Source organism: Cryptomeria japonica, chromosome 10, assembly GCF_030272615.1.
Source record: "Cryptomeria japonica chromosome 10, Sugi_1.0, whole genome shotgun sequence".
In the NCBI taxonomy this organism is placed as follows: domain Eukaryota; kingdom Viridiplantae; phylum Streptophyta; class Pinopsida; order Cupressales; family Cupressaceae; genus Cryptomeria; species Cryptomeria japonica.
Genome location: NC_081414.1, coordinates 82822254 through 82894342, shown reverse-complemented (window position 1 = coordinate 82894342; position 72089 = coordinate 82822254).

The window sequence follows — 72089 nt, the reverse complement described above, 5'->3', positions numbered from 1 at the left end:
ACATCAATGACAAAACCATACCAAAATACCAACAATCTCCCCCTTTGTCATTGATGGAAACACAAGATGGAAAAACCATCAAAGTGCCAAAATAGAAATGCCAAATACCAAAGTACCAATAATTACCAAAGTATAAGTAAACTCTCCCAAAGTATCAATCTCTCCCCTTGAGAGTAACATTTGTTTCCTTATGTTTTTCCATACCAATCTCTCCCCCTTTGACATCAAATGCCAAAGTTATTACTAAGCCAAGTTCATATAGAAAATCCCAATTAATTTAGTATACCAACTACTCCCCCTGAGAAGTAGCTTCCTCATCAAAAGCCGGAATAAAAGATTTCTCTGTTAATTCTGCTAGTTGATGACAATCATCAACTTCCTAAGTCTCTACCGGTGAGGGTATGACCCAAGCTAATCTCTGAGGTATTCAAAAGTCTCCTTAGGTAGAGGTTTAGTGAAAATATCTGCAATCTACTCTTTAGTATTCACATAAACCAGTTTTATCTCTTTTGCTTCAACATGTTCCCTTAGAAAATTCAGTCTGATAGAAACATGTTTGGTTTTAGAATGTAATACCAGATTCTTAGATATATCAATTGCCACAGTGTTATCACAATAGATACTAATAGGTTCCTTGCATTTTACCTTTATGTCCTTCAACATTTGCTTAAGCCATAGTACCTGTGTACAGTTAGCTGCTGCTGCAACATATTCTGATTGTGTTGTTGATAAAGATGTACAACTTTGTTTCTTACTCAGCCAAGAAATCAATCTATTTCCAAGAAAAAATGCTCCGCCAGTGGTGCTTTTTCTATCATCCAAATCTCTGGCCCAATTTGCATCTGTATATGCACATAATTCAAAGTTTTTATCTCTAGGATACCATAATCCAAGATCTACAGTGCCTTGTAAGTATCGGAAAATGCTTTTTACTTTTGATTCATGATTTTCTCTAGGATTACTCTGAAATCTTGAAACAATACATACTGCATTCATAATATTAGGTCTGGTTTGTATCAAATACAGTAAACCTGTTATCATAGATTTGTACCTAGTCAGATTAATGGGTGTAGATTCATCCCTTAGTGATAATTTGTCATTTGTAGTCATAGGTGTGCTTATCGGTTTAGAGTTCTCCTTCCCAAATTTCTTTAGTAACTCTTTTAAGTAGTTGGATTGACTCAAGAATTTTATTTCTCCAATCATAGACATTTCAAATTCTTGCTGCATTTCAATAGAAAAGTCTTTACATAATCCATCTTCTCCTCCAAAGATTATATCATCAACAAAAATTTCTATAACCAAGATGTCATCATTAGTCACTTTATAATATAAATTTTTGTCTGCATTACCTTTAGAAAAACCAATCTTCAAAAGATACTTATCCAATCTTGCATACCAAGCTCTTAGAGCTTGTTTCAATCCATACAAAGCTTTCCTTAACCTGCAAACCATATCTTTGTTTTCTATCAAAGAAAATCCATCAGGTTGTTCAATGTAAACTTCTTCTTCAAGATCTCCATTCAGAAATGAACATTTAATATCCGTTTGATATACTTTGCAGTTCTTATGTGCTGCAAAAGCCAAAAATAATTTGACTACCTCAATTCTAGCTATCGGTGCAAAGATTTCATTATAATCAATTCCTTCTTTTTGAGAATATCCTTTACTTACTAGTATTTTTTAATTTTTTATTACCTTGCCATATTCATTAAGTTTGTTTCTAAATACCCATTTAGTTCCAATCACATTTTTATCTTTAGGCCAGGGAACTAATGTCCAAGTGTTATTCTTCTCAATTTTTTCTAATTCTTCTTCCATAGCTTTAATCCAATAGCTATCTTCACATGCCTCATTAATAGATGATGGTTCAATTTGAGAAATAAGATATACCTCTTCATTTTCCAATCTTCCTCTTGTCATAACTCCTTTATATTTGTTTCCAATTATCTAATCTTTAGAATGATTCAGCCTTACAAACCAGGGTGTCTTGGTTTCCTGTTGTTCCTCAGTTACAGTGGAATTTTCAGATGATATCGAGGTAACTGGATCTTCATTCTGTACCAGTGGGTTTAGTGTAGGTTCATTTGTTAAAAAAATTTTTGTCGATTCAGAGTCTATATACCTTGAAGTTCCTCTGAATTGTTCATCAATCTTCACATTTGTACTTTCAACAATTTTCTGCAATCTTTTGTTAAAACATCTATATGCCTTACTCTTAGATGAATAACCAAGAAATATTCCTTCATCACTTCAAGGATCAAATTTGCCAATATACTCATCTCTTCTAATATAACATTTGCTTTCAAATATTATGAAATATTTAAGAGTAGGAGTAATAACAAACCATAGTTCATGAGAGGTCTTACCAGTTTCACCTTTGATGTGAACTTTGCTGAATGTATAGACCGATGTACTTACTGCTTCTCTCCAATATACATGTGGTATATTTGCTTCTGATAACATACTTCTGGTTGCATCTAAGATAGTTCTATTTTTCCTTTCTACAACTCCATTCTGCTGTGGTGTTTGAGGTGCCGATAGTTGTCTTCTGATTCCATTTACTTCACACAATGTATTAAATTCCTTAGATGTAAATTCTCCTCCTTGGTCTGATCTTAGACATTTGATTTTCTTACCGATTTCATTTTCTACCATTTCTTTGAACAGTTTGAACTTTCGAGGTGCTTCTGATTTTTCTCTGAGAAAAGTAACCCAACACATTATAGAATAGTCATCAATGATTAGCATGAAATATCTATCACCTTGTAAACTTTTAGTTCTAGCTGGACCACATAAGTCAGTATGAATTAAATGAAGATCATTATTAGATTTTTCTGGAATACTTTTCAAACTAGCTCTAACTGTTACTACTTATCAGATTGTCATTAGTTTTATGTCAAAGTTATACTATATACTCTAGTCAGTTACTATTACCAAAATATTCAGTCGGTATGCATAGTCGAGTCGGTTATAGAAGAAAGCAGTCACAAAACACAGTATACACCAAGCTATCTACCGAGTATCTTTTCATGTCTACCGAGCAACAAAGATGACACATCGAGTTGATATACATCGAGTAAAATGTGTTACCAAATTCATTGAACCTGGACATGCATATGAAAACGTGTTACAAGATCGAGGCACATCATACTGTTATCACATTGGAAATTGCACTAGAAGATTGTGTATGATTTTAGGGTCATCTAACCAATGAAATATTTTACATGGTTATAAATCATGTTTGTAAGATCGAAGCAATGAATTGGATCACTTTCTTAAGAGATCTATTTATACAACATGAGTTAAGGGTGTATGTATGAATGTAAGAAGACTGTTATAGAGACACAGAGGTCACCGAGAAGGTTTTCAGAGAATAGTCAAAGAATAGAGTAAACAGAAGGGTTTACTGAGTTACTATATGGGTTACCGAGGTATGCTATAAGCAAGGTAATCTATTTTGAGCACATAGAATCTACTATAACATTTTAGATGTAAAGTTGCAGATATTTGTAATGATTTTATTGTAATATTGTGAAGTTGTAAGAGAAACCTTTAACAGGGTAAAAGACTCTAATCAGGTCTATAAATTTTAAAGCCTCTAACCAGGTGCAACATTTAGATTAAGTGTTGTAAAATCCTTTATCAAGGTAGATCTAACAGATCTTGTTACTCCTAACAAGGTAAGCTATCAGAAATAGCTAAACATGTAGCTCTAACCGAGCACTCTTTATTATTGTAGTAGTGAAGTTGTGGGTGCCATCCCCACCGCAGTTTTTCTCTCTAACCAAGAGTTTCTGCATAACCAAAATATATGTGTTATGCAGTGAATCATGTATGATTGTTATCTATTTATTTTAGATTTATTTTTTGTTACTGCACTACTCAGTTTATGCATAATAGTAAAGATATTGTTGAAGAAATGTTTTGGAGTACTGATTCACCCCTCCCCTCTCAGTACATTAGCTTTCCATATTGGGCCTAACAATTGGTATCAGAGCTTAAATCTTGGAAAAGGGTTTAACTGCCTAAAGAGAAAGATCTTATCAATGGAAGGCTATAAACAATCTCAGAGGATTGTATATCTACAAGAAGAGCTAGATCATGCTAATCAAGTGATTGCAGACATGCAAAGGCAAATGCAAAAATCTCTGAAAGTAATAAGAAGATTATTTGATGATTTACAGGACTCTCAAGAGTTAGTGGAACAAATTGAGACATCATCTGAGAATAGTATATCTGAAGAGACTGAAGAAATGATTGGAGTATTGAAAGAAAAGAACAAAGCACTGGCTAATCAACTAAAAGCAATGAAAAGAGAACATGAACATTTCAGCACACAGATGACTAAAAATCTAGATGCATTAAGAATAGCTAAGGATAAAGTAAGAGATCTAGAAAGAGAGAAACAACAACTTGAAGTCTTAGTATCTGATAAGATTGATGAAATCTCAAGGTTGATTGGAATTCAGCAAAACCTATCAGATCAACTAGGTTATGCACATCATGAAGCAATTCTGAAGAATGATGAGAATCAAGCATTGAGACTTGAAGTATCAAAGTTAACCAATGAACTTGAAACAAAGAAGAAATCCAAAGAAACACTGAAGAAGAGTTATGAAGCATCAAAGATGTTGGATGAGCAACTGAATACAAGAAGACCCAACAGAGATGCAGGACTTGGTTACAAAGGAAAAGACTCTACCGAGAGAGGAATTCATACTACCGAGAGAGGAGAATCATCAAAGCAAGCTGGAAATAGGAATAACATCAAAAGAAAGAAGCCTATTTGCAACTACTGTGGAAATCAAGGTCACACTGCCAACATATGCCAAATTAGAAAAGGTAAGCAACCAAATGTCACTAAGTCCAATGATTATTGTTACAATTGCAATTAATATGGTCACACATCTAATCAATGTAGGACAAAGTCTATTAACAATTATCAGAAGGCAAAATTCAAAGGGTTTTGTAGAAACTGCAATAGATATAGACATAGTACCAAGAAGTGTCTGTTTAAGCAAAAGAACTACATGTGGTCTACACATCGAGCAAACACTAGAGGTTACCGAACTTACATAGATCCTTACCGACAATATGCAGTAGTACCATGGGATTACAATACAAGGATATGGTGTGAATGTTGTGGAAGATATGGACATATTAGTGCTAACTATTTTATAAGGTTTGGAATGAACAACCGAAGATCATGGAGAAATCCTGGTATGGCATGTTTTCATTGTCACAAAGTTGGACACTTGGTTGGAGATTGCAGAGATCAACCTAGAAAAGACACTGAAGAAATAAAAGAAAAATTACAAATGATTTGGAAAAAGAAGGAAATTGTGTCAAATAAAGAAAGCACCTTACCTACCAAGTTAGGTGCACCTATTCCAAATTAATCAGTAAAGGTATGAAGGGACTACATTCTTTGAAGGTTAAAATCATAACAGTTCCTATTCTATTATGTACTAATTCAAAATCTGCATAGTTAAGATGTATTAGTAAGTTTGAAATTCTATCAAAGTCTTTTGAAGCACTTTATAGGAAACCTGTCAAGTCGGTGAATACAGGAAGCCTGTCAAGTCGATAAATGAAGGAAGCTTGGTTACTCAGTTAAAACAAAAAGGGAGAGTAAATCGGTTAAAGGTGAACCGAGTGCATTTAATGTTTTTGACCTAACCCGCACGGAGCCCGATAAGGTATTTTGTGTACTTAAAAGCATTTTTGCAGTCATTTACACTTACCAAGTTTTCGAGAGAGCAGAGCAAGTGATTCCAAGGAAATCAAAACCTCATTCAAAGCAAATCCAAGTTATTTACATCAAATCTCAATGTATTGTTAAGCTAGTTTACCGATCTTATCTAATTGCCATTATCTGCTAAGTATAAAGCGTCTGTCATTTGAAATCCTAAAACCCTAAGGACTCTTTACTAGTTTTTACCTAAAATCTTAAATGGCACCCAAGATCCAAGATCCCATAGTTGTCAAGAATGTAGAGAAGCCCTCACTAAAATACTCTTTGACTCCTAAAGTCGCTTCTGAACTGGATGACAAAATCGCCTTTTCACTCATCCTGGACAGAGTGTTGTTAGTTGAAGATGTGAGATTCTTCACCAAATGTCGAGTTGAAGAACTCGGTCATGTTGAAATCAGAGACACCTATGATGATCTATGTACCGATGGTAAATTGAACAGTAAGTATGAACACATCAAAATCAAAGGATTAAATGAAGCCCTAACCTATCCTCGTGTGTTCAAACCCTAGTGGGTCAAGTTTGTTCTAAGTAGAGTTCATGATGATTTCATGTGGCTAGAAGAGAAACCATTCAAGATAACCAAGGAAATCATTCATCTGATTACCAGTTACCCTATCTATGATAATGCCCAAGCCTAGAAGATGATATCACAGAAGGAATTGATCGGTTTAACTGGAGTAGAATTTGATTACAGAGGACTGAAACTGAACAGTGTCACTGATGTAGAACTTAAGTTTTCTATTAGAGTAATTGGTTACTATTTCTTCCAATCGGCAAGGGAAAACAGTGTACCCTATGTAGCAATGGACTTAGCTTATAAAATTGTGAAAAGGGGAATGAAAATTGACTTATGTGAAGTGTTATTGAAGAACTTGTTTGAGAATCTGAATACAATTAGGAAGCTGAAGATGAACAACTTGGCTAATACTCTAAAGTTTGGATCACTACTGGTATGCATGTTTTTCTACTTTGAAAAATTCTTTCCATCAGCCGGTAAAGTAGTTTGGGAGCTACACCGACCAATTGCCCATCAGATTAATGACTTCATCAAGAAGTTAGAAGGTAATTTCAATGATATCATGGATGATTACTTCAGTAAATTTCAAGAGAAAATGCATAACAGATATAGGATACCACCCTAGCTAGTAGAGAAATACAAAAATGATATATGTTTTGAAGTTGACACCGATTACTGTTATGTGAATGCTGTGGAACCAAGGACTCAATCTTTGCCACCTATGGGTTACGAGATTGACTTTGACATCACAAAATAAAAAATTGATGCATTTCTTACATTACCAAGGCATGCTACTGAGCTAAGATATGGAACCTATGAAGAAGTAAAGGAAAAGGTAAAAATGAGCATTGTAGTACCCAAAGCTACAAGAAAGGCAATAAAAATGATTAAGGCATTGTCAGAGAAATTCGGAGAAGACTCTTCCTCTACACCTGTCAAAGGCACTCTTGCCATCACCGAAGAGGAATCAGAAGCTCAAGAGGCAGCTATAACACTGAGCACCAAATTGCCTAAGGGTAAAGTGTTAAAAAGAAAGAAACAGGACACTTCAAAGGCCCTACCGACTCCTCCGACAAAGAGACCTAACACAAGAGCATCTGCAACATCACTGAGTAAGAAGACAAAGAGTGTTACTACTCCCAAGGTAACAAAGACATACAAGAAATCTACTCGAAGACTCATTTTGGCAAAAGAGTCTAGTGATATAGAATTAGAGGATGCAAACAAATTCCAGATTGTCAAGAGCAAGAGGGTAAATATACATAGTGTTGAAAACTTTTGTGCTAATCTGAAAGAATATGGTGGATTTGGAGGATTTAGATTTGTTAAGTATGAAACCAAGAACAATGATGAAAAGAGACAAATTGAAGAAGCTGTCATCTACACACTTCTAAAGTTCCGGTTAGCTCCATTGGAACTAGCAAAGTCACTTCCAAATGAAATTTACTTGAATATTGATAATAGGTGGAAGTATGCAATGGACTCAAAGAAACAAATCAGAGAAAGAAGTCTAGTCCATCTCTTTCCTGATATGTCAGTAGCTGAAATAAAGGAACATCTAACAACCTACAATTCAAAGTTTCTTGTCAAACAGAGAACCTTAAAACTGATGAATGGGCTATATATTGACGTAGAAAATGAGACAAAAGCAAAGTGGTAGGAAATATTCAAAATCAAGGATGTCGGTGAACAAACTACAGTTGAAATCGTTGATGTCACCGAGCAAGGTCCTGATGCTACTAAACAAGACCCTGTTGACACTATTCAAATAGATGAAGATGTCATGGATAGAGAAGCACCAAAGCTGGAAATGATAGAAGGCACTACATATGCAAAACTTGTATCTAGTGAATCCATTTTAGAACAAGTTTAGCCTTATCCCCCAGTCAAGTAACCTGTCTCAACCGAAACTCCTCAAGATATAGTACAAGGCACCAAAGGTCACAAGTCTACAATAGGAGAAGATACTACTCTAGAACAGACCTCACAAGCACCTTCAAGCACTAAAAATGTTGCAGCTGAGACACCCAGTACCGAGACACCAAAAGACACCACAGAGGCTATAGGAACTGACCAAAGTGTTGCCTCTACTGAGCAACCTACCGAGGGTCAGCAAGCCTCCCAAGCTATTATCTTGGTCCAACCAGCCAAAGGTAAAGAAAAGAAAGTGAAAAAGAATAGTTTCAAAGTTAATTTGTCTAAGCCAATAGTGTTGCCCAATATGGATATATCAAAATTAAAGGGGCAAGCACTCATTAATTTTGGTGAATTGTACAAAGCAAAGGCCAAACAAGAAAAACAGATGGCCATAGAAAAGAAGAATAAAGTACTTCAGAAGGTGAAGACACTGCTATTAGATATGCTACCTACAGCTACAGTGTCAACCGACACAGCCATCCATATCAACTAGATGAACTCCTTAATCAAATAGAAACATCTGGAGTTGATGCATCTGAGTATTTGAGCAAGCTAAAAGACAAGGAGCTCACTGCAAAAATGATAGAAGAGGTACATAAAGCTCTAGCCATTGGCAAAGTTAAACTTGTCAAATTTATTGCTAAGTTGACTTCTCAACTCAAACACATTCATTATTTGTTTCAGAAACTCTACACATTTTCTTTATTCATTAAAGACATTAAGAATAAAATAGAGACAATTGAGAGAGAGATCATTGATGTCTCAAGCAAGTTGACCATAGAGCCAAATTCAATTCAGAATTTTTATACAAGGTTATAACAGCTCATGGCTCAACAATTGGACATAAGAAATGAAGAACACAAGATCGGGATGGACATAATGACACTTCAGACATTATTCCTTCCACATCTTTCATCAGTCCAAGAATAGATCAACCGAGCCACATACTTGTCTACTACACAAGAGGGAAGCACTCTTGATGGCTTAATATCACTATTGGCTGATATTCAAGCGCAAAATTCTTTAATGGACAGTGTAAAGAATGCACTCTCTGTCGCTCTCACCAATGCCCAAAACAAGTACAAATCTATTTTTGACCAGTTACTGCCCCCGAATGGAAATTAAGTTTTTGATGTTTGTCAAAAAGGGGGAGTGATACAATATATTTGGGCAGTGATACAGTTTTGATACAGTATTGAGAGAATGATATAGTATTCAGAGTATAGTATACAAGGGGGAGTATACCGAGCAGAGTAAGCAGAGTATCAAAGAGCAGTATACAAAACAGTAAGCAATGCACACAAGAACAGATCACCGAGCATTCAAAATTAGAGTTATGTATAGTATAATGATAAGGGGATTATATCTGAATATACTATTTCATTTACTATTGTATATATTGTCAGTATAGTCATTTTGCAAAGTATATAGATTTTTTTTGAGTTATAACTTTGAAAGTAGTTTTTGTCAAACATCTCAACTAATGTCAAAAGGGGAGATTGTTACTACTTATCAGATTGCCATTAGTTTTATGTCAAAGTTATACTATATACTCTAGTCAGTTACTATTACCGAAATATTTAGTCGGTATGCATAGTCTAGTCGGTTACAGAAGAAAGAAGTCACAGAACACAGTATACACCGAGCTGTCTACCGAGTATCTTTTCATGTCTACCGAGCAACAAAGATGACACACCAGGTTGATATACACCGAGTAAAATGTGTTACTAGATTCATTGAACCTGGACATGCATATGAAAATGTGTTACAAGATTGAGGCACATCTAACCGTTATCACATTGGAAATTTCACTAAAAGATTGTGTATGATTTCGAGGTCATCTAACCAATGAAATATTTTACATGGTTATAAATCGTGTTTGTAAGATTGATGCAATGAATTGGATCACTTTCTTAAGAGATCTATTTATACAACATGAGTTAAGGGTGTATGTATGAATGTAAGAAGACTGTTACAGAGACATAGAGGTCACCAAGAAGGTTTTCAGAGAACAGTCAAAGAATAGAGTAAATAGAAGGGTTTACCGAGTTACTATATGGGTTACCGAGGTATGCTATAAGCAAGGTAATCTATTTTGAGCATATAGAATCTGCTATAATATTTCAGATGTAAAGTTGCAAATATTTGTAATGATTTTAATGTAATATTGTGAAGTTGTAAGAGAAACCTTTAACAGGGTAAAAGACTCTAATAAAGTCTATAAATTGTAAAGCTTCTAACTAGATGCAGCATTTAGAGTAAGTGTTGTAAAATCCTTTAGCAAGGTAGATCTAACAGATCTTGTTACTCCTAATAGGGTAAGCTATCAGAAATAGCTAAACATGTAGCTCTAACCGAGCACTCTTTATTATTGCAGTAGTGAAGTTGTGGGTGTCATCCCCACTATAGTTTTTCTCTCTAACCAAGAGTTTCTGTGTAACCAAAATATATGTGTTATGGAGTGAATCCTGTATGATTGTTATCTATTTATTTTAGCTTTATTTTATGTTACTGCACTCTTCGGTTTATGTATAATAGTAAACATATTGTTGAAGAAATGTTTTGGAGTACTGATTCACCCCTCCCCTCTCAGTACATTAGCTTTCCATATTGGGCCTAACACTAACTTTTTTTCCAAATTGACATTCCTTACATACTGTATAGTGAGGTTTGACAATTTTAGGTAAATCTCTAAGTGCCTTAGTAGTACTGATTTTCACCATACAATCAGAATTTACAAGACAAAGTCTCTTATGCCATACAAAACTTTCATCAATATGTGCAATCAAGCATGTCCTTTCACTGTTATTTAAATGAAAGATATTACCTCTAGTTTTATTACCGGTTGCAATTTCCAAACCAGTTTTATTCATGATTTTGCATTTTCCATTTTTGAATTGTAACTAAAATCCTTTCTCAACTAATTGACCAACACTCAAAATATTATGCTTGAAACCTTCAACATAGTAGACATTATCAGTATTATTCTTACCATCAAGAGATATTATACCCTTAACTTTGATCAAACAAGCTTTATCATCTCCAAATCTTACAAGACCTCCATTATACTCCTGAAAAGTTAGGAATTTACTCTTATCACCAGTTATATGATGTGAGCATCCTGAATCAATGATCCACTTATCCTTTACTTCAACTTTAGCTGCCAAGGCCTATTCTACTGGTTGACTAGTAGGTACCGGTTAATCTTCTATTATAGCAACAAAAACCCATCCATTATCTATCGGGTCCTCATCAGAATCATTAGTCACTCCTTCATCAACAATGTAACAAGATTTGTCTTTATTATTCTTAAATTTGTATCTTTGATATTCAGGGTTAGGCTTGTATGTTCTTCTAGCTTCTTCTCTTAGTCTAGCATGTCTATCAAGGCATCTTGAAGCCATATGACCAATCTTATTATAGTTAAAACATTTAAAGGGTGTTTTACCTTCATACTTACTTCCAACTGGACCTTTAGGCATTTTCCTTGCAAATAGTGCTTCAAGTTCTTCAAGTTCTTCATTTTCTTTCCTGCTTTCTTCAAGTTCTCTTGCATAAAAGGCTTTCCAATCAGATTTGTCAAATGATGATGTAGATGATGTTGATTCTTTAAAGGCTAAATCTGTCTTTATAGTGGCAACAGGATCAAATTCCTCAATTCCAAAGGCTGAAAGTTTTCCAATCAATGTATCCCTAGTTACTGATGAATTAGGCATTGTTCTTAACTCATTTATAGTAGTGACTTTCATTTTATATGTCAGTGGCAATCCTCTTAAAACTTTCGAAACAATTTCATCTTCACTTAAAGTTCCTCCACAACATTTAATACCTAAAACAATTTCATTAACTCTTTCCATAAAAGCAGAAATCCTTTCATCTTCTTCCATTTTCAGATGTTCATACCTGACCCAGAAAATTCCAAGTTTTTCAATCTTGACTGTGGAATCTCCTTCATTAAGTGTTTCCAAATGATCCCAAATAGCTTTAGCAGTAGACCTATCTGATAATCCCATCATTTGTTGATCTGATAATGCGCTCAAAAGTGCTTCTCTTTCTTTGCAATTATTTTCCTCATCTTTAGTCAAGTTAGGTGCTTTAGGCTAACCGAGAGTGGGAGCAGTATAGCCATTCTTTGTAACATCCCAGATGTCCTTTCCAATGCAATTTAAATGTGTCTCCATTTTGATCTTTTATATGCCATAGTTGGTTCCATCAAGTTTAGGACTGTCCTTCTTGAAATAGTTAGTAGAGATTGGATCTCCTCAAGCTGTTAAACTTCTAAAAAAGAGGACTAATCTTTGATACCAATTGTTAGGTCCCAGAGACAACTGAGAGGGGTGGGGGGTGAATCAGTTGTCTAATAAATTTAAACCAAAAATAACTTAACCAACTTAATGCTTGATACTGGTAAACCAGTCTAATATGTCGGTAGACAGTTTTAATAGTTAATTGCAATACCAATAAGGATTAATGCATGAAACAAAAAGACAAAGTCATCCACAACACATAACACCAATATTTGTACATGGAAACCCTGTAAGGGGAAAAACCACGGTGGGAAACCCTACCCACAATTAGATGATACTACTACAGATAGTAAGTGTAACACAAATGGGAGTCACACTCACTACAATTGGATGGTTAAATCCAATAAGAATGTACTGCTTAAGTTAGCATCTTTCTATGCTGGATTCAGTACCAGTATAGTTCTAATGTCTTTACAAAAACCCTTCTTCAATCTTCAAATGATGTCTACGTGTATAGCTCTGCTTATTATCACATATAGCTTTACACAATCCTTTTTCACATTCCACACTTGATCTTACAAATAAGATCTTATATTTATATCATAACCTAAGACCAATTTTAGTAGGTCGGCTCTACAAGATATTACAATAAAATCATTTTACAAACAATACAATATCCGATGCAATAACCGATTCAACATTTCGGCTTAATGCATTTACAACAATAATAAGTCATCTCCATAGCATGCCATGTTGATTTAGAAAAGACAAATCTGCAGGTGTGTAACCTAGACCTATTTGCTAGTAATAGCAAATATGCAAATACGAATATGCCAATTAACAAACTTTCAAGACAAAGTGTCCAAACGATGTCTTCGACATAACCATGTGATTTCCATTCCATTCCAAGTGTTGGTGATCATTATATCTTGCTACTGTACTAGATACCGGTGACTGTTCATAAGTCATTTGTTTGCTGGTGAATGTTGCTGATTCTCCAAAGTGCCAGAGTTGATAATTGTTAGTAGGTGTTGACATCAATGACAAAACCATACCAAAATACCAACAAATGCAAGTGAGTGAGGGATAAATTAAAATAAATTGCTTTATTTCAATTTGGTTGCAAATTGGGGATTTAAATAAATTAGATTTATTTAATTGGGGTGAACTATTTAATTAAATGTAAATTTAATTAAAAAGTAGAGACAAGGGATTTAAGTAAATAAAATGATTTATTCAATTAAATGATATAAAAGACTTAAGTGTATTTTAATAAATAAATTGAATAATTTATTTAATTAAATAGAAGAATGTGGATGATTTAATTAAATTAGATTTAACTAAATAGAGGAATGATAATAAAATGAACATTAAATATTCATTTAGGAATATGGTCATTTTTATACATCAACGAAGGGAAAATGGAATAAAAAATCCCTTAGGATTTATTCTTCTGATAGAGAAGTTAGGCATAAACCTGCTCTAGAGCTTGCTGAACTTCTTGCACAATCAAAATGCATAGTCCATATCTTAGGTTCTTGATTACAATTTATTTCTACAAATTCTATTTTCTTTCATAATTCATGATGTAGGTTGATCCTCATCAAATACATAAGTTCCCATACTAGTAGCATGGAGATTACCAAATGGATATGTATATATAAATTCATTCAAGAGGATCTCTTTTTCTTGGATTTTGTCTCTAGCCACTTCCTCTCTCTCCAACATCTCAATACAATACACCTCTTGTTTAGAAAAAGAGGCACAGGTACCTGTTTGAAATTCATCATAGAATAATTTTCTATGTGTTGAACATGCAAGGCTTCAAACAAAACCTTCAATTGAGATGCATATATGGTTCTGTAGCATCCTAAAATTGTGACACTTCCAATTTTGATTGCATTTGGGTCTTCATGATGGCAGCGCAATGTTGAACCTGAATGGAGACCCCGAAACCTGTTTATAACACCAAAAACTGCATTTTTCTGCACCCTGGCCTGATCCCTTTTTGCACCCTGCTGTCCCGGGAGGTGGGACCATGGCGCCCAGCACCCTGGTCCTTCAGGACTAGGGCGCCCAGCGCCCTGGTCCCCCAGGACCATGGCACCCAGCGCCCTGGTCCCTGGCCCTATTTTGGGCCCGGTCTCTTTTGGGCATCGGGTCTTTAAGTTTGCAAATTGGAAAATAATGTTTCCTGGTTGGCCTAAGGTTGAGAAAATCAGTCTATCAGCCCTAATTGACAAGTATATAAACTACATTTCCCCTCCCATTTGAGGAGGTAAAAAAAAGAGGAAGGAAATAAGCAAGAACAAGAGGCGAAAGTGATATTCAAACATTCAAACATTCAAGCATTCAAACATTCCTTCAAGCAATTGAGCATTCTAAGTCTCCATTCAAGGCTAGGTGTTGCATTCAAGACAAGGATTCAACCATTGAAGAGGAGATCACATAAAACATACAACATACAACATACTACATACATTACACCTTCACATGTAAGAATACAAACATTCTTACAACAAGGTATCAGTACTTGTTTACATTACAAACATTTACATTTACAGCATTCTCATTTCTTGGTTAATTCCAAAACCAGGGTTTGACCTAAAGGCAAACCCCTCATCCCTAACCCCCCAATCATCCTCTCTTTTTTGTGTGTAGGTTGCAGGTACGCAGCTGTAATTGAAGATCTGGAATCCTTGTGTAGAGATGAACAGATCCCCCTTCATTTCGCGGATTTTTTGGAGGACCGTGTGCACGCCGGGCGCCATCATCCCATCAACTTTCGCTCAAATTTGCAGAATAGCACCGTCTCGACATTTTACTACTAATTCCAGGTCTGCAGCTTCATCCCATATCCCTATCTCTATTTATAAGTGAATCTTTCTTGCTTTACATGCATTCCTAGTTCAATCTTTCTATCTACATTCTTTACAAAAGAGGGTATCCTTGATGTCACAACCCTTGAAACTCATTTAGAATCCAATCTTGCATTGTGTGGGATTGGATCTTGTGGGTTTCAACCCCTCTTTTGAATGTAAAGTCTCCCCTAAGTGAAAACCATCAACCCTAGTGACTCTCCCTTCTCTCTCCTTGGAGTTGGGGAGGGGAGAACAACTAGGGTTCGATTTTTCTACTTTACATTTTGGTGAACCCAACGTGAACATCCTCATTCTGATTATTCATGGTTAGATCTGAAAATTTTGCTTTCCTAATTATATTTCCATGTTGGATCTTTTGCAAATTTTAGAGGTTGATTGCATAAGAACCCTAAAATTTTCTTTTTAGTAATTAAGCTTGTGAAACGTTTAATTGTTAATGCTTGTTTTAGATCTACCCTTCTATTGCAAATTGTCAATTCATATTTGTGCTTTAATTCTGAAAATTAAGTGGTTAAATGTCAAAACCCTAATTTTTAAAACCTTCTTGATTCAACCTTTGACTTATAATTTCACTAATCAAAACACCTCCAAATCGGCTGTAACTTTGGATTCCGCAATAAAATCACAATATCTTTCATCCCTGAAAATTTGGAAAAAAGTTGCAAGGACCGTGTGCACCCCGAGCGCCCTCGTCCCCGACATTTTTTCCGAAATTTCGGGAGCTAGACCTTACTGTATTTTTCTGCTAAAATCCAGAATTTTGGCTGATCTTATCAATTCTAACACTTTCAAAATTAAAGTCAAAGTTGGTCTAGCGATTGCTTGGATTGAGGCTTCTAATCATTCAAAAATTGTTGAAATTAAAATTCATATCAAAATTGTGTTTCTTACAGTCCTAAATCTGAAAAGTGTGTTGGCATTCATTCAAAATTTCAGTGTTTTATTCAAATTTTTGTAGTTTGTGACTTTTGAAATTAAGTGTTTAATTGCAACAACCTTGATTTCCACTTTCAAATTCGAATTTTGCATGAAATCGAGTCAATTTTTAAATTTCAAAGCCTGCATTGCTTTCAGTATTCCCTCTAAAATCATAAAATTCAAAATTTCAGTTTCCCCCTCTTTTTCAAAATTCAAATTTTACATTTTTCAACAATCTTGGTAGGGTTCAATTTTGAGATTGCAACTTTAATTTGGCCTATCTACAGATCATAAAATCACTCAATTTTTTTCAGATTAGCTTTAAAATCATCATAACTGTCATCCCTGAAAATTTCGAAAAAAGTTGCGAGGACCGTGTGCACTCCGTACGCAACGGTCCCGGACATTTTTTCTGAAATTTCGGGAGATTGTCCTGATTGCATTTAACAGCTTAAATCTAGGAGATTGGCTGATTTTATTGAAATTTGCTACCTCTAAAATTCAAAATCTTCTCTCTCTTTTTAGTGCATGAGTTTTACAACAATAAGTCCTACTTACCCTATTCCCATTAGACGAAGCCTTAGAATTAAGTCTTTCCAAGGTTTAATTACTGAGGAGATGGAACCTAATTTGAATGGCCTTTTTAACGAGGACATGGGTAATTCCTCTAATCCTCTTAATGATGAAGAAGCTCTCCATGAGGTTTCTATAGAACAACTTTCAAAATTGGATAACCAATTTGATGATTTTTGACAATGGATGTCTCAAGAATACCCCGATAGTCAAGCTCTTCCCTTAATTGAGGGTCTAAAACGTATGGTTCAAAATGATAAGAATGGAATTGATATTTTACGTGGTATTGCACACATTGTGGATTCGAATGTGATTCTGATGAAAAGTTGTACCGAAACCTTAGGTTATACACAACCTCCTACTCAAGTTAATCATTCTATTCCTTTGACAACTCCTATTGCTAGTATACCTACTTTTACATCAAACGTAATGACTACTTCAATACAAGACATTCCTCCTATGATCACTAGTCATGGGGGCAATCCCTCTTCTTCAATCAACCCTCTTCCTCCATTCAATCTGACTTCTTCATTCATTCCTTCAATAAGTGTTCCTATTATGTCTCCACAAATAAACATGACACAAGGGGGCAATTCATTTAACCCTTCCATTCCTCCTTGTAGTGCTCCTCCTTTCCAATCATCTCCTATGAATAACTATCATAGTGTCCCACCACCTTACTCTCTACCTTCTTTCAATAACATAACACCTCCATCACAATCTAACATGTCTAACATGAACTCTTCGACTGAAGCAACCATTAACAATCTTGCACAAACTATCTCTTCTTTAAAGCAACAAATTGCCTCTATGAATCAATCTAAGTTTAGTGTGCCCACATTTGATGTTGCGAGCCCACTTTCTCTTGACATTGTTCGAGCTATTCCCCCTAAACATGTTGAAATTCCGCATTTGGAGCTTTATAATGGTAAGGGTGATCCTCTAACACATGTTAAGACCTTTCAAACAATATTTATTGATTTTGCTTATGACCAAAGGTTGCTTGCAAAATTGTTTACTAGAACATTAAGAGATAAAGCCCTACAATGGTATTGCCCGTTGCCTTCTTATTCTATTACTTATTTCGAACAACTTGCAAATGCTTTTATTCAACAATTTCAAAACAATATAAGTCCTAAAGTTACTTTGATTGATTTAATGCATTGTAAACAAGGTGTTAAAGAAAAAGTGACTGATTTCATTGGTAGATATAAGCATTTGTATGCTCAAATTTCTTTTCCAGTACCTGACAATGATATTCAAAGAATCTTTATTTCTAATTTACAAAAAGATATTAGAGAAAAACTTCTGTTTTCTGATTTTACTTCTTTCCAACAGTTGTGCGCAACTCTTCACAATTATCAATTGACTGTGAGTCAAATGGAACAAGCAAATCCTATGGCTCCGAGTGATAAGGGTGATAGTAGTCAACAACCATTTGGGAAGTTTAAACCGAACAGAGAGTCCATTAAATTCAATGAAAACATCATCAACAACAATGTGAATGCGGCATCAGGTGTGCCTCCTATTTCTATGTTTTTCAAGAAAGAAAGAAAGTTTACTCCTTTGAATGAATCATTGCATAGTATTATGAATAAGTTATTGGAACAAAATGTGCTTACTCTTCCTCCTATAAAGCAAATAGATCCTGCAAAGATTAATTCACCCTATTTTGATAAAAAATCTTTTTGTCCATTTCATCGTCATCCTGGGCATGATACTGAAAAATGTTTTTCTTTAAAGGGTAAAATTCAAGATTTGATTGATAATAATACTATTTCTGTTTCTAGCATGAATGATAAAGGCAACACATCTATAGCTCCTCCTAACCAAAATCTTCAGATTTTTACTGATCCATTACCTTCTCATACCTCTAATGCGATTGATACTAATGATTCCTCTGTCTCACCTGATGATCTTGTGTCTATGACTCCGAATGTGATTAACTTTGTAGAGCAGTAGAAAATCCCTAAAGAACCTTCCATCACATTTGATTCCAGTGAAACTATCAGGGCACCTGATGGTCCTTTATATATAGTTGCAAAAGTCAAGAATACACCTTGTCGTGGAGTGCTTATTGATCCTTCTTGTATGGTTAATATCATTACTGAAGAATTTCTTTTTACTTTGCAATTGAATCAAGTGATCTATGATGAAACAAATGTGGTTGTGAAACTATTTGATGCATTTTCTTCTCCTGCAATTGGTTCTATTACATTACCTATTGAGGTCCATAACAAATCCCTTGATGTGGACTTTGCTATTATTCCATCATCCGAACAATTTCATGTGAAGCTAGGCTATCCTTGGTTATCTTCCATGAAAGCTATTGCTTCTCCTATTCACAAGTGTTTGAAATTTCCCCATAATGGTGAAGTTGTTACTGTCAATCATAGCAACTTTAAACCAGCTGAAAGAACTTCTAGCGTTCCTATTGATTATTTTTGGCCTAAACAATTCCAATCTCTTCCTCCGCGAAGTGATCATCTTTTCAAATCTTATCAAAAGTGGAAAAAAGATATGATCCTATCTCTAAGTGAACCTAGAAAACCCAAACTTGACATTCCTATCATTCTTGAGAAGGAAGTTCTTCCCTTAAAAGATAAAACTAATGTCTTTCCTCAAGAAGATTCCCAACCCATTCTTATGAATGTGATTATGCCTATATCTAATAAACTTCCTAAAAGTAGACCTATACCTCCTCATCATAATGGACTTGGTCTCCTTCCTAAACCGAATATTCCTCCCTTATATGGAGCAGTTCCTCCTCCTTCCTCTTATGGAGAGAAGAGACCTTCCTCTTCTCCTATTGTTCAACCTAAGAGACCACAACCTAAACACCCAAGTGAAAAGGATGAGAACATTCCTCCTCCTCACTCTTCTCAACTTCCTACTAAGACTAGACGGAATCGTTCTGCACGTGAACACCGACGAAAGCGTCATCTTAGAGCTCAGGCAGCTGCTTCTCAAACTTTGCAATCCCCAAAAACACCTTCAGCCAATATTATTCCATTTTCTGCTCAGCCGACGATTGAGCCGAAATCTCCTAAACATAAAATGCATGATGGTCTTGATCCTGTGCGAGTTAAAGATCCTATTTTTATAAATCTTGATGATGATATAGATGAAAATGTTATTCATGATGAAAATGTTACTCCTGTTCATTCTGATAGTGAGTATGAATATGTTGATGTTGATAACCATTTATCTAACGAATTTTCTAAAGCACTTATCCTAGCTCCTAGACAAGAACAATGTGGCTCGGAACATGAACATAGCCCTTGTTTGGATCTTGTGATAGCTCCATCTGCTGTGTTGGATGTTCCTCCTCTAGCGTGTTTCCTACCTTCCCGAAATATTGATCAGCAAGATCGGGGGGTAGATGACATGCTGGACTAGTTCATTAGCATAGCAGACTCTCTCCTCCTCTCTTGATCTCTTTTGTTACTTCTTCTATGTGTTATTCTCATTCTTCTATTTTTTGTCCTTAGTGTTGTCTACTTGAGGACGATGCAAAACATTGAGATCTCTTTTGGTCTCTCTCATGTTGACTCAAAAGACACATGTGTTCCCTTCTTTTAGGTGACCTTCCTTTATTGGGGAATGAAGAACAATTATGCATACATACATATGATGTACATGAATTATCATACAGCATACTGACCCCGAGGAAAGCAAAGTCACCGTGTGCTTTGTGTTTTGTGTCTATTATCCTTGGGCTTATCTCACACTTGGGGGCTAAATCCTTGTGATAACGTGCTCCTTTTTCATTTCTTATATGTATCACTACCTTAAAGCAATCACCCCCGGTGAGGCTTGTGCGATCGCTTTAACGTAGGGGGGCATACATCCCGTTCATATCTTTTCAAGATACTTGAAAATTTCTCGACAAATTTAGCTTTTCCTTAAAAAATTTTTATGTCTTTCTTGCATGACTCATAGTGAGGGAACCTTACTACTGATAGTCATGGTTCTCCCTTGTGATCTTCCCTTTTACTTTGTCAATCGAAGTCGTAAGATCCTTAGTCCACTGGGAGCTTGGTGTATCTTGCCTCCTTGACGTGGTGAAAGTTTTTCAATGTTGTTTCCTTGCACTTTACCGGAAGTATGAGCGTACGCTTATACTCCTGCTAAAGTGGGGGCTAAATGTAGCATCCTAAAATTGTGACACTTGCAATTTCAACTGCATTTGGGTCTTCATGATGGCGGCGCAACGTTGAACCTGAATGGAGACCCCGAAACCTGTTTATAACACCAAAAACTGCATTTTTTTGCACCCTGGCCTGATCCCTCCTTGCACCCTGCTGTCCTGGGAGGTGGGACCATGGCGCCCAGTGCCTTGGTCCTTTAGGACTAGGGCGCCCAGTGCCCTGGTCCCCCAAGACCATGGCACCCAGCGGCGCCCTAGTCCCCCAAGACCATGGCACCCAGCGCCCTGGTCCCTGGCCCTATTTTGGGCCCGGTCTCTTTTGGGCATCGGGTCTTTAAGTTTGCAAATTGGAAAATAATGTTTCCTGGTCGGCCTAAGGTCGGGAAAATCAGTCTATCAGCCCTAATTGACAAGTATATAAACTACATTTCCCCTCCCATTTAAGGAGGTAAAAAAAAGAGGAAGGAAATAAGCAAGAACAAGAGGCAAAAGCGATATTCAAACATTCAAACATTCAAGCATTCAAACATTCCTTCAAGCAATTGAGCATTCTAAGTCTCCATTCAAGGCTAGGTGCTGCATTCAAGACAAGGATTCAACCATTGAAGAGGAGATCACATACAACATACAACATACTACATACATTACACCTTCGCATGTAAGAATACAAACATTCTTACAACAAGGTATCAGTACTTGTTTACATTACAAATATTTACATTTACAACATTCTCATTTCTTGGTTAATTCCAAAACCGGGGTTTGACCTAAAGGCAAACCCCTCATCCCTAACCCCCCAATCATCCTCTCTTTTCTATGTGTAGGTTGCAGGTACGTGGCTGTAATTGAAGATCTGGAATCCTTGTGCAGAGATGAACAGATCCCCCTTCGTTTCGCGGATTTTTCGGAGGACCGTGTGCACGCCGGGCGCCATCGTCCCATCAAATTTTGCTCAAATTTGCAGAACAGTACCGTCTCGACATTTTACTGCTAATTCTAGGTCCACAGCTTCATCCCATATCCCTATCTCTATTTATAAGTGAATCTTTCTTGCTTTACATGCATTCCTAGTTCAATCTTTCTATCTACATTCTTTACAAAAGAGGGTATCCTTGATGTCACAACCCTTGAAACTCATTTAGAATCCAATCTTGCATTGTGTGGGATTGGATCTTGTGGGTTTCAACCCCTCTTTTGAATGTAAAGTCTCCCCTAAGTGAAAACCATCAACCCTAGTGACTCTCCCTTCTCTCTCCTTGGAGTTGGGGAGGGGAGAACAACTAGGGTTTGATTTTTCCACTTTACAGGTTCTAAGAATCAAGTGAGATCAATCAAGAGACATGTAACCACAATTTTTTGTTTTGAAATCTTAGGAGAGATAGAAGCTAAAGATAGGGGTGATATCAATAATAATAATATACTAAGGAACTATAATACTGGAAAAATAAAATATGGTGAAGAGAAAACCCTTAATTACCCCTACAACTTGGACCTTTTTACCATGTAATTTCATAATTCCCCTTTCTAAAGGTTCAGAAATAATACCCTTGGCTTCTTCTATCTGTTTTGGCATCACCATGGTACTATATCTTGAATCAATCATGAAATTGACTAATAGCTTTTTTCTCTGACAATGAGAGTTAAGAAGAAAGGAATAGGTTTAGGCTTATAAGCTCCCTCTTCTTTTATATCTGGGCTTGAATTGATGACTACTGAAGGTTTTTTGGTTCTTCATTTCAATAACTAGTCCTTTTCCCTTTTCATGAGGCCATTCAATGATGTCTTCATTATAAGAGTTGAGAAAATACAACACCACAGGAGCCTAAAGATCTTCTGCAAGCCGAATAACCTGTTACAAGGAGAAGCAATGAAGCAAAATCTGAAGAACATACAAAACACAGAGAATATGCTCAAAAAGAGAGAGCTCAATATTCACAAAAATATGTAATGTGATTCTTACAATGAAAAGAAAGAACTCAACCTTTAATAGGTCAAGAAACCCTAAAAAGGGAAAACCTAGGTTTGCACATAATAATTAATTAAAACAATTAATTATATGCACCTAAAGTTAGCTTAAGTGTAATAGAGATAAAGGGAACTTAAATAATTAAACAAAGAATGTTTAATTAATCAAGTAAATACCCGAATACTCTAACACCCCCCCTTAAGCTAGACTTAGGGAGAAGCTAAAACCTAGAACAACTACTGAAAGCATGAAAGATGGGTCCCGGCAACAAGGCCTGATCAGGTACCCAAATACAATGAAATCTCTATGAACTGGAGAAATAGAGAAAACCACATGGGAACAAAACTCTACTCCAAAAAGAGATGGAAAAGAATATCACTGAAGCATGAAGACCCTGCAAACTTTGTCGAAGAATAACTGTTGATCTGAAGAACATCCACTGAACTAGAACATGACCAGGTAGAGAAGACTGTAATCTACATGAGTGCCCTCAAATGACACTACTCGAATTAGGAGGCAAACAAGGCAAAAACAACTGAAATCGAAGATGCAGATGGCATGAGAAACCAAAGCCTGAAGAGCTGATCAATCGAACCACGGAAGCATTAGAACCAACAGGATAAACCTCCCCATAATGCGGAAGTGGGAGAGGGACAGGAACACTGAAAAGGACAGCCAAAAACAATTGCATGACGAAGAACAAGAACATCAAAGGTGCTGAGACACATCATCATGAGGCGAATGTCATGGAAGGAACACTCACTTGACAAAGGAAGATGGCAAACAAAGGCAAACATCAACCCCCTCATGGCACTTGATCAACAGTGCATGTACAACAAGACACAAGATATGCAAGATTCCAAGTAAACAATGCATGATGGCACTTTATCTCAGTGCGTTTGCATAATTACAAGCTACAATGATAAGAAGAATGGAAAATAGAAACGAGAATCAAAACAGAGACACCCTACTCAGAAAAGAGATCCCAGGACCTGAAACAACCACGATATCCACCAGAGTGCTGAAAAGAAAAAAAACTGAATAAAATATGCATGGAGCAGAATCTGGAAAAAAAACTCATTTTTCTGGAAAGGACACAGAACACGCTTTCCGAAAATATAAAGTTTTCAAAAAACAGAGGTCAGATGCTCATTCTACGTCTCCCGAAGTGCAAAAAAGAGACCTCACTTTGACTGTAAAAAAACATAGTCAAACAGCAAAATTGGAATAAAGTACCAACACCATGAGGTCGGCCTCGGAACCATCTTTCCGACGCCTATTCGTTCACCAAAATTCGACTCTGTATGCCCAAGATAGGGCCAAAAAACCAAACACCCCCTTAAAAGGCCCAAAAAAAGGGGTCTGGTGGCCTGTTGGTGGTCCGGTGGCCAGGGAGCAGAGATCCGGTGGCGCACCGGTGGCGGCCGGAAAAAAACTGCGACCGGGGAGCGGACGGAGCCGGGCTGCCGGCAGTGCTGGTAGGCGGCGGCTGGAAGGTGAGCGGCGGTCGGGCTGTGACTGGCCGGCGGCGGCAGCGCAGGGAGGCGGAGACAGCGGACTTGGCCGGCGGGGAGCCGGAGCGGCGATATGCGGTGGCCGGCGGGGGCAGTTCGCTGGCGGCGGGAGACTCGCCGGCGGAGGAAGATCGTGGGCGGCGGGAGCCGGAGGAACAACGGCGGCGTCCGGAAAAGGACGGAGGGGCCGCCGGCGGGGGCCGCAGGGGCCAGACTGACAGGTCTGACAAGCCTGTCAGTCCGGTACCTTTTTTTTTTCAAAAGAAAATTTCGGCCTGCATGCCGTAAAAAGGCAAATTTTTATTTTTTTAAAAAAAATTTCTCGATCTGCGTGTCAGGGCCGTACGGCCTAGATCTGAGAAAAAAATTGCTCCCAGAGGCTCAGGAACCAAAATAGGTCAAATTTTATATGACCATAGGGGTTTTCGGGCCTTCTGAGCACGATGGTGAGGTCCGTTTAGGCCCAAAGTGCTCAGAAAAAAAGCTCAAACCCTAGGTACACAAAAAAATTCCTGAAACCCCAGATCTACTTCCAAAGCCAAAAATCTCAAAACAAGAACAGGCAGCTGCAGATCCACGCTCTGATACCATATAAGAGTTGAGAAAATACAACACCACAGGAGCCTAAAGATCTTCTGCAAGCCGAATAACCTGTTACAAGGAGAAGCAATGAAGCAAAATCTGAAGAACATACAAAACACAGAGAATATGCTCAAAAAGAGAGAGCTCAATATTCACAAAAATATGTAATGTGATTCTTACAATGAAAAGAAAGAACTCAACCTTTAATAGGTCAAGAAACCCTAAAAAGGGAAAACCTAGGTTTGCACATAATAATTAATTAAAACAATTAATTATATGCACCTAAAGTTAGCTTAAGTGTAATAGAGATAAAGGGAACTTAAATAATTAAACAAAGAATGTTTAATTAATCAAGTAAATACCCGAATACTCTAACATTCATCTCATGCTTTCTTTTCTCAGCTCTTAAAGCCTCCTTGAGGATATTCTTATATTTCAAGATAGCCAATATATCCCATAGAGACATGTTCATAGGAGCCTCTTCAATTGTTTTACCTTATTCATAGAGGCATGGGGCAAGATCATATCTTCATTTGGTTTGAACTTCTCCACTAGATTTTGGAAAGGTTGCACAACAGGAGTTATGACAAAGAACTTGTTTGAATTCAGTTTGGCTTGAGGAATTTTTGAAATAGACTCTCTAGTGAATCTTAATTTTAAATTAGTTTTATTATTTGATTGAACTTGAGGAGATTTTGATGTTGATGATTCATTTGCAAACACAACTTCTTCCTCTTCCATCTTCAAAAAAAGTGTGTGATTAAGAGCAATTTCTGCTTCTTGTTCTGGGGACATTCCTTCCATCAAGGCAACCATAATTGCACTATCAACACTAGGAGAGTAATAGTTTCCCATATCTAGGGTGGTTCCTTGAGTGCATTTCATTGCCCCCTTATGTTGTAAATTACCCTGCAATAAATGTTATAGTGTGTGCACATTATTACATTAGAAGCACCATTCATTTGAGTCATCTAAAAAATTGTTTTGTCCTTCTACCAGTTCTTTGTTGTTGTTGGATGCCACTATTTGCAAAGTCGTAGGAACAAGAAAGATTTGGTTAGACGTCTATGATTGGTTACTTGATTTTGCACCACCTTGATACTGGTTTTATTTGTGTCTTGGAATCTTCCATCATAAAATTTGGCAAAGATTTTAATGTTGAGGTGGGGATAGGATCCCATAAATCTGGGTGTGTAGGGGCAATTATAGGGCCTCCATTATTCTAGGTTACAAAATTTCTAGGTGGCCAAATAGCCATCTGCACCAATGGTTGAGATTGAGCATAGATCAAATTTTTCCTAGTCACTCTACTTTGTGTTAGGCAAAAATAAGCTTGGGTTCTACAAAGTCTAGGATCTAGTGATTAGCCTAGGGCTCATGCACCTATTTTAAGTTTCAAGGATTGTTTGTAATTTGGTCTCACCAAGCGTACCAATAAAAGGAACCGTTGACCCTAAAATTTGCACTCTAAGGAAATGAACTTATGGAAGTTTAGTAAATGGGGACCTAATGCATTTCATTGAACAACCTCTAGGATTTTAGATGTTGGCTCTTCTTTAAAGTGGGGAGAAAAGGGAGAGAGATAGAACTTATTAAAGTAAACTAGATCTAAGGTGATGCGCCAGATTGAAAAATGCTCTAAAGTATTCATCAAAAGAAAAGAACATATCATCCCATAACAAGAGAACATAATGACACAATCTCTTAATTGTTGGAATTTTGCATATAGATTGCATTAATGATATGTTGTCATTAATGTCAATTGAACCGGTAAAGGTATTCATGTTATTGCCGATATTGTTGTTTTTGATATTGGCTAGTAACTGATAGGAAGACCTTTATGGAAGATGTTGTAAACCAGTATGTTAAGTTTGTGAGTTGAACCGCTAAACTGGTGTAAAGGGTTAAACAATTCTATGCAATGTAACTGGTAAACCCTATCAATTGTTAAACCCTAACCGATCAAATTTGTTGGTTTATTATCTGATGAGTGGTAATGATGGAGACACACGTGATCATTGTATGCAGATAATTTCAGATTGTTTTGGTGCATTTGTTTGTTGTCTAGGGAAGGAGCAAAGTGGATTGCATCTAATGCATAGTGCATGATGAGTTACAAAGTCAGATGAAGCGGTGATCATGAAGCAATTGGATTTTTCTTGAATAATGTGAAGAGATTGTTACAATTTCTAATGGTCAAGATTGTACCGACTTTTTTGTAATCTCAATGATGAGAATTAGGTGTTTATTATGTTACCGACCTAATTGATTTGTATTTAAGGTCGATGAAGTTGTTTGTAAAATTTGTTGGCAAGATTGGCAGAAACCTATTGAGTGTGTAGTTGCCTAACCGGTGAATGGATCTACACTTTGAGTAAAGGAAGATTGAAGCTTAAAAGGATCTGATCAAGCAAATGTAGTGCTATTCAGACAGATCAAGAAAACGTATTGTTTTCTAACAATTATAGCAGAAGTGAAATCCCTTAACTGGGTAAGCTCGAACAAGCTTGGTTACTTATTAAATCCTCTAACAAGGTGGTCCATTAGCTTGGATTCTTAAATCCTCCAGCGAGGTTACTCCTAATAGGGTATTGTTCTTTTCATCAAGGCATATTTATAAATCCCTTAACTGGGTGATTCTTAACTAGAATTAGTTCTTAACATGACTTATTGTAAAGCTTTAACAAGCTTGGCTTCTAATAGGGCAAACTTTAGAAGAGTTCAGATAGCTATCCTTGTGAGTCTCATCTCACTTTGGTTTTTACATATTTGGTTTTTGCATGTATAAAAATTTGTGTCAAGTGGTGAATGTTTTTGTAGTTATGATCTTATTTATTGATTTGATTGACTTCTGATAAGGCATGATAACTAGAAGCATTGAGAGATGAATATGTTAAGATATGATTAAGCATTTTTTATGTTTACAAGATTGGATTTGTTTACTGTTAATTTGTCATAACAGTCAAACCGGTTTGTGTCAAGTATTCTTATTAATATTGATCTTGACTCTGATATGTCTACTTTGTGTGATTGAATTTGAGTTTGGGAACTTTGTATCAGTTTTTTAGTATACAAATTCACCCTCCCCTCTCAGTATTCTACTAGATACTTATTCTTTCATCATACCATCATTCATAAGTAGGGGTAGAATATGGAACATAAGGTCATTTAGACACATATTACAATATCTAGATCTCTCTGTGAGATGCACCTATTAAAGCTAAAGAGAAGAACATGTACTTCACTATCTTAGGTTAATTTATTGATATTTCTAAACCAACATGATATAGAATCCATTTAATTAAATGCAAACAAGTGAAAGTGAAATAACACATGATTCAAAGATCATACAATCAAATGGAAACCATTATATCATATTCACTTGTACACAGAATTCTAAGCCATTCTTTAAGATTGAAACATATAACAAAGGCCTATAACAGCATAGTCTAACATTTCTCCTCCTTTCATTTATTAATTAAAATTAAAGTTTGAGAAATGATTATTATCTTAATATATTGCTATTAAATTAGTTCTTTTCTATTTTTCCTCAAATAAAAATCCCAAAATAATAGCACCCTTCAATAGAAAGCATGCAAACTTTTATAACATTAGAACTCTATAACCACCAAAACTCAAAAGAGAAATGGTCATAACATATATGTCACTTGGTAAATCATCATAGCAGTAGTTGAAATCACTTAATAAAAATGATCTAACATCCATCATTAGCCTACCACCTCTCATAACAGAAGAATTTTCTAGCATTATCACCACCTTTTAGTTGCAACAAAAAAGATGCAAGGAAGATACAAACATAGACAAGTAGCCCTTTGATAGATGGCCTCATCTGATTTCCCCAAGGAAAACCTCTTTAGCTTTCTGCAAAATGAAAACCTTTGCCATCATAAGCACTTTCTATCAGAGTTAGATACCTATTCTAGATATGTTGTACGATGTCAAGGCTTCGTTCACTTTTCTTCCATTCGCAAATTTGAAATCCATGACAGGGAAAAATGTGGCAATATCTTGAAACAACTTTTAGAGATTGCATCCTCACTAAATCTTGATGCACCACTTTGATGTATGGTGGCTTTTCATTCCACTAAGAAAAACTTAGGCTGGGGGCTCTCAAAATTCTTATCAATAAACACATGGCATCAAAGTGTGAGCATTCAAATATATACATTCTACAACAAAATAAAATGAAAGAGACTACGAAACAAATAAAAAAGAGAAAAAGGATAAACCTGATGACCCTAATATATTTAATCTACAAATAATTTCTTTGCATGTTTTTTTCTTGGCTTGCCTTCCCACTAGCTATCACATACTCTCATCAAGTCACTTGATTATTTCATATGCCTTGATTTTAAATTGGTGGCTTCTTATATATCTAAGGAGTCATCACCAAATTCAGTAATATTTTATCAGTTGGTGGCTATGTGCAGGATCTTGGTGGGCCAAACAGGCCCTTAAGTGACAATAAAAATTTAAAAAACAAAGCTAGGCAACTTGATGTAAAAATTTGAATAAGTTAGCAACATTATTTCAAAAATATGTAAGAATAGAATCTATAGAAAATTGAATGTAGTTTTTAAGCTACTAGTTATTTTCTAAAACAAATAAAATATATTTGATGAAAATTTAAAATTTCAATGTAGTAGTACTAAAATTTCAAGAAAAAAATAAGAAGTAGGTGTCTGTCTAACCACCCTAGCCACAATCAAATCATAATATTTTTTATAAGATTTTTAATAAAAGTAGAAGATTCATGTCTGGATGTGACACATCTTTTTTTTTTTTTTGAAATAAAGAATTAATTATAATTATTTAACTGCAAATTTTTAAAAATAGAAAAAACTTGTATGTCTGACCACCACAACTTGGTCAAAACTTTATGAAATTGAATTTTGTTTTTTTAGTCCTATAGTACATGAAGCATAAAATGTGAAGCATAATTCAAGTTCAAAAAAAGTGATACCATTTGAATGTTATAAATATTTTTCAATCAGCCTATCTATCAGGACTTTAGTCAGGATATCACCACTTTTGGCCCCTCATGATCCTGCACATACCCTGGTGACTTTTTAAAGTTTGGTGGTATACATATTTAATATTTGTGAATTATATTTGGAATCATATTGTTTAATACACTATCAATTTCATTAGACTTTGCATTTGGTATTTGGATTATTTGTGTCAATTTGGTTAGAGTACAATTTGTTGGAATTTTGATGATGTTGTGATTGTCATTGATGGACACACACTTGTTTTGAGATCACTTTATTTATGTATGAGTTATGCTCAACCGGTAATTTTTCCAACCGGTATTATGTATTATAGTCTTTAGACTATCAATGTTTTGCAGAAGGTGTTTACCGGTCACAAACTGACTGAAGACCTCAAGTGGTTCAAGGATCTCAAGTGGTACGAAGGAACAAAGCGTTAGTTAACATTTTTCCAGTCTTCATTTTGACAACTGGTAATCGGTAAAATGTATGAACCGGTATTACTTTGTGATGAGTTACCAACCAGTATTTCTCTGATGAATTATCATCCACCGACACTTTGGTGGTGATTTTGTGCCATGTTACCAAATGTGTCTAGATACACTGAACCTAGGAACTTGTAATGTAATCCTATTGGACCGACATGAAATTAGACTCCTTTATAAGGACATCATGTCTAGGGTTTTAGAAGTAGATAAGGGTTTTGTATGTGCAATTATAGAAGAGAAGATTAGGTCTGTGTGAAGAAACAGAGTGCAGAGATATTGAAGACTAAAGTAATGCTAAATATGCATTAACAATGAGCTATCAAGGATCTAACCAAGCATACTGTGCTAGTATCTAGATCATCTACTTGTTGATTACTCATATCTTTGACAAGTTTGAAATCCTTAAACAGGTAGGCCCAACAAAGCCTTTGTAAATCCTCTAACAAGGTGGTTCACAACTGTGAATCTGAAATCCTCTCATAAGGTAGTCTTTAACAGGACTTATCTCCTAACAGAGATCTACATTCCTAACAGGATTTGTTCTGGTGAATAACATTGTATGACCTTAACTGGTCTAGTTTCTATTCTGTAGATAGTTACTTGTGAGTTTCTGCTCACCATGGTTTTTCCCATTTGGGTTTCCAAATCAAAACTTCTTGTGTTATGGTGATTGTGCTTTTGTGGGTGAATGCTTTGTTTTCTATTTGGTTTGCATTTATTCTAACCAGTTTATTTGTAACTATGTCATATCAGTTATCTGCTAAATTGTTTAAGTGTTTGGGTTTAGTGTTTTTTGGTATGTTAATTCACCCCCCCTCTTAGTATTCATCAATTGGTATTAGAGCCAACCTTTCTATAAGTCTAACCACTTGGAAGGAGATATGGGGGAATACACTGTGAGGGAACTTACTCATCAGCTCACTCAAACTGAGATAGCCTTTGATGAAGTCAAAGTCAAATATAAATTCTCTCTAGAAAAATGAAGAGAGCATGCTGAGAAATGAATGGAGCTTACTGAAATAAATTTCCTCTGATGAAGTAGACATGGAGGCTCTAGTTGGCTCTAGTTGAAGAAGTTGAAAAACTGAATGAATGTAATGCCAACCTAAGAAGGGAGCTTGAAGGACTGACTATCTGAATATGTCAAGAGCTTGAGAACCAAAGGAAAGCTGAAGACCTGGTAAAAGACAAAGATCATGAGATCTCCAAGTTGAAGCAAGAAATTAGTGCCCTTACCGCTCATCTCCAAGAGAGTAAAGTGGAAAAAGAAGAAATGCAAGGTGAACTAAACATGGCTATTTCTGAGAATGCAACCTTGAAGGAATCCAATGCTTCTATTACCAAAGAACTCACTAAGACAAAGGAGATACTTGCCAAATTCAATAAGAGTATTGTTAAGCTAGAACAAAAGCCTGAATCAACAAAACCGGTAAAAAATACCACTGGACTTGGTTTTTCTGGTTATGAGGAAGGTGAGACCTTTGGAACAAAACATGTAGCATCAAAGAAGCAACCGACACCAAAGGATAAAGGTAAGAAAAAGTTTAAACCTATTTTCTTTAATTGTCTCAAGGAAGGACATACTGCTAATGTGTGTAGAAATAAGGCCTACAATAATTTTCCTTATTTTCTAAACAATAAGCCTAGATCCAATAGATTCAATGGAAACTGTTATGCATGCAACAAGTTTGGGCATAGAGCATTTGAATGCAGGTCTGTTATGCAAAACACTGGGAGATATCCTCAAAGGAATCAAGGAGTTTCTCCTAAATCCTCTGTGAACCAGAATCCAAACCGGTATAATGCCTATGACCATCGGTCAGGTAGTGGTGGCTATCAAGCAGCAACTGGTTGGAGAGAAACCTATTTGATCTATCATGGTAGCAATCACACTACTGCAAAATGTAAGAGGAAGAATGGTAGAATGAACAATGGACCATGGAGAACACATGGAATGGTATGCTATCATTGCAACAAACTAGGAAACCCTATCAGAACCTACAGAATAAGAAAGAACCTATTGTTAGGATTAGGATTCCCAAAGATATTGAGAGGGGAGGTGAATCAGTATCTAATTAGTTATTAAATTTACTTGACTTAAAAAATGAAAAGCATATTAAAAATGTGTACCGGTAAACAAGAAATAATGCAGTAAACAAGAATAGTAACAACCACATGAGAAGCACACCATAATACAATATTTTAACGAGGAAACCCAGAGTGGGAAAAACCTCGGTGGGATTTGTAACCCACAATATTCACTTACTGGCCAATAAGGGATTATTACTCTTACAATAGGGGTCTACACATGCAGGAAGCCCAAGTGCCTAGAGCTCACTGCTCAATTACAAAAGAAGTCACACTGACTTATAAAATGGATTATATTAATCCAATGTCTTGTATTGCCTCAAATTAGCATCTGTTATGCCAAATCCAGTACCGGTTTAAGCTCTGCTACATACATAAACCCTTAACCTATAATTTGCATAGTAGGTCTGCTTATCTCGCATCCTATCACACACACTTCCTATTACAAAATTATCTCATACATATATGAGTCATATTACAACTCACCATGTGGGATTACAATGATTTTATAATTAATTAAAATATATTGCAAACAAAATTCTTGTCAGCCAGGGTGCCGGTATGCTTCCTTTCACCGTCGGTGTTCTGAGTGTCGGTGTAGAGTTTGTCATTGTCGGTGCCGGTAACCTATCTTGCCAGTATCATATGATTGCAAGGTTGCCATCAATGAAAAAACCTTCAATCACCTACAATTTCTCATTGGAGTGTGCATTTGCCAACAATCTCCCCCTTTGGCATTGATGGCAACACTCATGAGAAAAAAGTGTCCAAAATGATATCCAAAAATAGTCTGCCAAAATTGTCTTGCCAAAACTATATGCTCCCCATGAGATGATGAAGTCCCTTCCTTCTGACCATTTTTCTCATCCTACTACTCCCCCTTTGATATCAATGACAAAGGTTGTCATTTGCTGTCAGTGGAGTCTTGCCTGGATTCTTGTAACTAGTGGGTTACAATCTGAAAGATATCTGTCAAAACTAAATTTATGCCATTTCTGAATGTTTTGCATTCTTTTATTGCCTCTTGTGTTCTCTGCATTGTACCAGTGAGTATGTGCATTTTCTCTTCCATTGTCTTCAGTCCAGGAACCAGAGCCTTAGATATTCCTTTTCTCAATGAAATAAGATACTCTAGTCTTGGACTAAGTCTACATTTTAAGTCCCTTGTCTTATCCTTTATTCCCTGTTTGTCTTTCTCCAATTTCTTGATTTTGTCTTCTTGCTTTGCAATTTTCTTTTCTAATTCCAAAAATGAATCTGATGTTCCAATCAAATCGTCAGCAATATTATTTAACTTCTCTTGAGCTTTGTTGATCTCCTTGTCAAGATCCTCTATTAAGACATTTGTTTTGCAAGTATCCCTATACAGTTTCTTAAAGTCAAGAATTATTTCTCCAAGTTCTGGTAATAGAGTATCCATTTTCTCCTTGTTCTTATTTACAATATCCTTAGAGAATTTATCTTTTTCCTTTATCATTCTCTCCTTAAATGTATTCTCATTTACTTGATCAACAGTTATTAGGTTGTCGGTGATAAACTTACACAACGTGTCTAGTTGACCTAAAGAATCTTTATTCTCAACACTGCACTTTGGTGCTATCAATTTAAGAATTGGTATAGTATCATCAATAGCCTTATAGGCTTGTGCATTGCATTCTGTGATCTTCTTTATTGAATCTAATAAGACTTATGTTACATTAGTAGGATTGAATTCTATCATAGCTATACCAGATGTTTGTCCAATAATTTTTACAATAGCCATGCTACCGGTTGTAGTTATTTCCTTGCTTGGTTTGACCTCTGGTAGGTCTGTCTGAGTTTGCATCTCAACAAACAAAGTTTTAGGCTTTTCAGTTTGGTCGAGTGGTACTGTCTCTATCTGTACCTATGCTTCAACTTGTATCATTTTGGGTTTCTCCAAATGTGTCTCAGATGGTTTCTCTGAGCTTTGAATTGTCGGTTCCTCAGTTTGTGCCTCTGAACTTTTCTTAGCCAGTTCTTCAGATGGTTTGTCTATTTTATCTACCAGTTTCTCAGTGGTATCCTTTGTCGGTTGCTTTGCCTGTGTAGGTTTTTCTATTTTTAACTCAACCTCTGCCGTCGGTGACTCTGTAGTCACATCTTTCTCCTTGTCCTCAGTGGTCTCTCTGTCAACCATGACATTAACTTCCTGAGTATCTATATTTACAATATACAAAATTTCTAATTCAGAGTTTGTATCTTCTACCAGAGTCTCCATACTCTCAGTGGCAGGTTGATTTATAGTAGTGTCTACCGGTGGAGTATCTAAAGGAGGTGGGATCATATTGTCATTTATTTTTAAACTTGGTGGTCCACCTACCTTGCCTTTACCCTTGTCTTTATCCTTTTGATATACTCTGATAGTTTTAGGTGTGAGTAATTCTTCCTCTTTTTCTTTCTCCACAAAGAAAATATCCCATCCATCAGCTATTTCCTCAGATACTTCAGTTACTCTACTAGCCATTAATGCTAAATGTCGATGAGCAGTAGAGATTACTGTCTAGTTAGCCTCACTAATTAATTTGTCTACTTCATCAGGTGAGTTAACTGGATGCACTGCCAATAACTTTTCAATTTTAATCTTTTTATCTAGTTCAACAATAGATAATCTTCTAGCTTCTAATCTCCTATACAAGTCATTTGGAATTTTATCAACAATTTGCATCAAAAATTTCTTGTATATATCCAAGTGTAGAATTACACTGTTCTCTACACTTTCCTTATCATCAGCTGATAGTGTATTATACATTTTATTGATGTTCTTCAGCTTACCATCCTCTATAATTTCACTAATAATTTTGTCAATGGGGGCAATAGTTTGTTTCACCTTCTTCTTAGGAGTCATCTTCTTTGTTGGAGGTCTTACTGTCTGTTACTTCTATCTTGTCCTTTTTGGTGTAGGAAAAGGTGCCGGTGAAGGTTTTATTTTCCTCTCAACTCTCTTGAATACAATAGGTATGTCACTTTCTGAAGAAGATCCAATTGGTGAAAGGTGAGTTTTCAGTTGAAGTGCTTCCAACTCACTTTCAATTATACCAGTTTGTTTTAGCACATATTCCTTGATTTCCTTTGCTTGTCGGGTTCCTTTTCTAACAGTTGCTTCTACCTTATTAACTATTTTCCTTGATTGTATAGTGCTCTCAATTGTTTCAGCACTACCAAATACTTTCTCTTCCAGTTCATTAGGAGCTTCAAGGAGGGCTTTTACATAAGTTTCTATGATGTTATCATCTGTCTCATAGCCCATTTCAGTTACCTAGATGGTTCTAGGGATAGCTACCTCCATCCAAATTTCATCTTTCTTGATTACAAAACATATTTCCTTTTGATACTTATCCATAATAGCTTGTGATAGTCTTACTCTATTCTTCATTCAAGCCTTAAATGCTTGAAAATGCTCATTTATGTTTTTCTCCCTGTTTTGTCCCATATTGTTGAATAGTTCTAATAGTTTCTTTTCTACTGGTATATCAAATCCAAAATCTCTAGCACCAATACTGGGTACTTGTTTGGTTATGTATAGCATCAGACAAACAAGTAAGTTTCCAAATCTGAATGTCCTCTTTTTGTCTCTTTTGATCTTACCCAAATTGTCTATCAACTCATCTTTGAGCCATTCACATATGTCTATTCTTGCATTGTCATTTACCATATCATAGGCACTCTTAATACATAGGCTAGAAACTAAGTTTAACCTATTTGCATGTGTAGCCTTATAAACTAAGACCATACTGATAAATCTAATATTTATATCCTTCACATCATTTACCCTTAGAGATCTCTTATCAAATGTTGCACCGGTTAGGTTTGTCACTAAGTCATTTGAGACCTTCTTAGTTTTGTTAGGTCTATTGCTGGTGGAGGGTAACCCTGTTACATCTTTTACTTCTTCTTTTGTGATTTTATAAATAGAGCCAAACCAAAAGAATTCACCATGTACTCTACTTAACACAATCCTTATGATAACCTTGGGGAAATTTGGGATACTAAGTATTTTAGTGAAACCTAGGGTTTCTACTATCTTATGTTCAGGTTTGACATTTCTGGATTCATCATAGATTACAGTCTCATACATATTTTTAATTTCATCATCACCTAGTTCATCAATATGACAACGTATATACATTCTAGGGTCTTCAACATATACTACTCCTTTAGGGATTTGCGAGAATGCACCTATGCTATCATCTTTCTTAGCAATTTCGGGAACTAGCTAAAAAACAGGTCTAGGTCACTTAACAACTTCAACAATAGTAGGGTTTGTGATAAATTTAGGAGTGGATGAAGATGCCATATCTATAAATACCTCAATCTGTCTTAAGGATGAATGCTTTGATGGATTGCTTCACTTCTTTGCTTGGAGTACCTTCGCTCGGGAATTTTCACGCTCTCAAAGATTTGAATGCTCGGTGAAAGAAAAAGGAACCAAAACACTTGCTTTATAATGTTATTTTTGCCAACTACCATATTTAATGCTTGCCAGTTAAGTCACAACTTAAGTCATCTGCAGGTATAGAAGTAATTTCAACTTCTCACCATCAACTAAGGGAATAATAGCATGTTTTTCATTTTGTTGCTAAACCCCCAAAAGAATTTTCTTCAGTTCAATGAAGAGTCTCCTGCTGGTGGAATGTTACTCTATTCTACTAGTGGAGGAGTAATCACATCAATATTCTGATCTGACTTTCTGATCCATTGTTTTGAAAATTCTTTCTTTACCTCTTCAACTTTTTCTTTACCTTTCAAACTAGGACCTTTGTTATTTGTCAGTGATGCCTTACTTCTACAAAATTTAGCAATATGTCCAATATTGTTATAGGAATAAAAAGTTACATTGTTCTTTTGAATAACTTTCCCATATCCTATGCCGGTATGTGTTCTGCATTGGTTAGATAAGTGCCCAAATCTTCCACAAACATAACATCTCACATTCATTCTGCAATTTTCTGAATTATGACCAACTTTATTGCATTTAGAACATTGATCGGTGGGTCTATTAGTGTTCTAATAATTTCTAGATCTACACTGATTTTCTCTATGACCATACTTGTTACAGTTAAAGAATTTGCCATTAAACTTGTAAGCAGTAGGTTGTCTTACCGGTTTGCTATGATCATGATTGTTTGCAGTATCAGATCTTTCACCAACTTCAAAGCCAAGGCCATTTGTATCACCATTAGGTTTCTAATTCTTCAACATATCACCAAGTTCTTCTGAACTTTTCTTGAATTTATCCTTGTGATGATTTGCAGCAGTTAGTTCACTTTCCAAGATTCCTTTCTATCTTATGAGTTTAGTTTTGTCATTCTATGTGTGCATTAGATCTATCTTCAACATATCATTTTGATGACTAAGTCTTGTGTTTTCATTTCTAGCATCATTTAGTCTTCTAATCAAGTCTTCTTCATTCTTCTTTCTATCTTCAATTTCTTTACAAAATCTCATAGTCATATCTTGCATCTCATTCTGTGTTGTACTGATCTCTTGTCTTAGCTTGTTTACTAGATCATTAAGAGTTTCCTTTTCATCATTCTCATTCTGCATCTTTTCACAAAGTTCTCTTCTCTTATTTCTTGAAATGGTAAGATTTTCTTGAAGTGATTGAATGATATCTTGAGCAGCCTTTAGATCATCTTCAAGTTTGATATTCTTCACCTTTTCTACATCATAGTCTGAAAGAGCTGCTTTCAATTGTTCTCTCAAGTTTTCCATCTCTACCGGTGAGAAGATCTTCCTCAAGCTGTTAGGCTTTTGAAAATAGAGGACCAGGCTCTGACACTAATTGTTAGGATTAGGATTCCCAAAGATACTGAGAGGGTTGGGGGGGGGGGGGGTGAATGAGTATCTAACCATGTCATGCTCAAACTTTTGGGCATGAACGAAATAATTTTTTTTTAAAAAACATAACCTAATAACGCTGTGACAAGTCTTGTCTTAACTACGTTTTATATGTTGGCATTTTTTATGTTTATGTTGTGATTGTCATTGATGGACACACACTTTTATTGAGATCCCCTTTATATGTATGAGCTCATGCTCAACCAGTATTTGTTCCAACTGGTATGTTGTATTCTAGTCTTTAGACTAGTAGTGATTTTGTAGAATGTGTTTCCCAATCTTAAGCGGCATGTCGACCCCAAGTGGTTCGTAGATCACAAGAGGTACGAGGAAGCAAAGCGATACAACACATTCTTACCAGTCTTCATTTTTATCAAACCGGCAACCAGCATTTTGTATGAACCGGTAACACTTTGTGATGAGTTTCGAACCAGCATTTTGTGATGAGTTACCAATCCACCAATTGTTTGATGGTGCCAACACATGGACGGTGATTCTTGTGTCATGTTACTGAGTATGTCTAGATTCACTGAACCTAGGAAATTGTAATGTAATCCTATTGGGCTGACATGAAATCAGATTACTTTAAAAGGACATCATGTCTAGGTTTTTTAAGTTGTTGAAGAAGTTGCAAATAGGTTTTATGTTGAGCTAGGGTTTAAGGTGGAAGTGGAGAGCGATCTTATCAAAGAAGATCAAGTTGTAACTGAGAGAGATAGAGGAAACTAAAGTAATGCTAGAATGCATTAGCTGTGAGCAATACTGGATCTAACCAAGCAATTTGTGCTAGTAGATAGATGAAACACTTGTTGATTACTCACATCTTTGACAAGTTTGTAGTCCTTAACCGAGTAGGCCTCAAAGCCTTTGTAAAATCCTCTAACAAGGTGGTTCACACATGTGAATCTAAAATCCTCTAACAAGGTAGTCTTTAATCGGACTTATCTCCTAACAAAGATTGAGATTCCTAACAGGATCTATCCTGGTGAAGAACATTGTAAGACCTTAACCGGTCTGGTTTCTATTCTCTAGATAGTGACTTGTGAGCTCCATGTCACCGTGGTTTTTCCCAGTTGGGTTTCCACATCAAATATCTTGTGTTATGGTTGTATTACTTTTATGGGTGAATGTTTTATTCGCATTTTGGTTTGTATGTGTGATAACCGATTTGATTGTCAGACTGCTTTACCGGTTTATCTTTAGACTGTGTAAGTGTTTTAGTGCAAAGATTTTTGGCATACTAATTCACCCCCCCTCTTAGTATTCATTAATTTTTTTTAAAAACATAACCTAATAAAGCTATGACAAGTCTTGTCTTAACTATGTTTGATATGTTGGCATTTTTTATGTTTATGTTGTGATTGTCATTGATGGACACACATTTGTATTGAGATCCCCTTTATATGTATGAGCTCATGCTCAATCGGTATTTGTTCCAACCGGTATGTTGTATTCTAGTCTTTAGACTAGTGGTGATTTTGCAGAATGTGTTTCCCGGTCTGAAGCGACATGTCGGCCCCAAGCGGTTCACAGATCACAAGCGGTACGAGGAAGCAAAGTGGCACAACACATTCTTACCAGTCAACACATTCTTTCCAAGATTCCTTTCTATCTTATGAGTTTAGTTTTGTCATTCTATGTGTGCATTAGATCTATCTTCAACATATCATTTTGATGACTAAGTCTTGTGTTTTCATTTCCAGCATCATTTAGTCTTCTAATCAAGTCTTCTTCATTTTTCTTTCTATCTTCAATTTCTTTACAAAATCTCATAGTCATATCTTGCATCTCATTTTGTGTTGTACCAATCTCTTGTCTTAGCTTGTTTACTAGATCATTAAGAGTTTCCTTTTCATCATTCTCATTCTGCATCTTTTCACAAAGTTCTCTTTTCTTATTTCTTGAAATGATAAGATTTTCTTGAAGTGATTGAATGATATCTTGAGCAGCCTTTAGATCATCTTCAAGTTTGATATTCTTCACCTTTTCTACATCATAGTCTGAAAGGGTTGTTTTCAATTGTTCTCTCAAGTTTTCCATCTCTACCGATGAGAAGATCTTCCTCAAGCTGTTAGGCTTTTGAAAATAGAGGACTAGGCTCTGATACTAATTGTTAGGATTAGGATTCTCAAAGACACTGAGAGGGGGGGGGGGGGTGAATCAGTATCTAACCGTGTCATGCCCAAACTTTTGGGCATGAACGAAATAATTTTTTTTTTTAAAACATAACCTAATAACGCTGTGACAAGTCTTGTCTTAACTACGTTTGATATTCTTCTTCAATTAACATTAATCTAAACAACTAAATCAACTAAGCAAGATAATCTAAATTGAATGTGGAATATTAACTCTCCAAAGAAATTATTATTATCTCATCAATTAATAAATAAATAAATTCATTAAGCACAAATTTCTAAATTAGTTAACAAGAGATATTATTAATCTCAATTAATCTTTTAATTACACGAAGCATTAATTATGTCAAATCTATTATTATTTTTTTTGACTATTAACAACTTAATATTTAATGATCGTTAAATATAATGTGCTTAAAATTCGTTTAGAGGGTAAAATGACCTTTAATAGCATTTGCTTTATAACACTAGTTAATGTTGACCAAATAAATAATCCCCTAAGGTCAAAATACTAACAAGGCACTTATTAAATTCATGTTAATAAAAAAATTACAACCCTTTAATTTTCAACTTAATCTTACAATGATTATATATATGTATATACATATACCTATACGCTTATATAATACCAAAAATACCATATTTAAGTTTACTCTTATAAATTCTTATATATATACATTTAAAATGTATATATATTTATAACTATTTAAATTCATACAATTTACAAATTTACATTTAATCGATTAATACCCAAGTAAATATGGGATACCCTATTCAAAATTTGAATAGGGTTCCCCCCCTTTTCTTTCTTTATGAGTTTTTTAAAAAATTTATCATGCAAACCCTAACCCGAAATTGGGTTAGGGTTGCATATGATATATATATATATATTTTTAAAAAACACCACCAAAACAAACCCTAAGCTATTTCTGTGTGTGTGTTGCAGGTGGCAAGGGAGGAAGGCAGAACTTCACATAGAAGCCACGAGGGAGGGGTTTATATGCAGGTGTGGCAGTGGAGGAGGCCATGGGGGCTCCTCGCAGGGACGATCATAGTTGTGCCTACGGGTCACGAACCACAATGGCGGCCTTGACTGCCGCTGTGGGACGCGGCCCGCAGCACGGCTGTCGCCACTGCTGAGGGGCGTCGCCCATAGGGGAGGGTCGAAGCCTTCCCTGCTATGGGTTGCTGCCGCTGTTGGGGATCGCTGCCCACAGCATGGCCGGCCCGCCCAATGCATTGTTTAATTTTTATTTTTTTTAATATATATAAATATACATACATACATACATACATACATACATACATACATACATACATACATACATACATACATACATAGATATATATATATATATATATATATATATATATATAAAGTTAGGCATAGATTTAGTTTCAAATTTAACTAAAGATGAATTTATTTTTTTTGCTTTCTAATATTATACAAAATTAACAAAGTATGGACAGCATGGAAATAGAGGCAAAATTTCTTTTATTTACTTTAAACAATCTGTTTATATTTCTTTTTTTTCTAAAATCCCATAAAGCAGGTTTTCAAAACTAACAGATTTAAATAGGGTATTTTTTATTTTTTTTGAAAAATCTAGTTGCTAACTTTAGAGATAATCTATTAAATCTATATTTATTTTCTGCAATAAGGAAATTGACAGAATTTAATGAATTTTAACAGCAACTTCATTAGCCTAGAAATCAATTAAAATAACCCTTAGAGATAGACAAATTAAATCTATTTAACCCAAAATTTGTAAATGGAATACAATGCTTACTTTTCTCTTACTAACATGCAAGCTTATTACTTCTCTCATTTCCATTATTTCAATATGCATAAAGAGATAAAATGAACTTTTATTTTCAAAAATAACATGAATACAACATATTTTATTTTCATAACTATACGAACTTAATCCAAAATAAACATTTAATTTTTGCAATAATAACTTAATAGAACAATGCATTTCTTTAAAGCATATTTAGAATACAATATAGTCAACATTACAAATGGGTGAGATACCCAACTAGTCTCTCATTTCTATTAAATGAGAACTTTAAATAAAATGAATGCATTTCTTTTTCAAAATAAATACAACATATAGCTTTTCCTTTACATTGTTGTAACTAAAATATGGTATTCCATTCCTTAATCTCTTTCTGCAAATCAAGTAAAAACTAGCAACTCCTAGCTTGTCTTTTTCTTTTCTTTCCAAGCAACCTGCAAATAAATCACAAGGTTATGACCATGGAGAGCTCACCTCCCATCCTAGGCTTACTAGAAGCCACCCCCAAGCTTGGAGAACCAAGCCCTAGATAGGTTACACTCAGGCAAACACAACAAGCAAGGGACAAACATACAACAAACACTTTCCCAACCAAGGCTACACTTCATCACAAAATGTGATGTTTTTACATGGGTGGAAGTGGACCAAATACCTTGAGGAGACTGCAAGAATGGTAGATCACAAAGCCATCTCATGGCAAACAAAGATATATCATAAGTACATTAACCCCACATCCTTATGCCCCCCAAGGCATCCATGCCATACTTTCTCTCCTTATGACCATCAAATGCATACACAAGGCTATGCAACAAGGGTCACATATACAACCCTTGAGATCACTCTCATAAAGAGAGCCTCTCACTTGAGGGTTTTCAAACTCCTTCCACCCTCAAGGCCATCCTACTCTCCCAAGAGTAGAAGGCCTTGGTTACTCCCAAATCACAAGAAAATGCATAAAAGAAATAATAGATAGGTCACATAATAATTTCACAAGGGAAAATATAAGAAAACAACTTTTACGTACAAACAATCTTTCCAACATAAACATGCAATCATGAAAGGGAGAAGATGAACCAACCTTCAATCTACCCAAAGGTTTGCTAGAACTAGTTTGAGGATGAGCAGCCCAATTCCACAATCCTTTCTTCTACACTTAGCCAAATTTCTATCCCAAAACTAGTCTTTTCAAAATTTCATGATCTCCAAAAATGGAGAGTGCACAAAGTCTCTAATCCTTGCCTAAAAAGACCTCAGTGAGCATTCTCACAGGTTACTAAAATTGAAAAAGGAAAAAGTAAGAGAAAGTGGGAAAAATAATCTCACATCAAAAAGGAAGGTTATCTAACCTAGATGGCACCTTCTAATTTGAATTTTCTCTCACCTTAGGAGACCCACTTTTTGAGGTGACTAAACAGTCACATGCGAGTAGTCACATGCCTAAAAATACTCCTAACCCATAGGTATACCATATAGGCCTTAGAAAAAAAATTTAAACTACCCCTAGGAGTCCATTTGACCCCTTAGAAACCCATTTGAAGTTAACTTTTTTGGGTCAAACCTGAGTTGACCACTCCAAAGACTCTCTACCCAAGGAAAATTTGGGACCACATTCAAATGTTTGAAAAGGCTATGGTTAAAACAACTCCCTCCAAGAGACAAGTCAACAATCAAGACACAAATCAGCACGTGTCAAGTGACACAATAAAATATATTACCAAATTACACATGGAATTAGTCTCTTGTTAGATTTACACAAATTAATAAGTTCAATTTAACACACATGCAACATTTACTTTCACAAATAAAATATGTTACATACAGGTTGTTGTCTCTCCAAATAGACAACCCCTAGTTTTACGAATGTACATAGGTCTAGGTTTGGTTCTCCATAGTATTTCCATGGTCACATGGATAATTTTCCTGCACAACTCAATTACGCATTAGTACTTCCAAATAACCTCATAAAATATTAAACACATGAATAAGAATACACATCAAACACTCTGCACACAATTAACATTAAACAAATCAATATCCCATATATCCAAATAAATCCACATAAGTTGATATCATAATCCTTATAATTTTGATCCATACATAAGACATGCATTCTATTTCTATCATCATAGTATAGTACTACAAATCCAATAAGGGCATACATCATCTCAAAGTTATCCTATTCTAGAATCATATAGAGTTCTATATCTTAATGCATAGAAATGAAGCATCAATATACATCAATGTTATCCAAATCATGGAATCATATAAGTTCTAAATTCATAATGCATAAAAATAAAGTATCCATAATAGTCTCAACATGAAAATCACTGAAATGCTAGGATGAGTCAGGGTAGGGCCTCACAAACCAGTTAATAAATTTACATAACTTAAAACATGAAAAACATATTAAAACTATGTACCGGTAAACAAGAAATAATGCAGTAAACAAGAATAGTAACAACCACATGAGAAGCACACCATAACATAGTATTTTAATGAGGAAACCTGGTGTGGGAAAAACCTCGGTGGGATTTGTGACCCACAATATTCACTTCCTTGCCAATAAGGGAATATTACTCTTACAATAGGGGCCTGCACATGCAGGAAGGCCAAGTGCCTAGAGCTCACTGCTCAATTACAAAAGAAGTCACAGTGACTTAAAAAATGGATTATATTAATCCAATGTCTTGTACTGCTTCAAATTAGCATCTTCTATGCCAGATCCAGTACCGGTTTAAGCTCTACTACATACATAAACCCTTAACCTATAATTCACATAGTAGGTCTTCTTATCTCGCATCCTATCACACACACTTCCTATTACAAAATGATCTGATACGTATATGAGTCATATTAAAACTCACCATGTCAGCTTACAATGATTTTATAATTAATTAAAATATATTTCAAACAAAATTCCTATCGGCTAGGGTGTCGGTATCATATGACTGCAAGGTTGCCATCAATGACAAAACCTTCAATCACCTACAATTTCTCATTGGAGCGTGCATTTGCCAACACCTATTAAATGATATATCGGTCACTCCAGAAGGGAAGATTGATGTTGAAACCATTCAAGCATGAATGAATAAAACATGGAAAAAGAAACCTGAAGAAGTGTCACAAGATGAACCGGTTTCTGCATCTAGTGTGGAAGTCTCTGAACTGGCAAACTGAGCTTCTGAAAAGATTAGGGGGAAAAAATCGATGAAATGTTTCGAACCCCCCATTTATATTGGTAAAAGACCTTAATCAGTATATGTTACCTATCAATTGACAAAAGATTGGAAGTGGTAAAAGCCAAAAATAGGGTTTATGCCCTAACGGTGATGCATATATTATGGTAGGTGAGAACTTGTTTAAAAGGAATTTTTCAACGTCATTTTCACTTATTAGTTTTCAAGTGAAGAATTTTTCAAGTGCAGAGTGACAAAAGGCGATTCAACTTGTGATTCAGAGAGATTTCAAATCTTGCAAAAGAATCTAGAGATATTGTCAATCAATCAAGTGAAGAACACCAAGCGGTAATCCAACAACCCAAGTGGTGTGTTGCGAAGTTGCATTTGCAAACCCTAAATTTCAAAATTCTTAAGGTATTTTTTAAAATTCTTGTTTATCAGTTAATCATGGCTTCTGCATTGCACTCCAGTTCTAGTGTACCTATGGACTCAGCTGAATTCATTCAAAGAAAAATGAAATACAATGCCCTGTCCCAAATACATGCCAGAGTCATTGTCGAAGGAGATATTTTAGGGTACATCGACTGCAAATTAGAAGACATAGGATCCCTAGCGATTCATTCCTAACTAGGTCTATTCTGTGGGGATGACAAGAAGATCAAACTGGAATACAAAATCCTGGAGAGGAAGAAACTTCACAATGTGGTTTACTTTCTTGAAGAGTTCACGAAAGAGAACATCCACATCATCCTGAGTCGAGTGCATGGTGACAAGATGTATTTCAAGAGGACGCATGAAATTATGCCTGAAGCAATTCATATTGTCACTGGTTTCAACAATAGTGGTGAGGTACCAGCCCTAAGGAAGGTCATCAAGAATGAAATGACTAAGCTCACCGGTTCTCTGAGTGACCAACGGGGAATGACCGCCAACACCATCAATGATGATCTGGTCAAGTATGCTTACATAGTGATTGGATACCAGATGTTTTATGCCAGTAGAATAAAATTTGTCTTTGTTGCTGTGGTAAATGCCACCTATAGAATGATCAAGGAGGATGCCTCATTTGATCTATGCACCTATTTGTAGAAGCAACTTCTATTAAACTTGAAGTCCATCAAATAGGACAGTGCTCTAAGGTTTAAATTTGGACAACTTTTGGTAGGTCTATTTTTCTACTTTCAAGGCTATTTCCTAGAAGTCGGTGATATTCAATGGTCTGCTGACCAACCAATCACCAAACAAATTAGGGAAAGTCTCCAAGCCATGGGAACCGGATATCCTGAGGTCTTGAATAAATAATTTGATGAATTCAAGCAGAAGATGAGTCAAAGGATGAGGATATCTGGAGACATTGTTAACAAATATGAAGAGGACATCTACTTTACCATTAAAGTAGATGAGTGCATAATGGAAGCAATAGAGCAAAGACAGGAAGAAGTATAACCTATGGGATATGAGGTGATGCATGACATGTTGGATGGGTATGCCTCTACCCTGCTTGCCTCTCCTTTAAATGCAAAGAAAAAGAGAACCGACACCTTCTTGGAAAAGGTAACACCGGTTGAAGAACCTTTAGTGAAAAAGGGAAAGACAGTGCCATCGGTATCGACACCGGTTACCTCAACCAGCCCAAAAGTGACCAAGCGGTCACCTTCCAAGAAGAAACCGAAAGTTGCACCCGCTACAGTATTTGAAAGGAAGCGGAAGACCAAAAGAAACTCACTGGATTCTAAGGATACAAAACCTGAAGTACAACCTAAGAAGACCAGGCAAACAAGGAAGAAAGAAGAAACTACCTGCAATGCACCTACATCATCAACACTGGTAAATATTGACATCTCTTCTTATAAGCCAATGACACGTTGTTAGAGAACTATTAAGAATATTAAAAGAAAATAGCTTAGTGATCTGAAGGAGTGTTTTGATGATTTTATCGATAGTGAGAAAGAGGAAACAAAGTAGGAAATCATTAATTATTTATGTGTTCATGGCCGGTCGCCATCAGAAATTAGATCTGAGACACCTGATTCTTTGTACAATTGTTTAGATAATAAATGGCACATTGCCATCGAGAGAGAACAGGAGATCAGAGAAAAGATTTTTGTAGAAAACTGCCCTGATGCTTCAAACTCTGAATTGTTTGAAATCATGAACTGGTAGAAAGGTCTCTTCTTCATGAGAAGAAGAAGACTCTTGCTACTGGAAGGCAAAGCCTCTGAAGTGGTGAAAGATACACACTCCCATACTAAAGCCACTATGAAAATGCATAAAGTAGCTCAAGCAAATAGAGAAGTTGAATAGGAAACGGAAACCGGAAAGTCGAATGAGGGATTTGATGGTGAAGGAGAACCAGCTATAGAACAGGTTGACACTATTGATGTGGATGCATTAGATGGTGAAGATGCCACTCTAGACACAAAGAAGGAGAAATAGGATAAAGAAGAAGCAGAGAAGAAGAAGCTGGACAAGGAAAAGGCTGACAAAGAGAAAGTAGAGAAAGAGGAAGAGAAAAAGAAAGATGAAGAGAAGAGGAAACAAGATGAAGAGAAGAGGAACAAGAAGAAGAGAAGTGGAAAGAAGAGGAGAAGAGGAAGGAAGAGGAGAAGAGGAAAGAAGAGGAGAAGAGGAAATAAGAGGAGGAAAAGAAACAAGAAGAAGAGGAAAAGCAGAAAGATGAGGAGAAGAAGAAACAAGAAGAGGAGGAAAAGAATGAAGAGGAGAAGCGAAAAGATGAGGAGAAGAAGAAACAAGAAGAGGAAAATCAAAAAGAAGAAGAAAGAAGGAAGGAGGAAGAGAAGAAAAATCATGAAGAGGAAAAGAAAAAAGCGGAAGAGAAGAAGGAAGTAGAAAAGAACAAACAAGCGGAGACTCCAAAGGCAACCGATGGTCAAGCCAAACTAGCTGACATCACTAGTCCTATTGACCTCCAATCTCCAGATGAATCAGAGCTACTGCAAGGTATAAATCTAACACAAGAAAGATTGGAAACATTGAGGAGGAAAAAGGAGCAGGATTTTATTCACACTGCGATTAACACCCTTACCGGTTTGATTCTAGGTACCAACTTTCCCGATACCAATTCCTCTCTGGCCAAACTAAAACTTCTGTGTACAGTTGTAGAGGACTAGGTTCAATGCCTAGAAGAAGTTGCTGAAGCTAATGCACAGAAGAAGAATCAAAAGGCACTAAACACTGCCTTAGTAAAAAAATTGAATGAGCTCTAGTCTCAACTTCAAAAACAACAGAAGGATATAAGAGATGCTATGGATGAGGGAAATCTATTATTGAGAAAAATAAGCCAACCCCATCTATTTTGTGATGATGTGCTTGTACAAAAGGATAAACTGCAATGTGATTTTCAAGCATACATAAGCAACTTTAAGACGTCATATGGTTCTTTCATGACATATGGGAAAACTGTTCATTGGTATCAGCTTCAGTCTACTAGGATAGAATTGGAGATTAGCAACCAGACAAGAGATTTGCAGGAGCTTCAACTAGTTTTATTACCCAGACTGCAATTTCTTTAGAAGTGCTTTCTCAATATAGAAGCTTTAACAATAACTCAAGAGATGAGTATAATTGATGCCATGGAAGAATAGGTATCATAGATGCAAACGGAAAGTGAGGTGGCTACCTCCTTACTTGAGTCATGGTCATTAGCCATGAAGACTTTTATGTAGGATTTTAAATCTATTTTTGATAAGTTTCACTCATTATTGTCATAAACATTTACTTATTTTAATGTTAATGAGAAACATGGGTTATTCTGCATTACTTTGTCATTGTTGGCAAAGGGGGAGTAGTATTTAAAATATTGAAATTTTGATGCATGTTATCTATACTTTCATGTTACCTCTTTAAGGGAGTAGTATACATTGTATTGTCTTCAAAAAGGGATAATGTATATGCGTAGGGGGAGTAATTTTGATTATGGCATATTTTTGTTGTAAAACACCTAGATGTCAAAATTTTCCTAAGTGTTGCCATCAATGCCAAAGGGGGAGATTGTTGGCATTTTGATGATGTTGTGATTGTCATTGATGGACACACACTTGTTTTCAGATCACTTTCTTTATGTATGAGTTATGTTCAACCGGTAATTGTTCCAACTAGTATTATGTATTATAGTCTTTAGACTATCGATGTTTTACAGAAGGTGTTTACCAGTCACAAACTAACTGAAGACCCAAAGCGGTATGAAGACCTCAAGCGGTTCGAGGATCTCAAGCAGTACAAAGGAACAAAGTGGTAGATAACATTTTTCCAGTCTTCATTTTCACAACCGATAATCGGTAAAATGTATGAACTGGTATTACTCTGTGATGAGTTACCAACTGGTATTTTTCTGATGAATTATCATCCACCGACACTTTGGCGGTGATTTTGTGTTGTGTTACCAAATGTGTCTAGATGCACTGAACCTAGGAACTTGTAATGTAATCCTATTGGACCAACATGAAATCAAACTCCTTTATAAGGACATCATGTCTAGGCTTTTAGAAGTAGATGAGGGTTTTGTATGTGCGATTATAGAAGAGAAGATTAGGTATGTGTGAAGAAAAAGAGTGTGGAGATATTAAAGACTGAAGTAATGCTAAATGTGCATTAACAATGAGCTATGAAGGATCTTACCAAGCATATTGTGCTAGTATCTAGATCATCTACTTGTTGATTACTCATATCTTTGACAAGTCTGAAACCCTTAATAGGTTAGGCCCAGCAAAGCCTTTGTAAATCCTCTAACAAGGTGGTTCACAACCATGAATCTGAAATCCTCTCACAAGGTAGTCTTTCACAAAACTTATCTCCTAACAAAGATCTAGATTCCTAACAGGATCTATTCTGGTGAAGAACATTGTATGACCTTAACTAGTCTGACCTTAACCGGTCTGGTTTCTATTCTGCAGATAGTTACTTGTGAGTTTCTACTCACCGTGGTTTTTCCCATTTGGGTTTCCACGTCAAAACTTCTTGTGTTATGGTGATTGTGCTTTTGTGGGTGAATGCTTTGTTTTCTATTTGGTTTGCATTTATTCTAACTGGTTTATTTGTAAATCTATCATACTGGTTATCTGCTAAACTCTTTAAGTGTTTGAGTTCGATGTTTTTTGGTATACTAATTCAACCCCCCCTCTTAGTATTCATCACAATTTACTTTTAGTGGTGGCACAAATTTCTCCCTCCACTACCATTGCTTCAATATGCCACACCCTTCTATTGATTTACCTATTTGGACATCATTTTCCACCCTATTTACGCTTTTTACACTAATTCTTGACCCTATATGGGAATTTTGTAGCAAATAAGTCATATCTCAACATCTACGGCCTATTTGAACTAGGTGTATTTTTTGTCCCCTTGATTATTTCTTGGGCTTCATATAGGATTTTATTCAATGGGGCATAACTTGAGCATCTGGTATCAAATTTTTGCAAACCACACATTGGAAATGTAGTTCTAACAATTACACAACTAAAAGGTCTAGGTTATTCTACCCGATTTTTCTATTTGACAATATTTTTTTTCAAATGAAGTGTACCCTATTTTTTTTAGACTACTAGACTCATAAATTCTAGCCACAATATTTTATTTTTCCATTTTTTGTGGCATTGGAATGGTATTGAGAAGCTCTATCATTTTGTTAATGCGGTTTTTAAAGTTTTGCCCCTAGTATTACCCATTGAGTTTTTTCAGTTTGAGGAATTTTCTTGATTACTTGGACATCCTATCAATTGGAGAAGTATAATTTGTTGGGGATTTCATTTTTAGTTTCATATCATATTTATAGGTTTCTACATTCATGTCTTGGTTCTATCTTTGAGGTTTTGAAGAACTTTTATAGTCTATAATGGGTTTTTCATTTAATCCTTCTTTGATTAACCTAGGGAAGGGAAAATATAAAAATTGGAGAGATGGTATTATTACACATCTTAGTTGGCTTCATTTGTTTCTATATTTTTTATAATATTGATACCCTATATGGCACTCTTAGTAAGACTTTTGTTTGGAATTGTAAAAGGGATCATGTCTTAGGTGATATTTCCATGCATGTAGATGATGTCATTTTGGAGTCCATTATTGATTTTGAGCATCCTAGATGTTTTTTTGACTAAAATTTGGAAGATATATGTAGATCTTAATAATCACCCATTCCTGGATGATCCTATTTTAGATTGTAATGTTTCTCCTCATCTCTTAGAAGTGATACCATATGATTGTGATACTATTAGGATATTTAATACTTGTAAGTACATTGAGACTTTAGATGAGGATGAGGTTGCTTCAAAGGTTTCTGATTCTTATTTAGAGATAGTTGGCATACCTTCACTTCCATTGATTTATTTTGTAGATTCATTTGAGACTTCCATCATTATTTTTCATCGCGATCATCATTCTCTTTCAAATTTGACTAGAAGACACACTTTAGTTTTTCATATTTGTGATTTTAGGATGGCATCATTTTAGGTACTTAAAAATATCGGCAAGAGAAGATGACTTATGCATGGAAGATGATTATGGGTTATCATTGATGGAAAACCAATTCAGTAACCACATCTAGTGTACATAGATTTGACTTACCAGAAGTCATATTGTTCATAGGCATAAGTCTAGAAGGAGGAACATAGTAACCAGTCAAGCGTGAGATCAGTGTACACATCTTGATGTTGGTGTTGTAATTTTGGTTGTGGTGATCAAGGTAGTTGATTCAAGGTTCGAGACAAATTATCTCATGCTCCCGATATGTGGTGTTGAATCATGAGAAAGTTTAAGAGGTCCAATATCTGGTAATCTAGTTAGAATAGAGTTAGTTTGGTGAGTAATAGAGCAAGAAAACAAAGCAGAGTGATAGATCAGGTGCATGAGATAGTCTGAGCCAAACCGAAACTACAATTTGGCATAGTTAGATGCTATACTTCAATTCATTCACTATTGTAATCATTTTGTATTATCCTATAAGGAATTGAGCCTTCCTTTGGGTTGTAGCCCTTTTGAAACTGAGCAGTGAGCTCTAGGCAGTGTGCCTGAGTGTAGGTGCATTCCCCTTATGTAATATTATCATACTTTTGGCCATAGTATAATAATAATGTGGGTTCAAATCCCACCATGGTTTTTCCCTTTCTAGGGTTCCACGTATAAATTTTGGTGTTATGGTTGTTTGGTTATTTGTTTTGAGTTTGTGCATATTACTTTATTTTTTTGTGCATCCGGTGGATTAAGAATCAGGTTAATAAGTTTGCAAATTATAGAATATTGATTCTACCCCCCCCCCCCCCCCCCCAACCCCTCTTAGTGTTCATTGATTCCAATAATTGGTATCAGAGCCTAGTTCCTCAAAGGAAGCTTAGTAGCTTGAGGAAGATCCAAAAGATTGAATCAATGGACTCCGGTTTGCAGAAACAACTTACTGTGGCACTTGAATATCTTGATGTAGCAAGAAATGAAGTAAGTTCTCTAAAAAAAAATATGAATGCAACTGAAAAACTTCATTGAAATTGTGAAAGATCAAGTGAGCAATTATAACTCGAGAAAAGAGAGGAGTTGATAGACAAGTTGAATGAGAAAGAAGATCAAATTATTGACAATAAAGCCCTACAAGACAAGACATATGAATGTGAGAACCTCACTAGAGAGAATGTAGTCTTGAAGAATGAAATGCAATCCATTGTAATGAAGCTAAAAAAGTACATTGAAGACTAGAAGAAGATTGAAGAAACTTTGACTTAGTTACTGAAGGATAGATCCGATGAATGTTGCAGATTAACATATGAGAATGATCAGTTGAAGCTTGAATTGGTGCAATGGAAGAATAATGAACAAGAACCTGAAAGGAAGATCATAATTCTAAGAGATGAGTTGACTACTGCTAATGATTATTAAAAAAATTCAAAGCTAGTTCTACCTGATTGGATGAGATGTTGGAAAGTCTGATACATAGGAAAGACATGAGAGGGCTTAGATTTGAGAAAGGAGAATCCTCCAGTTTTGGTCAAAGTAATCATAAGAAGGACAAGAGGGAAAAAGCATCGAGTTATGTCACACTTTAGGCCAACTGAGGGTAGTTTGGTCAAACTGAGTCTCATCAAACTGAGTTCGGCTGGACTACTCTCAGGCCGTGTGGTGCCTTTGTGGCACCGAAATGGCGTTGGAAGTTCACTCAGATTGAGTTTGGCTAGAATCCCTTAGTTCAAATTCTTTCATTAAAAAAAATTCAAATTTTTTATTTATTTTTAAAACTAAAGTTAGTCCAGCTGGACTGAGTCTCACCGGACCAGCCATGTGTCATGTGATGTGGCACAAAAAAGGTGAAAAACTCTATATTTCTAAAACTTTTCACTTGTTCTCAATTTTTCTTCAAGAAGAATATTTTCTTACAAAAATAAAAAAATACCCTTTTGTAGAGTTTGAAGTCACAAATCTAGACATATAAGTTTTTTACTATTATGATTAATTTTAATATTTTTTATTAATTAAACATTGTGATTATCTTTTTAAAGTTAAAAAAGAGGCTGATTAGAAATTAAAAAAGACATTAAATGATATTTAGAAAATTCAAAAAAAAAAATTTCACTAGATGAGAGAATCTTCTCGAAAAGGGTGTTTTTTTTTGTGACATCGAATGAAAACTATCAAATTTAGCTATGTTGGACTTCAAAATATTATTACAAGAAAAATATACATAAAAATTATTATTATTTTTTTAACACTACATATATATGTTCTCTATTTGGAAAAATTATGAGAAAAAATAAAGTCCAGTTTCAATTTTTTTGGTGACGCTAACTAGAACCCCTGATTTTCAGCATTTTTCAGCAATGAAAAATCTCTTTGAATTTATAAAAAAAAATATCAATTTTTTTTCAAAAAAAATAAAAAAAATAATAGACCTGAATTTTATTAATATTTCTGCATTTGATCAGTTTACATCATTTCAAAATTCAATTCAGAAATGTAACTTTTATGCTGTTGAAGTTAAAGAGATTTAGTTATGTTGGTTGGTTCCTTTATAAAAGTGTGACACAAGTTTGTGCTTTTACCCAAGAAACCTCCGATAAGATAGCCTAATGCCTATAAATTCAATGGTAAATGTTTTGTTTGTGATAAATTTGGTCATATAGCAAGTCAATGTAGAAGTAAGATGAATAATGGGATGATGAACAACATGATAAATAATGGTTCTACCTTTACTGGTCAATGTTTCATATGCAACAATTTTGGTCATAAGTCAAACATGTGTAGAACGGTGACAAATATTTTTTAGAACAAGAGATGTTATGCTTATGGGATGATTGGACATATATCTAGCCAATGCAGGATGAGACCAAATTAGATGAACTTTATGCCTGTGCAGGGGAATGTTATTTGTCATGCATGCAACAAACTCAGTCATATTGCAAGATATTGTAGAAGCAAGAATGCTTTGATGAACAAGAACAAATAAGATGAAAAAGGAAAAGCTAAAGTTGAAGAGAGATCAAATATCAACATAAGAAGATGTGGGTGAAAAAGGAAGATTCAAATGTGCAAAACGGCTCCACACCTGAATCTGGTGAGGGAACCTCAACTGGTAACTAGGGCATTTTTTCCTTAGGGGGAAGATTTTCATGCAAATCTTTAAAACCCCCATTTAGAGATCTATAATGGGTTCAGAATGGTTGCAGATGATGGATATTAACTGTGTAGTTGATAACCTGAATATTTCATGGTAGTTTGAGATTCTGGTGAATGAATTCATGAAAAAAAAGCTATCCAAAAGCTTTTACGGTTCTGCATTTATTACATCTTAAAGTTAGGTTTTCAGAAGATAAAAGGGCATTCTTCTATTCATTTTTCACAATGCGAACGAAGAGAAAAGAGCAAACTAGTAGAGACAAAAGAGACTTAGTAGCAAAATCCAAGTTTGTAGCAATTAGTTAGCAATTCGGAGCATCCAATTGTGGTTTGAAAGGTATTTATTCATTCTCGAAGAAAATTGTTCATACCTTATTTTTGTGATGGCTTCTGCATCTGGTGTTGCGACTCCATTGGTGGTTGAGATTACTGAAAGGGTAAGTCTCGTATTCAAAAGGCACCCATTCAAATCTACTGAAGATGATCTAGAAGGTACATTTTCCTTTGTTCCTTATGGTGTGCTTCATAACAAGGATATTAGAGTATACATCCACTACAACATCAAAAAGCTTGGAAATTTAGACATGCTATCCCTATATACCAAGCATAGGATGGATGGTATGGGAAATTTGAAGCCAGAATTCAAGTCGTTGCAGGACAAAGGTTTCATTCAATTCATTCATTTCTCGATGTTCATTAAACTGGAATGGGTTTGATACTTTCTGAGCCAAATCCATGATGATTTCATGTGTCTAGACCGACCTCACAATCTTACCAAGCAATCCATTCAAGTTGTTACCTGTTTGAATGCAACCAGTGAGATCCCTGGTTTGAGAAAGTTCAAAACACTACAATAACAGTTGTTACCAGATCCCAATTTGATAGCCAGTCAATGACAATCAGTGATATCATTTAGCATGATGTGAGATTTTCCTTGATGGTGATTAGATACAAGGTATATCAATCAAGGAGGTAGAATTTTTTATCTGATGTTAGTAGAAATCAAGAAGGAAGACTGGGAGGGGGGGTGAATCAGTCTTCACCAGATACAAAAAATTAAATTCCAAAACATAAACTGAAAAAGTGCAACAACAAATAGATAAGAAAATTAACAACACAACATCAAGATTTTTGATGTGGAAAATCTAGTTAAGGGAAAAACCATGGTTGGAACCTACCCACAGCAAGATGATACTCTGCAGTAGCATGTAAAAATATTACAATGGGGAATGCACATGCATTCAAGCACACTGCCTAGAGCTCACTACTCAAAATTGTTGGCAATATGAAGGAATTGATTATGTGTTGCATTGATGTTTTGTCATTGATGTCAACACTAGCTGTTAGGATTGGTTACCGGTAGATAGGTTTTGGTTACCAGTAGAAGAACTAATGTTATCGGTAGAAGGGACTATTAGTTGGATACTATCGACATGTTTGGATCAATGGAATATGTTTGGTTTGATGTTTCTAGAGTATGTTTTGGTCATTTGGTATTGACTTGATGATCAGATTCTATCATACACTCTAGTAAGCCTATATCGATATGAGTTTAAGGTTTTACCGACAGAGTTTAAACTAAGAATCTTTTATAGGATGCATAAGTGGTGTTGGTGTGTCTTCTAGATGGAAATCAGGATGCAGAAGGTGATCTTTGTGTTAGGAACTAGAAGGGTAACTAAGAGGGGAGGGGGATGAATTAGTTGTCAATGAATTTCAACCTAATTATAACTTAATCAAACTTGATACTTAATATCGGTAAACTAAACTTATTTCTAGTTAACAGATTAGCAGTTAATATCAATACCGATGAAACTTAATGCATGAAACAGAAAGAGAAACAACATCAACAACACATAACATAGAGATTTTGACATGGAAATCCTGTAAGGGGAAAAACCATGGTGGGAAACCTTACCCACAATCAGATGATACTACTCCAAATAGTATGTGTATACAAATGGGGTTTGCACATGCCGAAAGGCCAACCACCTAGAGCACACTACTCAAATCAAAGTCACAATGACAATAGTAGGATGGTTAAATCCTAGAATAATGTATTGCACAAAATAGCATCTCCAATGTTGTATTCAGTACCGATAAAGCTCCGATAAACACCTTCAAACCTTCCTTGAACCTTCTCTATGGTCTTCTCATATGATCTTCAATATTCACACATACCGTGTTACAATACCATACCATAACCATATCCTCTCTTTCATCTCACAAATGAGATCTTACATATATACAAAACCTAAGACCAAATGTGTAGGTCAGCTTACTAAGAATATTACAATAGAACCAATTACAAATAAGTCTTGACATGATGCATCATGTCGTCTCAATACATTTACAACAATATTCAATCAATAAATCATCTACATAACATGTCGTGCTGATCTGGAATAGATAATGCATACCGGTCCATAACCTAGACCAATCTGCCAGTAATAGCAAATATGTCAACTCGATTAGATCAATAACCAAAACACCAAAACCAAGTATCCAAACCATGTCTTCGACATAATCAAGTGATCTCCAGATGATAACAAGTCATTATGAGTGTTGGTGAACCATATAACCTGCTGGTGAGCATATACTGGTGACTATGCATAAGTCACTGACTTTGTCGGTGAACACACTGTGTCGGTTCAACATAACCATAGTGCCAAATAAACAATATAGATCTCTATAAGGATAAGTGTTGACATCAATGACAAAAATAATCCAACACATCCATAATACCAACACTTTGTTCGTGGCTCGACTGATTGGAGACAACGCTTTGGCATGGTGGACCCAAATTAGGTTCAGTACCTATCTAGGTTAGGGACTCGTATCATGTTACGTGTTCTCTAAACATTACTAGGATGATTTATGGATTGGTTAATGTTGTTTTAGTCTAAAGTCGACATGGCATATCATTGTAATATGGATGTATGTAATGATCCTATTATAATATATTTTAGGTGGCCGACCTAATTGGTTTAGTCATTAGGGTTTGTATAAGTTGATGTAAGATCTCATTGTAGATCATGGTCATGGTCATGGAATGAAATATCATATGCGAAGGAGATTTGGTCGATCATAGGTGATCGAATTGGGTTTATGTAAGAGGTCAAAGACTTCTAGTTTTGAGCTTAACCAAGACTGTAATCAAGCATGGGAGATGCAATCACTAGCAGTTCATTCTTATGGATTGTTGTCCAATTATATTGAGGTGGTTATAACCTCTCTATAATCAGTGAGACTCCTTTGTAATGAGTAGTATGCTCTAGGCAGTGTGCCTTTCTGCATATGCAGACCCCTTATTGTATCACATACTTTCTGCAGAACTATCATTTGACTTTGGGTAGGCTTCTCACCGTGGTTTTTCCCTTTACTGGGTTTTCCACATACAAATCATGGTGTTATGTGGTATGTTGCATTTTTTTAATTCTCTATTTTATTCTTAAGTTTTATTGCTTATCGGTACCTATTTCTGCTATTTCGGTATTCAATGTTTATGTGCTCTGATTAAAGGTTATAAAGTGGTTTGATTAATATAATCTATTGACAATTGATTCACCCTCCCTCCCCATTTTAGTTGTCCACCAGTTATTCTAACAATTAGTATCAAATCTTTGGTCCTCTTTTGAAAAATCTTAACCACTTGAGGTAGATCCTATGGTAACTAATACTTCAAATCCACCATCAACTATTTTTTAGAAGAGAAATCCATAAGTTTGATGGAACAAACTATGGGATATGGAAAATCCAAATGGAAACTCATATTAGATGTCTTGGAAAGAGTATTTGGGAGATAACTGAGAAAGGATATACACCTTATGATCCGACATCTGGCAATCCTTCTCCTGCAGATGGATAAAAATATTGAAAATGATTGTAGAGCTAGAGAATCCCTCTTGTGTGCACTCACTGAATAGAAAATCATGGGACTGACTGATAAATCTTCTGCAAAGGTTATGTGGGATAAATTGAAAACTCTGAATGAAGGCAACCCTTATAGGAGTTGAGAAAATACAACACCACAGGAGCCTGAAGATCTTCTGCAAGCCGAATAACCTATTACAAGGAGAAGCAATGAAGCAAAATCTGAAGAACATACAAAACACAAAGAATATGCTCAAAAAGAGAGAGCTCAATATTCACAAAAATATGTAATGTGATTCTTACAATGAAAAGAAAGAACTCAACCTTTAATAGGTCAAGAAACCCTAAAAAGGGAAAACCTAGGTTTGCACATAATAATTAATTAAAATAATTAATTATATGCACCTAAAGTTAGCTTAAGTGTAAAAGAGATAAAGGGAACTTAAATAATTAAACAAATAATGTTTAATTAATCAAGTAAATAACCGAATACTCTAACAACCCTACTATCAAAACTGCTAAACTTGATGGTTACCGGGTAAGATATGAGAACTTGAAGATGGAAGATAATGAAAGAATTGCTACATTTATGGAAAGAGTAAATGAGATTTTCATGGGAATTCAATGCTGTGGAGGATCTGTAAGTGAAGATGAAATAGTTTCTAAAGTCTTGAGAGCCCTACCACTGGCTTGCAAAATGAAGGCTACTACAATTAATGAATTGAGAACAATGGCAAACACTTTAATTAACAAAGACATTCTAATTGGGCAATTATCTGCTTTTGAGCTTGAAGAATTTGGACCCTCTGGAACTACAAAGTCTAAACCTTCTTTTCATGCATCATCATCTACTGAAAAAAGTGATTGGAATTCCCTTTATGCAAAAGAATTGGAAGATATGAGGAAAGAGGATGAAGAATTTGAGGAACTTGAAGCCCTATTTGCTAGAAGAGTACCTAAAGGACCGAGAGGAAGTAAGTATGAAGTAAAACCACCTTTTAAATGTTTTGCATGTAATAAGATTGGTCATTTTGCATCTAGATCTCCTAAAAGAAATGCAAGATTTGAAGAAAGTGTTAAGAAACTATTTAAGCATAATCAAAACAAATATAGATTCAAGAAAAACAAACTATGATACATAGCGAATGAGGAAGGAGTAAGTGAGTAAGTGATGACTCAGGGATGAACTGACAGTAGACTCTACTAGTGGATCTGGCAATGGAAAGGAATGGGTTTTCTATGCTTTAAAGGAAACTGAACGTGAACCGGCTATCAAGAATGAAGAAAAGGCCCTGGCAGCAAAAGTTGAAGACAAGGATGAATGGGTAATTGATAGTGGATGCTTGCATCATATGACTGGAGATAAAAGAAAATTTTTGTCCCTGCAAGAATACAATGGCAGTCAAGTTAGATTTGGGGATGACAAAGCATGCATGATCAAAGGTAAAGGTATTATTTCTCTAGATGGCAAGCATAATATTGATAATGTCTATTATGTAGAAGTTTTAAAGCATAATCTTTTTAGTGTTGGTCAATTGGTGGATAAGGGATTCCAACTTGAGTTCAAAGATAGAAAATGCAAAATCATTAACAGAACTAGTTTGGAGATTGCAACCGGTAGTCAGACTGGAGGTAATATCTTTCACTTGAACACTGGTAATAAGACATGTTTGATTTCTCATATTGAAGAGAGTTGGTTATGACATAAGAGGTTTTTTCATGTTAATTTTGATTGTACTATTAAGATCAGTTCAACAAAGGTAGTTAGAGATATACCTAAGATTATAAAGCCTCATAATCTAGTATGTAAGGAATGTCAATTGGGAAGGCAAGTTGGAACTTCTTTTAAGAGCATACATGATAAATCTAATGATGTGCTTGATTTGATTCATACTGAATTATGTGGTCTAGCAAGGACCAGAAGCTTTCAAGGTAATAGGTACTTCATACTAATAATTGATGATTATTCTAGAATGATGTGGGTGACTTTTCTAAGGGAGAAGTCTAAAGCTTTTGAGAGATTCAAGATCTTAAAAGAAAATGTGGAAACAAAAACTGGATTGAAAATCAAATGTTTGAGATCAAATCGAGGCGGTGAGCTCACATCTCATGAATTTAACAATTATTGTGAGATAAATAGAATTGGGAGATAGTTATCTGCACCCTGGACTCCTCAGCAGAATGGAGTAGTGGAAAGGAAGAATAAAACCATTTTGGATGCAACAATGACCATGATGATGGAAGCCAATTTGCCTCACATCTACTCGAGAGAATAAGAGAGTACAATAGTCTACACTTTCAATAGAGTTCATATCAAAGGTGAAATCAGTAAGACTCATTATGAATTATGGTTTGGACATACACCTACTATTAAATATTTTAGAATTTTTGGAAGTAAATGTTATATCAAAAGGGATGATTCAATTGGGAAGTTTGATCCTAGATGTGATGAAGGGATATTTATTGAATATTCAATTCAAAGAAAACCATATATATATGTTATAACAAAAGATTCCAAAAAATTGTGGAGAGTGCAAATGTGAAAGTGGATGAGAAATATAGAGATCAATCTATATCATATGATAGAGAATCGAGAATGGAAATGACCATAACTGAACCGACAATATCTCAACCGGTACAAGACACTGAGATAGTTACACTAGTACAATCAGAAAATTCAACTGTGACTGATGATGAGAATAGTGAACCTGAAGTTTAGAAGACACAAAGGTATGTAAGATTAAATCACTCTGAAGATCAAATCATTGGAGATAGGAACAAGGGAGTTATGACAAGAAGAAGACTGGAAAATGAAGAGGTATGTTTTATTTCTCAAATTGAACCGGCATCTGTTATTGAAGTGTGTCAAGATAAACATTGGTTAAAGGCAATGGAAGATGAATTAGATCAGATAGAGAAGAATGAGACTTGGACTTTAGTTCCCCAACCTAAAAATAATAATGTTATTGGAACTAAATGGGTTTTTAGAAATAAACTAAATGATGATGGTCAAGGCTAGATTAGTTTGTAAAGGATATTCTCAAATGGAAGGAATTGATTATCATGAGACATTTGCACTAGTAGCTAGAATTGAAGTTGCTAGACTATTTCTTGCCTATGCAGCATCCAAGAACTATAAGGTCTATCAAATGGATGTTAAATATGCATTTTTGAATGGTGAACTTGAGGAAGAAGTATACATTAAGCAGCCTGATGGATTTTCACTGACAGATGACAAAGATATGGTTTGCAGGTTAAGGAAAGCATTATATGGATTGAAACAAGCTCCTAGAGCTTGGTATGCAAGGTTGGATAAATATATTTTGAAGCTTGGTTTTACTAAAGGTAGTGCTAATAGTAATTTATATTACAAGATCACTAATGATGATATTCTGATTATTGAGGTATTTTTTTGATGATATCATTTTTGGAGGTGAAGATAAATTGTGCATGTTATTCTCTAATAATATGAAGAATGAATTTGAAATGTCTATGATTGGTGAGATGAGATTTTTCTTAGGTTTGCAAATTAATCAATCTGACAAAGGTATTTTTATCTATCAAACTAAGTATCTAAGGTAATTGTTGAAGAAGTTTGGTATGGATAATTCCAAACCAGTAAGTACTCCTATGGTGACAAGTGAGAAATTATCTATCAAAGACACATCTACACCGGTAAATTGAACAAGGTATAAGTCTATGATTGGTGGCTTGTTATATCTAACTTAGACTAGACTGGATATTATGAATGTAGTAAGTATTGTTTCAAGATATCAAAATAATCCTACAGAAAATCATGAATATGCAGTAAACAGGATATTTCGATATTTGCAAGGAACAACTGAATATGGCTTATGGTATTCTAGAGATGATAACTTCACTTTATGTGCATATATAGATTTATATTGGGTAGGAGATACTGATGACATGAAGAGCACTTCTGGTGGAGCTTTCTTTCTTGGAAAGAAATTGGTTTCATGGATCAGCAAAAAATAGTCATACATTTATTTATCTACTGCAGAAGCTGAATATGTTGCAACAACAACTAATTGCACTCAAGTCTTGTGGATGAAGCAAATGTTGAAGGATATCAAGGTAAATTGTAGTGAACTAGTATTTATCTATTGTGATAACTCTGCAATAATTGACATATCTAAGAATCTGGTATTTCACTCTAAGACTAAGAAAATTTCAATAAGATATAACTTTTTGAAGGAAAAGGTGGAAGAAAAGAAAGTCAAACTAGTTTATGTGAACACTAAAGAGAAAATTGCAGATATATTCACTAAACCATTGTCTAAGCTATCATTTGAATATTTGAGACACCGGTTATGGGTATCTACCCCTCCACAAAAAAACTTAGTTGATGGAGTAGAGCATTAGGGGGAGTAGTCAGCTTTGAGATTCACAGGATTTTGATATCTATGTCATATCTTTGGCATTGATGTTAAAGGGGGAGAGTTATATGTGAAAAATAATGTCATAATATGTTATATGAGAGAGAGATCCAGATCAGTTTTAGATTGGACTGCACTCCTTAGAGGGAGTTGCTGGGATTTTTTAGTTTTTTATTCTTATATCTTCTATGAGAAATGTTTGGCATTTCTTGGCACTTAGATGTTTTCTTTCTCACATCTAGTGTTGCCATCAATGCCAAAGGGGGAGATTGTTGGCAATATGAAGGAATTGATTATGTGTTGCATTGATGTTTTCTCATTGATGTCAACACTAGTTGTTATGATTGGTTATCGACAGACAGATTTTGGTTACTTATAGAAGAACTATTGTTATCGAAAGAAGGGACTATCAGTTGGATACCATTGACATGTTTGGATCAATGGACTATGTTTGGCTTGATGTTTCTAGAGTATGTTTTGGTCAGTTGGTATTGACTTGATGATCAGATTGTATCATACACTCTAGTAAGCCTATATCGGTAAGGGTTTAAGGTTTTACCGGCAGAGTTTTACTAAGAATCTTTTACAAGATGCATAAGTGGGGTCGGTGCAGATTCTAGATGGAATTCAGGATGCAAAAGGTGATCTTTTTTTGTGCCTTGACTGATTGGAGACATCACTTTGGCATGGTGGACCCAAATTAGGTTTGGTACCTATCTAGGTTATGGACTGGTATCATGTTACGTGATCTCTACATATTACGAGGATGATTTATGGATTGGTTAATGTTGTTTTTGTCTAAGGACGAGATGACATATCATTGTAATATGGATGTATGTAATGATCCTATTGTAATATCTTTTAGGTGGCTCACCTAATTGGTTTAGGCCTTAGGGTTTGTATAAATTGATGTAAGATCTCATTCTAGATCATGGTCATGGTTGTGGAATGAAATATCATATACGAAGGAGATTTGGTCAATCATAGGTGATCAAACTGTGTTTATGTAAGAGGTTAAAGGCCTTTGGTATTGAGCTTAACCGAGACTGTAATTAGGCATGGTAGATGCTATCACTGGTAGTTCATTCTTCTAGATTTTTGTCCAATTATATTAAGGTGGTTATAACCTCTATGTAGTCAATGAAATTCCTTTGTAATGAGCAGTACGCTCTAGGTAGTGTGCCTTCCTGCATGTGCAGGCCCCTTACTATATCACATACTTTCTACAGAAGTATCATCTAACTATGGGTAGGCTTCCCACCATGGTTTTTCCCTTTACCGGGTTTTCCATGTACAAATCATGGTGTTATGTGCTATGGTTGCATTGTGTTAATTCTCTATTTCATTCTTAAAATTTATTGCTTACTGATATCTATTTCTGCTATTTCGGTATTCAATGTTTATGTACTCCGGTTAAAGGTCATAAAGTGGTTTGATTAATATAATCTATTGACAACTAATTCACCACCCCCCTCTTAGTTGTCCACCGGTTATTCTGACAAAAAGATATTTTCTCGGAAGGCTAAAACCCTCAGGGAAGACTCACTGACTTACAATATGATTTAGAGTACAATCAGAAAGAAATGAACATCAATGATAGCATTTACAAATGCTTGATGATAGTTTTGGTTAAGCATACTTGTCTACGCTACAACACCAATCTCACCTCAATACTTCACAGAATGATAAATTTCTTATCCACACATTCACCTCTCTCTGATAATTTAGACACAATATCGACACCAAAAGTAAGTGAATTACTCACCTATATATACATTTCATCAACCTTGATAACAATGTCAGCTAAACCCTCAACTCACAATTACAAAAACTACATTGCATGATATAAAGATCAACCACTAGACCAGTATAATGATATATATTACATAGCATGGACCTAATTAAAATTCCCAAATGATCACATCCACCAAAAATTACACCAAGCTCAATCGCAAAATGGTACACCATCAGAAATACTGCATAACAAGAAAATCATCACCGGTTGATAAAAATAATAAAAAACTTGCGCAAAGATCAATCCAGATCACCAAAACAAATGGGACACAACTAGGAAATACCAAAAAGAATTTTATAATCATTTAAAACAGCTGCACCAACTCCACTTTTCAAATCTTCATCAATCAACATCAAAAAGCTCAAGAACACAACTAATCAGCAACTGCCACGAAGAAAGATAACTTGTGGGGAACCAAATCATGAACCATCTGAAATAAAGATTCACAAGATTATCCCAAATAATATACCAATACCTCATCACAAGATCTAATCACACCAAAATATACTGGAGGAAATACTAGATTCTGCAAAGCAGTGATCAACATAACCAAACTAAAAAACTAGATCAAAAGATCTTCCCAAAATCACTCGAATACACCAAAAGAATATGTTGACATCAATGACAAGAAAATATCTTAGTAGCAACAATGAACAACCATATCCAACAACAATCTCCCCCTTTGGCATTGATGACAACATATGAAATGTGAAAAATAATCAATGCAAAGAAAGAATATATCACCAGCAAACTCCCCCTAAGATCAAGATAGATAATGCAATTTTTCACATGACCTCTCTCCCCCTTTGATAGCAATGCCAAAGATCTCCAAAATAGAAACATGAATCTCTCTCCCCATAAGACATATAACTAGAAGTCAATAGTCTACTCCAGTAGAGGAGTAACATCAACACACTAATCTGGATAAAAGAATAAGGCTTTGAAATTCACCAGATCGATGCAACTAAATGCATCTAGTTCTCATCAGGAGGGGTGGATACCCCTAGCTTGTCTCTTAATTAAATAAATGTATCTATAGGAAAAGGCTTAGTGAAAATATCAACAATTTGTTCCTTTGTAGATACATATTCCAGCTTCACCTTCCCTTCACTAACTTTCTCTCTGAAGTAATTATATTTGATTGATATATGCTTAGTCTTTGAATGTTGCACCAGATTCTTTGATATTTTTATAGCACTGAAATTATCACAATATATAATAGTAGGGTCATCATGAATAACTCTGATCTTTCAACATTTTCTTCATCCAAACCATCTAAGTGCAATTAGTAGTAGCAACAATGTACTCAACTTCAACAGTAGATAAGGATATAAAATCTTGTTTCTTACTAGCCCATGAAACTAATTTCTTACCTAAAAAAATGCTCCACCAGTAGTACTCTTCCTATCATCAATATCACTAGCCCAATCTACATCAGTGTAGGCACACAACATGAAATCATCATTCTTTGGATACCATAAACCATAATCCACAGTTCCCTTTAGATATATGAATATCCTCTTAACATTAGTGACATAGCTTTCCTTCAGATCAGCTTGATATCTAGCAACCATACACACAACATGCATAATGAAACACCTAGATTGAGTAAGATATAGAAGTTCACCAACCATACATTTATACAAACTTTGATTAGCTTTTGGAGATTCATCATTTTTGGAAAATTAACAACTAGTCACCATAGGAGTTCCAACTGATTTAGATTCATCTAATCCAAAATTCTTCAATAGTTCCTTCACATACTTAGTTTGAGATATAAAGATACCTTTTCATGTCTATGTAATCTTCAAACCTAAGAAAAAAATCATCTCACCAATAATAGACATCTCAAATTCTTTCTGCATATCATCGGCAAACTTCAAACTCATATCATCATCACCAGCCAAAATAATGTCATCAACAAAGACTTCAACAATCAAAATGTTATCATTTTCAATATTAAAGTGAAAATTATTGTCAGCAACACCTTTAGTAAATCCCATTTTGAACAAGTATTTGTCTAATCTAGCATACTTGGCTCTAGGAGCTTGTTTTAATCCATAAAGTTCTTTCTTCAACTTACATACCATGTCTCCATCATCCAACAGTGAAAATCCATCAAGTTGCTCAATTCAAACCTCTTCCTTAATATCACCATTCAAAAATGCAGATTTGACATTCATCTGATATACCTTGAAATCTTTATAAGAAACATAACCAAGTAACAATCTAACAGCTTCAATTCTGGCAACTATAGAAAAATTTTCTTCATCATCAATTCCTTCTTGATGTGAATATCCTTTGCAGACCAGTCTAGCTGTATTTATAAGTACTTCACCAACTTCATTCAATTTGTTTCTAAATACCCATTTAGTATGAATAGTATTTTTATCCTTAGGTCTAGGAACAAGTTCCCAAGTGGTATTATTTTCAATATGATCTAACTCTTCTTCCATGCCTCTTATCCAATTTTCATCTTTATAGGCTTCAGCAACATCTTTAGGTTCAACTTTAGAAATAAAAAATACTTCTTCTACAACTAACCTTCTTCTAGTCATCACACCTTTATTCTTATCACCAATAATCTCATTTTCAGAATGATTCAATTTAAGATAGCTCGGAGTCTTTTGTTTTTTCTAATCCTCATGTTTCTACACATCATCACTAGCAGCAACAACTTCTTGATTAATAGTCTCTACTAGATCATTCTACTTAGGATCTTCAGGTTGAATAAACAATATGTTGACCATCATCATAAGCTCTGATCTATTTTCCAAGGTTCTCATCCACCTTCACATTTGCAATCTCAACTATCTTTCTCAATCTCTAATTATAGTACTGGTAGGCTTTACTCTTTGTAGAATATCCTAAAAAGATACCTTCATCACTTCTAGCATCAAACTTTCCAATATCCTCATATCTCTTGATATAAAATTTGCTACCAAAATCTTTGAAATATTTCATAGTAGGAACATGACCAAACCAAAGCTCATAAGGGGTCTTATCGATATCACCTTTGATATGAACTTTGTTGAATGTATAAATAGCGGTGCTAATAGCTTCTCTCCAGTAGACCTTCAAAATGCTTCCTTCAATTAACATAGTTCTTGTAGCATCCTAAACAATACGGTTCTTCCTCTCTACAAATCCATTTTGTTGTGGGGTTCTAGGAGCAAATAGTTGTCTTCTAATTCCATGCATCTCATGGAATGAATTGAACTCACCAGAACAAAATTCTCCACCTCTATCAGATCTTAGACACTTCAGCTTCAATCCGGACTCAGTTTCAACTTTAGCTTTGAATATCTTGACTTTCTCAAATACTTCTAATTTTTCCTTCAAAAATCTAACCCACTTCATCCTGGAATAATCATCAATTAGTAGCATAAAGTGTCTATCACCCTGCACACTTCTAACATTTGTAGGTCCACATAGGTCGATATGCACAAGATCTAGAAGTACATTAGATGTATACTGTTTATTTTTGAAATAAATCCTTGTTTTCTTACCCAACTGACATCCCTTACATACTAGACTAACAGGTTTAACAATATTAGGAAGATCCCTAACAGCTTGTGTAGAACTGATCTTGATCAATGAGTCAAAGTTTACATGACACATCCTCCTATGACACAACCAACTCTCATCTATCTTAGAAATCAAACAAGTTTTCTCACCAGCATTCAAATGAAAAATGTTACCCTCAATCTTAGTCTTGGATGCAATGATAGCATCTACAAATGCTTGATGAAAGTTCTGGTTAAGCACAATTGTCTGCCCTACAACACCAATCTCACCTAAGCACTTTACTAAATGATAAATTTCTTGTTTGTACATTCACCTCTCTTTGATAATATAGACTCAATATCGACACCAAAACTAAGTGAATAACTCACCTATATATACAATTCATCAACCTTGATAACAAGGTTAACTAAAGCCTCAACCCTCAACTCACAATTACAAAATTTATATAACATGATATAGAGATCAACCATCAAACCAATATAATGATTTAAATTACTTAACATGGACATAATTCAAATTCCCAAACAGTCACATCCACCAAAAATCATGCGAAGATCAACCGCAACACGCTACACCATTAGAAATACCACATAACATTAAAATCATCACCGGTTGATGAAAACCATCAAAAACTCACACAACAATCAATTCAGATCACCAAAAGAAATATGGCATGACTAGAAAACACCAACAAGCATGTTATTATCATCCAGAATAGTTTCACCAACTCCACTTTTCAAATCTTCATCATTCAACATCAAAAAGCTCAAGAACACAACCAATCAACAACTGCCATGAAGAAAGATAACTTGTGGGGCACCAAATCATGAACCATCTAAAATAAAGATACATAAGATCATCCCATAAAATATCCCAAGACCTCATAACAAAATACGATCATACCGGAATATATCAAAGGAAATACCGGATTTTGCAAAGCACTGATCAACATAACCAAACTACAAAACTGGATCAGAAGATCTTTCCAAACTCACCGGAATAAATCACAATAATACATTGAAATCAATGACAATAAAATATCCTAGTAGTAGCAATGAACAACCATATCCAACACAACAATATTTGTAGCTTATCAAATGTTGAAGGAGGACAAAAGGTATGATCTTTGTGCATTACTTCTTAGTGAGTTGTTGAGCAATCTAAAGAAGATAAAGCAAGACAAGAAGCATGTATTCAAATTTGGCTCCTTGATTGTATACTTACCATTGTATTTTCTAAATGAGATCCTTGGTATTGGGATGATTAAATGGGGTTATGATAAACCAGTGGCAGTTTAGATAAAGGAAGGATTACAGGGTTTAGGTGATACTATTGGCATTGACAAAAATGGTTAACCTAGAGAACCAATATATGCACTAAGATTTGTCATTGATGTCTAACACTGACCGATGGAGTGGCATCGATGAAGTGGTGTATCACATTAGTAAAGGTGATGACTTGTAAACACATGGAAACAACATAAGAGATAGATTACCAAGGTTCAATCAGCTCAAGGGAAGATAGACTAAGTTGACTGGTCTATCACTCAAGAAGATCGGTGTTGAGGTCGAATCTTCAAGGTGGTCATTTTGATGATGATGAATTCACAAAAGGTGACTTAATAAATAAGGCTTGAGGTTGTATGCAGACCGGAACGTCATTGGTAAATAGGAAAAGAGACTTGATGTAAGCACAACAAACCGACAATCAAAGGATGAACCGATAATGTAGAGCACAATGGTATACTGGTACACCGGTGAGGCAGAAGGAAGATAGGATCACCATTAATCTTAGAGTGGTGATCAGTTATTTAGTTGCAGTGGAAAAAAGTGAGTTGGTGAGCTTGTATCTACACCAAACTAAAGGTTGTTGAAGTCAACTTCAGTCATCATGCAATTAAGCCATGATTACTTGCGGATTTTCCAGTTCACATTTATAAGACTGAACCCGACCCAGAAGTCATTATTTTTGGGGGATGTGGTGGCATAATTGGTTGAGTAGTTGGCAGAATTATTGCATAGTGTGTAGAGAAAGAGCAAGAAGATTTGAATTCTAAATCTATCAAAATCTATGATTGCATTGATTAAGGAAACACCTGAAGGTGATGGCAAATAATTTATAAAGCTTTTTGAGTTCATTCAAAATATTCTTGATTGTAAAATTTGCAAAGTATAGATCATGTGCAAGGTGATCCAAAAAGTGTAGAGTAGAGTGTGAGGAATTGCTAAAATATTTAGCAGAATAGAGAGTGTATGAGGTAGACTGGCAGAGTGCAGGGCCAAGGGTAAGAGGACAGGAAGAGTGTAGAACCAAGGATTAGAAGGCTGCCAGAGTGCAGAGTTGAAGGTATAAGAAGAAAACCAGTGTTGTGCAGAGCAGAGATAACTGGTGTTGATAGAGTATAATTTTCATTGTGATCTGATCAAGCTATCAGTAGCTATTTCAATAGATCATCTTTTAGTTGCTCTCTAACCATTGCAACTCAAATCCCTTAACTGAGTGACATCTTAATTGATGTTTCTAAGTCCTTTAACCAGGCCACCTTTAACAGGATAAAGGCACTAACATGCCTTAAATAAAATCCCTTAATTGGGTCACACCTAATAGGGATGGCTCTTCACCAGGTGTACTCCAGAAGAGTACAAATTTTGTGAGTTCCTACTGACACTGTGGTTTTCTCCCATTTCGGTTTCCACAAGATGAATCTTGGTGTCACAGTGTATCTTTTCATGCATGCATATTATTTAATAGTAATTGTTTATATTGATGAGTATTAAGGTAGTGCAGACTTGAGTTAAAAGTTTTAATTGTGCAAAACTAGTAAAGTGTTGATTCACCCCTCCCCTCTCAACACTAGCTAGGACTAACAATTGGTATGAGAGCTCTGGTCCTTAGATTCTGAAGAAGCTTAACAGCTTAAGGAAAGATCCAAGATGATGCGAAAGGAGGGTCCTAAGTTCTCTAAGGATAATTACACCTTATGGTGTGGAAGAATGAAGCTTTATCTAAGAACCCTAGGATAACATTACTGGAATCATGTAATCATAGAGTACAATGAACCTTTAGGGGTTCTCACTCTAGATCAAATCAAAGAAAGGCAAGACAATACTGCTGCTATGGATCTTATTGCTTGCACTCTTTCTGATAATGAGTATGTTGAGGTTCAAGATTTGAAAATGGCTTTTCAGATGTGGAATAAGCTAAAGATAGTTTATGGAGGAGATGCTCATGTTCAAAAGGCTAAAGTGGACAACTTGAGAGGAAATTTTGACGAGATGAGGATCCAAGAAGGAGAA